Below are 70,953 nucleotides of genomic sequence, written 5' to 3' on the forward strand. Positions count from 1 at the left end.
GTTAAGTTTATTCCTAAGTATTTTATTTTTTTTGATCTATGGTAAATGCAATTTTTTTTCTCATTTCATTTCTGGACTGTTCCTTGCTGAACATGCCTATTAGCTCTAATAGTTTTTTAATTGCTTCCTTAGGATTTTCTAAATGCAAGATCATGTCATTTGCACATAAAAATACTTTTACTTCCTCTCTAACCTAGATGACTTTTATCTCTTTTTCTTGCCCAATTGATCTGGCTAGAACTTGTAGCACAATGTTGAATAGAAGTGAGGAGAGCCAACATTCTTGCCTTATTCTTGATCTTAGATTCAAAAACATTCAGTCTTTCACCATTAAGTATGATGTTAGTTTTTCACAGATAGACTTTACAGATTAAGTTCCTTTCTAGTCCTAGTTTGTTGAGTACTTTTATCATGAAAGGGTGTTGAGGTTTGTCAAAGCTTTTTCTGATTTATTAAGATGATCCTGTGGTTTTTGTCCTTTATTCTACTGATATGTTGTATTACATCAATTGACTTTCAGTAAACTAATCTTGCATTCCTCGGATAAATCTCCCTTGATCATGGTGTATAATTGTTTTTATATGTTACTGGATTCAATTTGTTAATATTTTGTCGAGGATTTTTACCTACATTCATAAGAGAGATTTATCTGAGTTGTCTTTTCTTCTGATGTCTTATCTGGTTTTAGTATCAGGGCAATACTGGCCTGATACTAAAGGGTTGGGAAGTAATCCTCTTTTGTTTTTTGGAATAGCTTGTGAAGAAATTCTATTAATTCTTCCTTAAATATTCGGTCATATTTTATTCTTTAACTTTTTCTATTTTTATACTTTTAAACATGCACTCTGATAGCATGTCCAATAGGATGACATAAATGTCCAGCCTTTCACTCTGTAAACCTGAAGTTAATATATGGTATCTACGATCCACAACAGTATTGTCAAAGTTTGAGTTACAGGAAAGAGAAGTTCGCTAATTCCTCCTTAAAAAGTTTTCCAAGTTTATCCAAGTTTAAAAAAAAAAAATAGTTGGGAAACATTTATCTCCGGCGTGAACTGTTTCTCCTGTACCCCCAGCTCTCTCCCATTTCGCGACCCTCCCCAATGCAGAGTTCTGAACCAAGTGCGCACAGATCTGATAGGTGACACTGGGGTATGATTGTGGCATCCTCCCGCTTCCGTCAGCATCTGGAGGAGGAGGAGGTTGGGCCAAGAGGGTCTCCAGAGGCGGAGCGGAGGAGGAGAGAATGCAAAACAGTGCCTCGTCCCTGGAACCTACGGAGGAGCAACGCCCCTCGCTATAAATTCAGAGCTGCCCCATCGCGGATGATTCCAGCTCTTGTCAGCCAGGGCCCCAGGCAGTGGCGACAGGCACGGCTAGCAGCTGTGCCGTGCTAGGGCGGTGATTGATGGGGAGCAGCCCAAGCGAACCCCAGGAGTGAGGGCGCACCGCAGGGACGCGGAAGCGGCGAGCGGAAGCCCCACACCAGCGCTGCCAGCTTGCGGTCCGACGTGGGCTCAGCGCCCTGGGCGCGGGTGAGTAGACACCGACTCCCATGCCGGGTTTCGGGGCTGTGGGGCGGGGCTGATCAGTTTCATGTCAAGGCGTCCTAACTGCGGTTGCTGTGCGGGTAGGCTCCCGGGGACGAAGGAGAGAGCGAGCTTAGTTCCGGCCGGCGCCCACCAGGAACGCGCTGCCCTTCCCCAAATCAGGTGAGGGGCGCCTGGGTTGCAGGGAACAATTTGAGACTGTTCGCTGCGTGCCCCCAAAATTTCATTCCGATTTGACCAGACTCTTGAGTACAAGCAAGATATCTTCAGAACTGGGATGCAACCACGTAAACTTTCTTCCCGAGGCTTTTAACCAACTCTTGTCCTTTCGGTGTATCTTGAGTGAGAAGCCGGTATAACTCCGCGGGGCGTCCATTTAAAAGTTGTGCTATTTCTAAGGTGAAGTTTAGAGTGTCCCCAACCTCCCCCTCAGCTTCCCAGGCAACACCCCAGCACAGCTCATTTCCCCCTCACCCCTCCCTGTAAACCATAATGCTGGGTCCTTGGTACTGGACACCGCCCCCACCTGGAGCAAACTCTCCCACCTTCAGGTGTTCGCAGGTGCCCTTTGATTCATCAGACTGGCAAGGGGGAGAAGCCGGGGCGTCTCCACACCCCGATCCCCACAGCCCTAGCCAGTACACGTTTGTAACTGAGATGGGATTTTAAGAGAAGCTCTTTTTAGCTTCCTTCCTCCACACCACCTTCTAGCACCCCATTCTTCAATTCTCTTAACTCCAGCCAAGTCTTTCTACACTGCCAGCCTGCTACTTCTCCCCAAGACCTCAGCACGTCTTTCCCAGAGCGTCTCCTGCCCCATTGTCATTGCGCAGCTAGTAGAGACCCCGCTCATTAAACCCAGCTGGGGTTTCTTTACCTTTTCTTTGTTTTCTGGTGGTGTATCAGAAGTCCATGACCGGCCCTCAAAGCCCTCTCTTCTCAGGAAGAGTTTGGGTGCTCCTTTTCTCCTGGGATCGAATTTGTGACTTAGCTACATTTATTTCTAGTGTCATTCAAAGAAGAGAAAGTAACAGTGAGGGATGTAAGAAATCTGGGACTCGACTGTTCTGTTTTATAACTTTGTTGAGCAACTTGTTTCTCCTAAAGGTACCTCATCCCCAACATGATTCTCTTGGTAGATACCATCTGAGTGTCCTGGTTTATTTCCTTTAGCATAAGCTGTAACTTTTTTGTAAGTCTTCTCTAAGAAACTGCTTCTCTGTCTCCTGCAGTGCTTCCCTAGCTCTAAAGGCCCCACATAGATAATCTCTAGTTAGGTTGTGGTGGATTCTGCCACCCTCACAGGCAGACAGTGGAGGGGCAGGGAAGCGCCAGGAGCAGGGAATGGGAAGACCCACTTAAACGGCTGTGTACTGTTGGGAGAGTTATTTCACAACTCCGAACCTCAGGCCCCTGCCCTTGAGGTTCCCTCCAGTGATAAAATTCCTTGATTCCTTTTGTTTCCTAGTTATTTGCGTAAAAAAATAATAGTCTAAAATAATTACCCATTTAGCCCATGTTTGGGACTCTCAAAACTCTTAAACTGTCCTGGTAAATTATCTATTCTGAAAATCATTACGTTTCCAGTGCTGGCTCCAAAAGTCCAACTCTCCCCCCTACCCCAGATTATGGCTGGCAGTTCCCATAACCTGGTTTATAGCTCAGGGAGTGTACCGCCAGTTGCCAGGTCTCAGCATTTGTTAAAGTTTCACAGTTATTAGTGTCAAATCTGTCATCTCCTCTGTCTCTCTCTTTTTTTTTTTTTTTTTTTCCTGACTTCATTGTTATTTGTGCCCATCATGAAACCTCCATTTCTGGTAAGGCTCTTCTTTGACCTTAAAGTGAATCAAATGCTCCATCATCCAACTCAGAAGAAAGCTGGTTTTCTTCCACTGGTTCCACTGATGCCAAAGGAAGACTTAGCTGCCTTGAGATGTATAAAGTGCCTTTCGGTCACTTTTGCTTCGCCAGTGCTCCCCATCCCAAGAGTTCTAAGCCTAAATCTTTCCTGTCACTCTCTAACCCTGGTTCAGTGTTCAAAAAAGAAATAATCTGTGCATTGTCCAGGTTTCTTACACTGTGGTTTTTTTTTTCTAGTTTGAGGTAAGAATTGTGTGTGTGTGTGTGTGTCTGTGTGTGTGTGTACATTTTTTGGTTTGTTGCAGCTGCTTATTACTGTTGTTGCTACCATCACTAATTATTTGCCCTATGCAGGATGAAAAAGAGTGAAAAAAAATTTAATCTGCTACTTACGAAAGCCCTGGTAAAATACTTAGCTGAGAAAAGTCTAAAACTAATAGTTTAAAGGTATGACGCATGTTTTCTGTAGTTTTATCTGTGCCACATCCTTTTCAAGCAAATAACAGATTTGCTGTATTTTGTTTTCAAATTTGTTACAGGAACCTAGACTAAGTCCCATAACACTTGCGTGTTTTGGCTGCCTGATGCAGGCTCCCAGCCTTTAGCCCCACACTCATTAGTTTACCTAGTGCTTTGCCTGCTCAGTCATGACTGGGCTATGCCAGAGAGTCTCCCAAGTAAGCTAGCAAATTAAGATATTTTATTTAGGTGTTTGAAGTAAATCCAAGTGTTGTAAAGATTAGAAAGCTGTCTTAAAGACACACTGTGGCAAATAACAAATGTAGAGCCAGACCAGCAAACTATGACAAAGCAGTCAAGGCCAGGTTAGGAATGCTCTTCTTCCATGTTATCTAGTAAACTGGACAAGTCACCTTTTAAACTCATCGCCACTGAAAAGTGCTGTTATTTTTCTTCAAAATAGTTCTAAGCCATCCCTTTCAAAACTGCCTAAAAGTCACTGGATTGCATGGTTTGTGTTCCTTGCCATGTGGTTACTTATTAAAATAGTGTATCAAAGTTCCCATAAACAAAAGTAAGTTTTGTTCCATTTCCAGCCTAAATTTAGCTGTCATTTTACTTTTTTTATTAATTATATGAATTTTAGCTACCAAAATTCAACTTTTCGATGACTTAATATATAAAGCTATCTTAAATCAAGGAGTATCTATAGGGATTTAAGGTAATATTCAACTGATTTGACAAATGACTACTGTTACCCTATTAAAGCTCTAAAATACATCCAAAATAAATCACAGCCAAAAAAAACAAAAAACAAAAAAATCAACAACTAAAGAGCTATACATGAGTTATACATTTGCCAAATGTTTTATTAGTCCGTGGTTATTTTAATGAGAAATTTGACAATTGGAAATAGAAAACAAAATATAGTCATAGAAATGACAAGTGAATCTTGATACTAGTCGTTGTATTAACATTGAAAGTTTTGCTATCTGATTTTTTATTCTCTGTAGCAGATGGTTACAAGGGAAAACAATTCCTTTGAGTGTTAAAATCAATCTTTCAAATATTTTACTAACAGAATTCACTATATGCTGTAAATACCATATGACTTCTGTATTTTACATTATTCTTATAGCTCAATTTAGAAGATTTTATTTGTCTGGTTCCTAAATAGGTGCATCATCCAAATGTCTTAAGTAGAAATAAATGTCTAGAATTTGCCAGAGATTACCAGAGTTTCCTTCCTATATCTAAGAATATTTTAAATTGTGTTGCTAGTCTCACATTTAATTACTTTTCTAACATTTAATAGTTTAGAAAATGGGTGAAGACATGGGTATGCTTTGTTTTTCCTAATCACATTGTGCCTTCATATTCCAAGTCCTAAGTCTAAATGTCCTTAAAATTTAAAATCATGGAATTAATAATCATTCAGTCTGGGTCAAGTTTTATATGATTTCTTGTTCACTTTATACACATATAAGCTGTTTTATTCTTCACCAAATGATGTTAAAACTTATTTAGATCAGTGGATTTAAGTACTTTGAATGGTTAACTTCAGAGTGAGAATACTGGAGAACACATATATGATTGTGTACTATTAAAAAGAGTTTATGTGGACGCCTGGGTGGCTCAGTTGGTTAAGCGACTGCCTTCAGCTCAGGTCATGATCCTGGAGTCCCGGGATCGAGTCCCACATCGGGCTCCCTGTTCAGCAGGGAGTCTGCTTCTCCCTCTGACCCTCCTCCCTCTCATGCTCTCTATCATTTACTCTCTCTCTCAATAAATAAATAAAAATCTTTTAAAAAAATAGTTTATGATTGCTAATTTGCTCTCTACGATGTCTTTAGATATTTACCAATTAATATTAATCAAAGCTCCTCTATCTACCTTGGAAAATAAAGAATTATATGTATGAAATGTATCAACAATAGAAGATACTTACAGAGGGAATACTATGGATCTGAGTGATATTAGCTCCTTAAGAACACGGAAGTATAAAAATGGTCTTTGCCCTAGAGAGATGTTGGTCAAGCTAAGTACATATTTGGATATGAGTCTCTCCAGGCATCTCAGTGACACTGGGGTGGGAGGCCATTTTAAAACAAGCCTCCTTCCGTCCTACTTTTCAGACCAGGTGAAATGTCTAATGTGGTCACATTGTTTGATTCCAGCCACTTCCACAACTTTCCCTTCCTTAAGGGAGTATACCTCCTTTGATAATATATGCACCACATCCAATGCATCCTTGTATTCTATTACTAAATGCTCCACAAATCACTTTCTTGCTTGCTTATTATTTGTTTTCAGCTAAAGCCATGGAAAATGTTAAATACATTTTTCAAATCCCTATAATTTAGAAGAGATACACTAGAGAGAAACCATTTTCCTAACCTCCTTGAGTATAGTATCCTATTAGACACAATAAAATGACTTGAAATTGATGCTTCACTCTTACTAATTGGGGAACTAACTACTAATACTATTTTTTAGTCTAAAGCTGTAAAGGCAAGGGGAAAGTGGAGGAAAGAATAAGAAAAGGAGAAACAGAACAAAAGTTGAAATGGCAAATCAGTGGTTCTTCGGGCATTAGGGAAAAGGTAGGGCAAGCATTTTACAATTACCTGGGAGACATTTTAAATCCGTATATATTGTCTAAACTTTACTTATTCCCATTGTCCCTACTGAGAACCACTGTACTATAAATTAGTAGCAACCATCCACAATTACCTCAAGTGTCAAGGCAAAGATCAGCATCATGGGAATCATGTGGGAGCTTGTGAGAAATGCAGACTTTCCAACTCCACCCAGACCCATTGAACAAGAATCTGCATTTTAACAAAATCCTCAGGTGATTCAAATGCACAGTGAAGTTAGAGGAGTCCAAGTGTACAGCACCTAGGCCTTGTTTAGAATGATTACCTAGGGCACCTGGGTGGTTCAGCAGTTAAGCCTCTGCCTTGAGCTCAGGTCATTTCCCAGGGTCCTGGGATCCAGCCCCACTGGGCTCCTTGCTCAAGGGGGAGTTGGCTTCTCCCTCTGCCCCTCCCCCTACTCATGCTTGTGCGCTCTCTTGCTCTCTCTCTCACAAATAAATAAAATCTTTTAAAAGATAGAATGATTACCTAGAGGTTATTTTATTGGCTTTTTAATAAACTAACATTTTTACATAAAACTAACATTTATTGAGCACAGATAATATGCCAAACACATTCAGCCTTTAATATTGTTTTTATTTAATCCTCACAACATCCCTATAAAATAGGCACTGCTTTATCCTCATTTTATAGATTAGGATACTGAGTAATAATGAGATAAGTAACCCACCCAAATGTGGTAACTGGTAAAGATTTAAACACAGGAATTTTGATTCCTGTGCTTTTAGCTGCCACTCCACACTGTCTACATTTGGCTGCCTGCTTTTTAAGGCCACCTAATTATTTGAGAATTTATTTAACATTATAATTTGAAATCAAGTTCTGTTTCATCGAAAAAAAACAAGATCTATTCCATTTTAGTTGTAACATTTGCCTGTCATCTTACCTTTAAGTGTAATAATGAAGGATTCTAAAAATTCCTTCTTTAGTTGGAAAATAAATACTAAAACCATAACAGCTCATTATTTAAAACTTAAGATTTGATATCTCTGTGTTTTCTCATAACTTACCTAAAATTTACTCTTTTTACCTTTTGGTGTTCTGATGCTATTAAAAAAAAAAGTTTTCTCTTGAACAAATGATTCCCTACCTACACAAATTATTCAGCCTTCCAACTCAAATTATATAACAGTCTTTCAGCTTTAATATGAACATTTATCTACAACCATGGTTCACAAAACTAGTTGAATATAGTTACTAATCAATCAGTCTGCAAGCAAATGGTGACTTCTTTTAAGCCAGTGACTCCCCAGATGATTGAGTCTCTGAACAATTTCTCCTAGTGCATGTAGATTCTCCAAGAGCTGTCAGTTGGATCTGTCCAAAAGCCTGTTGTTCTGACAGGGGTTCATTGATGTTGGTCAAAAGACAGAGGTGAGTCTGGGTTCCCTGTGATCATGTTTGAGAGGAGAGGTGTGTCAACATGACTGAGCAGCTACAATTTTCTCAGTGATAAAGGGACATCCTTGGGAGATGGAACTTCTCCAGCTGCTTAGATCTGGAACTTTAGGCAGCACTAACAGTACAGTGTCTAATTTGTAACTTATGGCTTAGGACACAATCAACCCAGGGCTGCCATAATGCCAAGTTGCACGGGCCTAGCGCGGTGGGAGTGCCCAGGAGACATACTGCACATAGCAGCAGAATTTCTTAGAGCTAATAAATGATCAAATACCAGTGATTCTCTTATGACCCTTTACAGTCCTGCTGGTCTCACTGAGCCCAAATATTTGTGACTGCTGCTGCACAGAATCTGCACAAGGTTTTCTTCTAAATAAATAGAAAAACATAGCATTTCTACCAGTAAACTGCATACATTTATACTTTTATCATCACATACACTTTTCTTCACATTTTGACCCAAACTCTTCTCATTATCCAATTCAAATGCATTTTACATGCTTCTAAATCTGTGCAGTATGCCACTAGAACAAGAATGTTCCATTAACCCAGCTTTAGTAATCTTTCTGTTCAAATGATGTCACTTCACATAAAACACATTGTACCATGATAGATCCCAGCCCTTAACCTTCACACAGTTAATTGCTGCCACTTTATCAGGAATGGAAAAGAATCGGATGTGATTCCTACGTAATGATTTCTTGAATGTGTTTTGGCATTTGATCTACTGGGTTAATAGAATAAATTTTTAAGAGAAACACAAAACTATTCTTTTAAGTTCCTATTAGATTAAGCCATATGATGGGACATTATATAGTCATTTTTACATATTTAATAATATTTCATGGCAAGGAAAGATATCATAAGTAAATAGAGCAATATAAAAACAAAAATCAGGAGTGTGATCCAACGTGTGTGTGTGTGTGTGTGTGTGTGTTTGGGAGATTCTTGTCAAGTTGCCATTATGGACTTACTTGGGTCATTGGTGTTCTAATGAAAATAGTAATATTAGCACTGATGTGTGGTTAAAATCACTGATATATTTTTTAAATGTCTGCATCTTTGTAAACCAGATAAGACTAGGAAAAATATATAACAAATCCTAAAAGCTTTTGAGAGCTATTAAGATCAAGGCCAAGATCAAAAGTGACTTTTTTCTTTCCCTTATTTTTTGGTGTGTGCTTTCAAAATCTCTATTACTTTTATACGTCTTACTTTCTGTTTGTCTCAGAACATCTATTACTTTCCTTCCAACTAACTCTAGATTTCAGATCTTTAGACAACTGCTACTAACTCTGTAGGGAAGGATACTGGCAAATCCGACGCTTTCTCTGATTTTTTTTTTTCCTAAGATACCCTAGCGCCTTACAGGAGTTCACAAGGTTTATACCATGGTGGTATTTCTTGTAAGAGAAATAATCTTGTGAGAAATGTCTTATTGCTATGACAACAAAACCACTGAAATGCAGGGCTAAAAAGAGATTCTTCTAATGCCAAAATCATTCCAAATAAGAATGTTATATTAAAGTTGGTATACATTGTGGTTTAAAAAGTAACTTATACTATACCTGTTGTCTTTTTGAATAACTCTTCAGATTTAAAAAATTTCTTACTTAAATATGTCCCCCAAACCCATAATGGAAATTACTGGTTAATTTGGCTACATAAAAAAATTAAAATGATCATATAGTAAAAAGGACCATAAACAAAGTCAAAAGATAAACAGGAACTTGGGAAAGTTATATGCCACACATTACACATAAAACGCTAGTTTCCCTAACATAACATAAGCTCTTTAAAATGAGAAACAGGCAACGACCCAATTGAAAAATGAGCAAAGGCCATTACTGGGAAAACTAGTAGAAGAATAACTACAAAAAATAAAAAAATAAACTCAACCTCATTCATAACTAAAGAAATGCAAATCAAGACAAATATATACTTTTCATTTATCAAACTGAGAAAAAAAATTTGAGATTTGATAAAAGCCAGGTTGTTAGCATCATATATTAGTATAACCTTTATAGAGGACATTTTTTTAAGTATCTCTCAAAAACATGGACTATACAGTTTGCTTTAACAATCATTTTGAAACTTTTCTACTGATATATAGCTTTAAAAAAATGCATATGTATAAATAGGATCATTGAGGCATGTTCTTAAGCAGCCAAAAAGGGAAACTGAAAAAAAAGAAGGCCATAAGGCCCAGTAATAGGGGCCTGGTTGAATAAATCATCATGTATCCGTGCAATGAATGAAATATTGTATAGTCATCAAAATAAATGAGGCAGATGTATGTATACAGTATAGATAGTTCTAGCCATATTAAGTTTAACAAAAAAGCAAAGAACAGAATAGTATGATGTATAAAATGAAAAAATGTGGATATACACATTTGTATGCATGTGTGTCCTTTTTTAAAAGTCCTAAAAGGGGGCGCCTGGGTGGCTCAGTCGGTTAAGCGTGTGCCTTCAGCTCGGGTCATGATCCCAGGGTCCTGGAATCAGGCCCCACATCGGGCTCCCTGCTCAGTGAGGAGCCTGCTTCTCCTTCCCCCTCTACCTGCCACTCTGCCTACTTGTGATCCCTCTCTCTCTCTCTGTCAAATAAATAAAATCTTAAAAAAATAATAAAATAAAAGTCCTAAAAGGATACATATGAAAGTGTTAGTAGTAAGTACCTCTAGGAAGTGGAACTGAGAGACCATTACACAAGGCTAGGAGACATGAAGTTTTATTTTTATACTCTTTTATAACTTGACATTTATACCACAAGCATGTATCACTACCCTGAGAAACAAAAACAGACGTACAGAAAAAAAAGATCTCTTAAAAAGATTTTTTTTTCCAATTCTTGTGCAATAACACATATAGGTTTATATTAAAAAGGAATCATTTATCAAAGTTTATAGATTCACAAGTGAGTATCTAATCTATTATGATATTTCTTATACTAGTAGTTATGTCTACAGAAGTGTCTGAGAATAAGATTGTACTATTTTACCCAAAAACATTGTTTTTCTCCTGTAATGTGTATCTACAAGGGTATGGGGGAAGATGTTGACTATACCCAGGAAGAAGATGAAATCTGACAGACTGCCACTTGGTACAGCCTAACTCTACATAAGGACAAACACATCCTTGATATGGTTTCATTCCCTTCAAAAACACATTCAAGATGTAGTGTTAATACTTACTCTGCCAGTTAAAAAATGAAAATCTGACCATATTCAGTGAATCCCATTAATCTTTTTTTCTTTTCAGATTGAATACATGATAAATTGGTCTAAATGGCCGAGGTTTCATCTGAATAAGACACGAAAGCCACCCCAGAAGTTCTGCATCCAGGTAACATGTCTTACAGCTATGGCACTCTATCTGTCAGTGGTTCTTCTCTAATATGTCAACAGTGGAGGTAGCACAAGAAGCCACATACACCATTGTCTAAAGATAGAAACAGAGGAAGCAGAAAAGAATGAAATTCCAGTCTTATCTCATCCCTTATATGCAGCTTAAGAACATATATATTTATATAATTTTAAATGTAAACAATGTTAGAATTACCATGATATTCATCTATTAATGTAAACCATGTGAGAGATTTGCAGCCCCTTGGCAAGGATCTCCTTGTGGCCAGTGGTGGATTGTTCTTCATACTATGTAGGGCTTTCAGAGAACCAGGAAGGAAATGATTGTATTCTCTCCTCAGGCACCCAATGGGGGATTTGGGCTCTATGAAGCACTCACTTCCAGAAGCACATGTCCAAAGACCATATGTCCAAGGACCATAAACCTTAAAACTTGACCTGCTCACCTTCAGAAAATCCAGATGTCTCTGAGTCTCATTCTTACAAAAGTTTCCCTTACTCCCATAAGATACAGGCAGAAGGGCAATGTGGAATTGGAGACAAGGTACCCTTTAATACCTACAGTCTAGCATTCTAGTAGGCATGAATCCCATGGAGTCATGCAGCTGGGCATTACACTCAGAATCTGAGAGGGCAGCATTGGTAATCAGAGACTGCTCTGTGCATCTGTTTCCTGTCATGTGGCCCTGCCTGATATTTTTCATTAAAAGACTCCTGGATTTTCCAGATTAAAAGTTTTTTTTTCTCCTCACAAAAACTCAGCTCAAGGAACAAGTCCTCAACCTCCTAAATTAACAGGGGAGACACTCCCTAGTCCCTCCAGGGAGAATAAAGAGAATAGCTTGTCCCCTTCTCAATATATTGTGATTACATTTTATCAAAGCATAAGATAGATAGGCTAGGTGGTGGGTGCGTAGAGAAATGTTAGAGGTGATTTTATTCTTCTCTGTTTCGTTGGCAAATGCGAAACAGTTGCTGGAAGCACTCCACGGTAGTATTAGGAAACTATTTAGGATTGCTTTAATCTTGGAGACAAAAATAGTAACATTCTACAGAGTTCTGTCACTGGAAATCTTTAGGTTTGGGGGGGGTTTGTTTGCTTTTTCGAGGTGTAGTTAAGCTTAGAAATCTGGGCTGTACATGTTTTCAGCAAAAATCCAGCTCTAAAAAAGTACATTGAAATATATGTCCTAAATAGGATGCTTTATTTTATATCCAAAGAGTCCTGAGCAGAAGGAACTCTGTCCATAATATTCCATCAGCCTTATAACAGAAGAATCAAGACAGTGATCCAGGGGGGTTCCTGACGAAAATGATTCTGTGAACAGCCTCCCTTCTCCTGTTTTGGAAGCTCTCAGTTTCTAACAGTCACACATTTGTAGCAAAACTTTCAAAATAATATGATGTTTTGCTTACAAATAACAAAACAGTGAAAAAAACACTATAATCTTAAACTTTTCAAACCATTAAATTACGGATGAATAGGCAAAACATGCTTAATTCAAAGAAGTTATTTTTTGTTGGTTAAAGAACTGATGCTACACCAATATTCTGCCACTAACTAGCAACTTTGCTTTTGGTTTCTTGTAAAATAATCTCTAGGGCCCCATCCCAATCCATGGGCACTCTACTGAAATACGAAAGGTATGTTCCGGGCTTCTGAACGTTGCAGTGCCCGTTTTACCAACTTACAACTAAAGAACTCTGACCTCTTATTGATTTAAACCAGTAATGTGTAAACAGCATTTCAGAGCTTGTTTTATAGGACCCAAAGAATTTAAGTTGAAATCTACTTAGGACAAATGAGGAAAACCAGGACATTTCAAAGAATAAATAAAGACCATATTCAGTGGCTTAAAATCTGTAGACATGCACTGTCCAGTATGGTAGTCATGTGCCATGTGTGGCTATTCAAATGTAAATGTAAATTAATTATCATTAAGCGAAATTAAAAATTCAGTTCCTCAGTTGTGCTAGCCACATTTCAAGTATTCCAATAGACACATATAATTAGTGGCTACACTGTTGGCCAGCACAGATTTACAACATTTCATAGAAATTTCTATGATACTGTGGCTATAAACAACTTACTAATAATTGAAATGGACTTCCATTGTTACTTGGTAAGAAATTTTTATACTCTTTTTAACTTATTTGGAAATTTTAAAGTGTTTTTTAAGGGGCGCCTGGGTGGCTCAGTTGGTTAAGCGACTGCCTTCGGCTCAGGTCATGATCTCAGGGTCCTGGGATCGAGCCCCGCATCAGGCTCCCTGCTCTGCGGGAAGCCTGCTTCTCCCTCTCCCGCTCCCCCTGCTTGTGTTCCCTCTCTTCACTGTGTCTCTGTACGTCAAATAAATAAATAAAATCTTTAAAACAAAAAGTATTTTTTAAATTCTAATTTTCTCAGCGGTACGTTATCTAGTATATAGTTCTCACAGTACTTTTTTCTTTTTCATTTGCATAGTAAAATACATGGTATTAAGTATCTTTTGTACACTCTAAGGTTAGAGGTTCTTGTTTTCTTAAAAATCATGAGAAGAGGTACATGAAATTATATTGAACTAATATACAGCTGTTGGTATTTTTATCTGCATCATTGACATCTCCAAGTAAACAAAACTAGAAAAGATGTAGGATCATGTCTAAAGACCCACATATTTTTTTATTCTTTATATTCTGTGAGATTTTTTTCCTGCAATGATAGATATGTCTCAATTGTATTGACGTAACTACAGATGACTTAAACGTTTTTTTCAGAAATTGAAGAGCCAAGCAAAATAAGTATTAGATGACTTATTTCTTTTTTTCTCTTTTTATAGAAATGCACAAGATATTAGAAGTCTCTATTTTTGTTTCCAAATTATATGTATCACAGAGAACAGTAGTTTGTTTTCAGTTTTTAATTAATGTAATCACCACCTGTTATAGTATATTCTGAAAGTTCTTAGTCACCATTTTTCCACTAATATGATCCCATTATTAAAATGTCAGTCTCAATTACTTTCTAGTCACTTATACCTAGTATTCAATTACATTTGGTTTCTGGACTAATGGTTGTGTGTTACACAAGGCAAAAAATTAAAAACAAATTTGTCTTTGAGTCATCAAAGCATCAAGGATTTGAAATAGCTATATAACTATGAGAAAAGCATATAAATATACAACCTGTATTCCCTTTACACATTTAATAGTATTATTTTTCAATAAAAGCATATATAATAGAAGTTTGCACCCAGTTTGGAATTTTCAAGTATGAATCCAAGTCTTACCAATGAAAAAAAGGCAAAGTAAAAGGTAGTCATTTGAGGGGTGGTTCTTACAATAAACAAAAACATAGCTTTCTTTATAGATTAACAGGTTTACTCCAAATAACCTATTATCCACAGTATATTCTTAGAAACACTGTTCCTAGGCTTGAAAAATAGAGCTAGGTATGCTTAGCACATAACTGACCATATAGGAGACACAAATTTAGGTTACTGTTAATATTTTTAATAATTAAAAGAGTTCAGAGAATTAGCATCAAAATGTGGAGGCTCTGTTTTGCTGGCAGAGAGAACCTTTGACTAGTACCAAAAATACTGTCATCCTTCGCCTTCAACTAGTCATTCCTTTTAAGACTTTTAAGAAGATTTAGACACGTAGGAAGCATTTTTTTAAATTCCAGAAAGTGCAAAATATCTTCGAAAGGTAATAACACAACACAGATCTGGTGAAAGGTGGTTATCTGGAACTAGGTCTTGGACACCTTTTCAGAACTTAAATGCTAGGGGGCTCTGGGACAACAAGAAGAATGTCATACTGCAAGTCCAAAATCCAGTCAGGAACAGCCTTCCTCCTCCTCTCATGTAGGCAAGGCCAAAAAACTTCCACACACAGCATGGGTCACCATAGAAAGCAAACAGAGCTACTGTAGATAAAACTAGGCAGTGGGTAAAGGCTAGACCCTAAACTTTGGCTCCTCAGTGATGTTCCCAAGTCAAAGAGGAAGAACAAAATGGGTGTTTCACTGCTTCTGGTCCCTCTAGTATGGGCAGTGTACAGAGCAGGAGGACAAAACAATTGTTTTAACAGTGTAAAGCAGGAAGTCCAAACTCCTTTGGCAGTGTGAAAGCAATGCAAATTGGAGCCACTGATGACAAGAGCTTCTCATGTGATATATATAATACTAATAGCTCAGCCATATTTTATTTGACTCTAAACCATTAATGAATGCTTGTCTTCATTTTACATAGAACATATTTATACACAGTTGAACAAATAGGGAACTTTAGAAATGAACCTATTTGTGAGAACGACTGCCCACAACACATCAGCTTGGTGGGACAACTGAAGTAGTAGTAAGCTCCTCTTGGATTTCTGCTAGAATTTAGACTTAATTAGATGGATGAATTAGACAGAACTTACTACCTGAATTAAAGAGTGAAAAATAGAATATGTACCAATTAAGTGAAAGAAAATTCATACTATGAATAAAACAATAAATGTCAATAAATTAAAATTTTTTATTTTAGCTTCCTTAAGGTATATGACAAATTTAACAGACCTAATTTAACATCTCAAAATGAAGAGATCTAAGTAACCTACTTTATGATTTTTATCTTCTTAGGAAGATGTTTGACATCTTTAATTTTCATATTTAATCAAATTTTTTTCTGTTTTAGTTTCTATGGTGTCACTATCCATCAACTCATATTGGTTGAGTGTGTGTGTATATATATGTGTGTGTGTGTATATATACATATATATATATCCCAAGAGAAAGTAATTCTGCAATCCTCCTCAGCAATTCATTCTAACAATTAAGAACCCTTAAGCTAAATAGAATAATTCATTTCACGGGAAACCTTTATTCAATATGTATAATTAGTTTTAGTTAACTTTATTAATGAAATGTCGCAAATCAATTAGGTTTGCAATAATCAGATGCTGAGGACCCAAGAGGGGCCATAACTCTCACAGGAGGGGAAGGTGATATACAATTTAGTTGGGAAGCAAATGTAATTAGATTTGATCAGTTGAGTATTCCTATCCTGATGTGGAGTCGGGCATATACCCAGACCTGAGTATATAGTTAAAAAGAAGTAGAAAAAAACAATGTGACTTAGAAAATGTCTTCATGGTCCTGTCAGCCACATACTGACAGCTGAAGTGGGCCTTTGAAACCACAGGTAGACACATTTTCTTCAGACAGTGCTATCTTTTAAATTAATTTTTCAAATCCGAATGCCTGTAAGTAGGCAATATATAAACTCTCCTGCTTATCACAGACCCCACTGTTACCTAATGCCGTACAAAGGTGCTTCACATATTTATTTAACTGCTCAAATCCTGATGACATTTTGGTTTAAAACTATTGTGATCTAGAAGTTGGTTATTGAATGGGTATTGGTTAATCCTAAAGTTTCTTCCTCAGACTCTAAAAAATATCAAATAAAATGTCATGAGAGTAAGAATCCTTCTGAATGAGAATGATGTTAAATACAAGTTATTCCTACTTAGAGTTGTAGTTTGCAACAGATTCTGCTGTGATCCACAGAGTATTTCTGTCAGATACCTACCTGCCAGACACTATTCTCAGTCCTGAGGACAGTGTGAGCTATAGACAAAAACCCCTGGCCTCAGAGAACTTATATTCTGGTGCATATAGACAGAAAAACAATCAAGTAAAATATGCAATACATTACATGACATAGAGAATGGCAATAGAAATGAGAGGGGAAGGTGCAGTTTTATTTTTTTTAAAGATTTTATTTATTTATTAGAGAGAGAGAGAGAATGAGAGATAGAGAGCACGAGAGGGAAGAGGGTCAGAGGGAGAAGCAGACTCCCCGCTGAGCAGGGAGCCCGATGCGGGACTCGATCCCGGGACTCCAGGATCATGACCCGAGCCGAAGGCAGTCACTTAACCAACTGAGCCACCCGGCGCCCCAGAAGGTGCAGTTTTAAAAGGGTATTTAGAGAAAGCCTCCTTAGTAAGAAGGAAGGAACTCTGTGGACATCTGGGGAAGGATTCCTCTAGGCAAGAGCAAAGCATAAAGCAAAAACAAAGGCCCTAGGCAATACTATGCCAGCAAATCCAAGGTACATCAAATCCTAGGCCAATATCCTTAGAAACTACAAAAAAAGAATATATAACAAAAGAGAGATCAAGTTATTGAAGAATAGCAGGACTAATAGGTAGAAACTGGAAACATTAAGAATGGGTGCTAGAAGAGAAGAAACAAATGGAATTTTAAACCTAAATGATTTAAAGACTTAAAATGCTTTGAAATGTAGTGAAGTTTCCAAAATGGAAGATTTTAAAAAGAAGTCAGGTCTGTGATTCAATCCCCAACAGTTGGTTCTGTGGCTATAACTTGAACTCTAAATATTAAAAATGTGCATTTGATGTCAGTTCCTCCCGGACACCCAACTTATTTGTTTGGGGCCTTTGGTTTACTCCAAAAACACTTTGTCTATCACTGACCTATAATCCCTCGTCTCTGGGCCTGAAAGTAAAACTTCTCAAGTAATAAAAAATTGGGAGTACACAACATTGCCATTAGATTATTTTTAGTGAAAGCTTTGCCTTCTTAGACAAATATACTGGTGAAGTTAACAAATCCCAGGGATACCGCCAAATGTAAAATGATTTCATATATTAGTTATCCCATTTTAATTATTTTATCTCCAAGTCCAACAAAAAGAAAATTCTAAATAAAAAGATACATTTGGGATTGTAAATGCGGCATTCATCCACATAGAACAAGGAATAAAACTACTTAATGAAATATTTTAAATTCAACCAACGCTACAAATGTAGGATAGTCTGAATTCTCATTCAGACAATGCATTATATTTTAGCGGTGTTGTTTTCTCATAATCCCCATGCTTTTTTCCTGTCCTGCTAGTCTTTAAGATTTCCTAATGAGGATCAGGGAACAAGTGTATTTAACAATCTGTATTTGCAGGTTGGAAACAAGAAAATGAAGACTAATAGTTTCTCTCCTGCTAATTTGATTTTCTACAGCTCCTCTCCTACCAGCGTAGGCAAAGGACTTAGTAACTATGTCTAGCAGATGAGGCCAAGGAAAAGACAAGCATCTGTGATGTCATGCTTCCCCCAAATGGGCCAGCTGACCTATAGGCTTCCATTAGAGACTTCCCCAAGAGTAATAAATGAGAAGTGATCATGAACAGAATGAGAAAAAAAAAAATGCAACTTCCTTTATTCTAGAAAAGCAATACCCAATGGCTGGTTAACAATGCTACGGTAAATGTTTTTGTACATTTCTTTCGCACATATGGAGAGTTTTAAGGTATGTACTCAGAAGTGGAAATGATGATCTGATTTCCAAAGTGGTGGTGATATAAGGAGATTCCTGGAAATGGGGTTGTGCTGAGTTGACAGAAAGACGTAGGGGTTTAGTCTTTAACTGCCAATATGTGGCTGGCTCTCTAAACTGAAATATGACCCCAAAAGAACTTTTTCTGGTATACTTCCAGGTCCTAGGGCTAGTTAATAATACAAATGGTTATTTATTGATCACTATACAGGAATTTATTTCCCAGTACCCCGCATATCAATGAAATCCCATAAAATCAGCCCAGCAAGGAACTAGAACATATTGAGAGTATACAACACATAACTTTAAATGAGAGGTTTTCCTTTTCTCACACAAAAACATGAAAGTCAGTTTGAACTGATGTGGACTTCTGTCCAGGTGAGTGCCTCTGATTTCAGAAAGCATGTACCTCTTTTGTAACTCCAGCGTGTCCTTGGAAATTGCTGCATGAAGGCCAAACTGCCAAGTCTAGTCCTTCTCTGAGAAAAACCTTTTTAGTTGTATGTCAGTAGCTGGTCTTTGTTCTCTTCAGTGCTCGTTGCAAAATACAGCAATTCTAATTCTAAATCCCAATAGTATTGGGAAGACAAGTAGAGTTAAAATAATGCCTGTAATTTAATCAGTATTTGGTCCCTAATAAAAAGCTAGTTAGTCACAGCTTCCTTCCAATCCCTCTCCCACAGATTTCTCTCCTGAAAGGAGATACTTACTATACAGCATTTTAAGGGAAAACAAACTTTCCTCAATTCCTAGAGCTGGAGTAATGAAATGTTTGAAAATAGTGTTTTAAGCATGATCACATTTTTTCTTTCCATTCCCTGAGGTCGAACAGATTCTTAATTTCAGTTTTTCAACTTCCCTGAAAATAATTTCTGTCTCTACTTACCTACTATTTCAATGCAATATTTTATCTTCTTAATCTGGTAGACTCACAAATTTAAGTCATCATTCAGATCAGAAAAAAACAAGTGAGATGTAAAGCATCTAAATGGCAAATCTTCTCACTCAAAAAGCTAAAAATAAAAAAAAAATCTCAATCCAAGAATGAGTCATCCTTGAAATTCTCCCAACTTGGAGTTTAGTTTTATGGGTGAAAACTTTGGGAGACCAGTTTGGGAAGAAACCATGCCAAGTACTGTTTCATACACATAATTTTAACTTCCCACAACACTTAGGAAGTAGCTATGATTGTTGCAATTGTATTATATTGCTATTTTATAAATGGAGACACAAAGCGGCAAACAACATCCATTAACTGGACACTTACTGGATCAGGCACTGAGTTGGTCAGTTTGTCTGCATTTTCTTACTTAATCCACCAAAAAGCAGCAAACAAACAAACCCTATAGGCTAGGTTATCTTATTGGCTTCATTTTTTTCACGGACACTGAGCCTAAGGGGTCCACTTTGCTAACCAGTGTCAGGACCGGAACTGGAATTTGGGACTGACTTCAACACCCTGGTTCTGACCATTTCTTTTCCATATGTAACCCTTCAAATTCTCCAGAGCCTGGTATCTTCCTGCTGTTGCTTTTCATTAACTGCTACATCATCAGCATTTGTTTTTACATATACCTATATAAGTGAACACCTTGTTAGTGTTAGCTTATATTGATACAGAGTGCAAGTTTAAGCTAGCATTATTTTGAATAGTAGGAGAGTCCAGAGCTCTGAAAGGAATTTTGAAGATAGGGTAAAGCAGATATTTTTCTGTCACATTTCAGTGAGAAAATTGTTAATTCATATGCCACCAGCCAGACACAAAAATGCAATAGGAAATGAAGAAAAAAACATAACTACTTTAAATAATGCGGTCTGTGGTACAAATTAGTGTACTGTGAATTAGTTTCCTTCTGCTGTAGAACTGATCATTTGGATTATGTAGGCAAGCAGGATAAGACATTACTAAAATTATCCTTGAATCCTAGCTTTGAGATCTATGGAAGACACTAAGCAATTTGCCTGAGAATACATAGAAAACACTTTTTAAAAGGATAGGGATGGGTTATTTCCCTCTCTGTTAAATATTAGCCTTTGAAATGAACCCAGCTGATCTGCTAAATAACACTTGCAAATTGTTATGTCTTAATAAAGTGACAGACTGAGAGAGAAGCCACACTAGACCTGCTTATGCTTCTGGAAGCTGTACAGGCCAGGAACATTATGCAATAATGCCTTTTAAAAGAAGGGAGCCTTTTAGCCTTACACCTTGCCTGGCAACAAATGCAGCCACTTACTCCAAATGCAGGCATAATTAGAATCTATGAAAATCTAGCATCAGAATCCCAAACCCCTGGTGCAATACACAGTAAGGCACAGGTTTTATGTCTGCAATATTTTCAACCATTCCATTTAAATATGTGAATTTATGAGTGTGCTGTGTTTCAGGGAGCCTTGTTCTATAAGGTTATGAAAAGCTTTTACCATTATTAATCAGGTATTCTGTAAACAGGACACACCTCATTTTTAGATTTCTGGAAGGCTCAGAGCCTGCAATGCTACTGGCGAAGGGCAGGCCCAAATGCGCTACTCTAGTGAAAAATCCCTGTGCAAACACGGAACACGGTGAAAACTTGAGGGACCCAATCTACAGTAGGCATCACTAACAATCATCACCTCAATTACAGCTTTAACCATGCAAACCTAGGCTCCTTCATTAGTTTATCACATTACAGCAGAGCCTTATAAAGTAAGCCTGAGAGAACATTAATTTTTAATCTAATCTTGGATGACTAATAAAAGAAAATCTTATTTTAAAACCCTCATAAAAGTTGTAAAATCAGTGTCTTAAAACCGAGAATAACTTTTGTGGAAAGAGAAAAATAAATGTTTTAAAATATAAAGTTAAAAAACACAGACATCTTAAAATAAATCAGGGAAACAACTATTTTTCGGAAAATAAATTTTGTTCTCTGATTTGTGACTGGCCGATGAGTTTTGAGTTTGAGTATGAAGCTGTGCTCAGCTGTCTAGTGGAAATAGCAGGGGAAACAAGTTTTTCTCCTTCATTTCCTAAGTTGTGGTGACTTCTTATTCCCAGGTATTATGTCTTTAAAAGATTTTAAATCTTAAAAAATAGAAATAGATATTGAAATTGAGAACTGAAAGTCTCAGCTGGCTGGGTATGGTTTTTTAAATAGGTAATACAGACCTCTAGTGGCTGAACAGTTTGAAAGCCTCTGCAAGGAAAGGAAATTATGAGGCAAGTGCAGGCAATTTAAGGGGGGGGAGAAAAAAACAGTTACTAGTTAAAATTACATTGCAAAAGCCACATATTTCACATAAACAAAAAAAGGTAAGCACGTGCTTCAAGGGAACGTGAAACACCTGCCATCCTTTATGATGCTCCTTGATTCTCCTAAAATAAGCAAGGACCTTCCCACCAAAGTCCCGGCAAGAAGTCTGGATCTGTATTGATTTTCATCCAAAAGATTAACATCCAGTTCATCTGTTATACGAATGGACCCGATAGATATTTGTGTTATGTGAAATAGATTTCTTTTCCTGGGTACACGGTTTTGCCTCACTGGGACTCTTCTTCTAAATTCCCCATGAAAGAGCTCCCCGGGAAAATGCAAGAGCCCCTCACACAGCCAAAGCTTACCTGTCCTGTCCTCCGGTCTCTCCAAGGGCAGCCCCATGCCGCCACCAGAGTGGGCTTAGTGACTGGGGCCCTCTCCAGTCTACGGGGAGGGCAAACTGCTGGATCCATGCACAGGCTTAAGTGATCACTGAATGTCCCTCTAGACTAGGTTCCTAACCTTGAATGAATGCGCAAATCACCTGCAGAATCTTGAAATGCAGATTCTGGCTCCGTAGGTGTGGATGGGCCCTTAGACTGCTTTACTAGTAAGCTCCCAGGTGGTGCTAATGCGGCTCATCCAGGACAGGCTGGGAGTAGCAAGGAAACTTTATAACATCTCTTTTTATTTTTCTAATTACACTTTTTATTTTTACTGATTTTTTCATCTTTTTTTAACGGCATCTCAAAATTTAATTTTTGAATTTATAAAACTTTTTAAGTTCTCTTTCAGTTGACTATGTACAAGTATCACTGGGAACCTGTTACTCAAAGTTTGTAAAGATGATCCTACACTTTATTTTTTAAATTTTATTATGTTATGTTAGTCACCATACAATACATCATTAGTTTTTGATGTGATGATCCACGATCCATTGTTTTTGTATAACACCCAGTGCTCCATGCAGAACATGCCCTCCTTAATACCCATCACCAGGCTAACCCATCCCCCACCCCCTCCCCTCTAGAACCCTCAGTTTGTTTCTCAGAGTCCATAGTCTCTCATGGTTCATCTCTTCTCTGATCTCCCCCCCTTCATTTTCCCTTCCTTCTCCTAACATCCTCCGTGCTCACCTTCCTTATGTTCCACAAATAAGTGGAAACCCTATGATAAACTGACTTTCTCTGCTTGACTTATTTCACTTAGCATAATCTCCTCCTACACTTTAAAAATGGATTCAGTGTCATCTGTTTAGCTTGGTGAGTTCATGGTGGTTGTGAGCACTTCTTTAAGCACTTGCAGCCATCGGGCACTTGGTAGCCACCGTTAAACATCTGATTAGCCATACTAGGACAGTGAGTGAGATCAGGTTTTATGCATGTTGAAAAACTACCTAAGGTCCCAAAGTGACAGCCACACCATAAAATCAGGCAGAGTAAAAAGCACAAGCTGAAACTATAAGAATCAACAGGTCAGAGTAGAAAATGGAAAAATATATTTTTCAGGCAAATGTATTACAATTCCATCATCTAAATAATTTCCTATTATAGCATGTTGTCAACCTTAATTTTGAAATCCATAATTTTAGAACTTATGTCACGGAGTAGTCTTTAAAAGCCTCTTGCAAACTTTTAACATCTAGTTTCAAATCAAAAATAATATATTAACAAGCTGTAGCATGGAGGGAGTACATAAATTATCATCATTGCCCTGCATGAACAGTAATTCACAGGTTTGGCTCAGACACGACTTAGATGAAATAATTAACTATGTACAGTACTTAACAGTAAAAAAGTAATTAATCTAGCTGCCTCATACTGGTTTGGCCTAAATAAACATGCAATAAAAAAGCCATACAATTTTATTATTTTCTCACATTACTAAGCTGGAATTTTAATATGTCAGAAAAAAGATATCTTTTCTTTAAAAAAATCACTTTCTTTTCAAATTTCAATGTACTGATTATAAGCTGAATGAGTTCCAATATTTACAATTGTGGGCAGATGTTCTCAATTTATAATTATGCATTTTACTTCACAGGAGTTTGGTAAAAGTGATTACTTTAAATTAAGGTGAAATAAGGAAAAAAATCAATTTTTTAAACACAAATTACACAGACTCTGTTAATAGTACTATAGTCGTGTGCTGGTATAGCTTTGGCAGAATGCTTCAGATAAACCTGTTTTTTGCCCCATGGGTTCTTGGAGGAGACAAGCTGCCTTTTGGCCTATAATCCCTTACCAGTAGGTCCACAGGTAAAGGGCAGGGCCATTATTTAGAGTGAGGGCAACAAATAAGGCAAGTGCCCTGTTTGGGCAAGAGAAAAACGTTCAGGTGATTTCTGCTAGGGAGAAAGTTCATCCCACTCAGGTGCTGTGTTTTGTTTTGTTTTTTTAAAGTTCACTTTCAGCCTATGGATACTCCTTTGCCTGATCTCATAGACTATGACATGTTCTCCCCTATATGATTCCATCGATTAATCATTATATTATTATCCCCATTTCACAAACAGACAAGAGGAAAAGGCTCAGTAATTCTTCCAAAATCAAATAACACACAAGATGTAGGGTCAAAACTAAAACCCAGAGACTTCTGTGTTCAGCCAAGATGGAGTAACAGGGATTTATTTACCTTCTCACCTAAACAACATATCTCTCTCTCTCTCTCTTTCTCTCTCTCTCACACACACACATATAAATATGAAACAATGATTTTTATATATATGAAACAATATATGAGGCAATGCTTTCAAGACAGTATACATGAGACAACAAAAGACAGTGATCTCTAAGCGATGGGATATAAATGAAGCGAACCCTATGGTTGTCCCAGCTCACTGCCTGGGGATAGTTTCCAGCCATGGCACAAAGAAGAACCCAGAAGGAGCTCCCAGGTCTCCCTGAGTTGAGGAGATGGAGGCAAGAGTCCAGAGAGGCAAGGAGCTAGAGTTCACAGGGCTGAGTACCAGAGAGTTTTACAAAAGAAAAGCCCAGTAATCTGCAAAGGATCCCCCTTGTGTTTCAGTGCATGTGTATGAGTAATCATCCAAGAGGATTAGAGGGGACAATCTCCAGAGAACATCCAAAGCCAAAAAATAATTCCTGTTCCCACCAGACAGAGTAAAAAACCTTGTAATTCATGGGGCATCAGGTGGTATACTCAGAAGGATTTTTTTGCCTCCAGAATAAGAAAAAAAAAAAAATCATCCTAGACTAAACGCTGCTCTGGTCCCACCTAACAAAGCGTAAAGGCCAGATCTGAAGGGATCAAACCATTTGCAAGCAACTTAACTGCTTCCCAGAACAAAGCTGGAGAATATTTGTAAGAATACAAAAACATCCAATAACCAACAAGGCAAAATTCGCAGCATTTAGCATCCATTCAAAAATTATCAGGCGTGCAAAGAGGCAGGAAAGTACAATCTATAATGAGAAAAAAAAATCAATCAATGGAAACAGACTCAGTAATGATACAGATGATAGAATTAATGCACAAGGATATTAAGTGGTTATTATAAGTGTGTTCCATATGTTCAAGGAGCTAGAGGAAAGTTTGAACATTAAGTAGAGACATGTAAGATATAAAAAAGACTGAAACTGAATTGCTGGAGATGAAAACTACAGTATCTCAGATGAAAATGCACATTGAGACTTCAGATACTAAGATGTTCCTTCTACTGTACCCACAATATTCTTCCCTGGATTCTGAGTTTGATCCCAGCAGCCTAATACTTAATACTTGCTTATTACTACAACTCCCAGGCAAATGTTGCCTCTAGCAGGTGGTTACCAGCTAAAGACAACGGCGTTCCTGAAGCCATGGAGCCCTGTTGGGCCATGTGGACCTTTCCCATCTCACTTTGATCCCCCCCACCCCCCACCCTGGCCCGTGCCTCTCTCTGCCCAATGAGCAGATTCCACTACCTTCCACAGACTGCTACTCCTTCGTTCTAGCATAAAGACTTCTCAGTAAAGCAGCGGCTAGTGGTCCTCAACATGGCACCTCCTGAGTTATAAGGAAGTTTACATTATCAGACCAACATTTTCTGTCTTTGTTTTCCGTCTTACCTTGAAACCTCCATAGCTTGAAAAAGCATGAAATTTGATCTTTTCACACAAAATAAAATTAAAATAGAAGTTAGTACTTCTACAGCTCCCCACTCTTCCCATCTAAGGTACCATGTGTAAAACCATGATCTGTGTTCTTCCAGCTAACCAGGCAATTAACCAAAATGTACATGTTGTCCTTTTGCAGAATTCAAAATATGCTCATGAGAACTAAACTATTTTTCCAACAAAACTGAAAAATCAACTTGTCCAGGAAGTTTATTAGGGCTAGAGGCCAAAGAAATGTATCGGCTAGCCAAGTGTTACCATTCATCAGAAATACTCCATATTCATTATTAATCCTGTATAATTCCCTCAATGTATCCACCTAATCAATACCAGATATATTCTCCTTATGTACTTCTGTGTTTTCCTTAAACCTGCAGTGAATTAATTTAGAAAATATATTGGTATCAAAAACACAAATGAGTAAATAATTTCTTGCTTGGAGCATCACAGTTCACTTTAGAAACACTTTACTTGACAATGAATAAATAATATAATAATAAATATTTATTTGAAAAATAAGTATTTTTCAGAACTTATTAAAAGTATTTTTAAAATTTAACCTCATTACCGGTTATATAACCAGGGCCATTAGGGCAGTGTGGCTCTATGAAATAGCCGCAGTCTCTTTCATTATTGATCTTCCTTTTGGTAGATGATATTTTTTGAATAAATGTCAAAATAATCTGAAAGAATACCCAAATGTAACAGATTCTATACTGTATTCACCCATTTGGAGACTTTGATGAAATGCAGCAACAGCTCTAAAAGACTAATAGTATCTTTAACAATATGGAACAATGAAAAGGGAAAAATAAGTTGCTATTGGAAACAGTGAAGGAGGGAGTGACATCTAGGCTGCCATTCTGGAACAGTTCTCATACTCTGAGCTAGGCTCTCCTCCTGCACACCCAGATGGGGCAGACTGGCCGGATGACAGCAGGAATGAACAATAACCTCAGTCCATCACATCTCTGTTTTCCCACTACCTCCAAATCCTCCGCCATAGATTGTTGTTCAATGTGGAAACGGAAGGGGAATTTCTGAAAGAGGTGTACTTCAAGTACTTAGTGTAATATAAAAACACTGAAATATGGCGGTCTGCAGCATCTTGTGGGGCTTAGGGTCTGTTTTCTCAGTTATAAAATTAGGCAGTTGGCCTGGATCCTAGATTCTAGATTGGCAGCCCTTGGACCAAACTTGATCTTCAGAAGAGTTCTGTTCTACACAGTGTTGCTGCTATTATTATTATTATTACTATTTGTATTAATTGAAAACATTTCAAAATAGGATATTTCAAATAAAATTTATATTTCCAGCTTATATTTTTAAAAAAAGCATCCTGTGCTTCCCTACATCACGACTGGCACAAATGGCTATAGCTGAGAAGTGAGACTCCCTACCCCCCACCTCCTCTGAGAAAGAGGAAGGGCCTTCCATTCACCACCATGACTGCTTCCCTCAACTGTTATTCCCAGCCCCTGTAAGTATTTGAATATGTGAACCTTGGAGCATGTAATTTCTAGAGACTATTCCAGCAATAAAATGTTATGAATCTCTGACTTAAGTTGTTTCAATAAAAGCAAAAGACTGTAGATAATAATAGTTCAACAACATTATAGGTGAAAAGAGACTTTGCTTGGATAACCTGACAACAAAAACACGATTTAGAATACAGTAATTGTGTATTTTTACAGGGACAAAGGGCATACAAAATATATTCCTATATTTCTCTGAAGAAGAAAAGGAATAAATATGACCTATAAATTTCCTTCTATAGCAGAGATTTCTGTGACGTCCTGATCTGCATTGAGATAAAACTGCTCTCCAAACCTAAAGTGAAAGACCATTCAAAAGTCATTCGACATTTTATGTAAAGAGAACCTCTTAATTTGTTGGCATAACATAAACCATGTAATTTATCTAGAGAATGGCTTTTAACTGATCATTGACATGTATACAACCATGCCTACTGAAATACTGATTTCTAAACACTTTCTTTGAATTAGAACCTCTTCATATCAAGAAATCCAAAATTATTAGTACATTATATTATGTATATAATCACAAAATTCTAATGAACTTCACAAATCTGCCTACTCTATTCTGAGTACAAAAATACTTAGCCTATTTTGTTTTCCCATTATTTCATACAGTAATAAAGTAATGCCAAAAATGTTATTACCAGAAACAATACAGTGTTATATAATTATTCGAAAGTGAATCTCGTGAAATCATATTAAAGAACAACAATTACCACATGTTAAGTCAGATAATTCAAGGGAGAGACTTATATGAATACTAGGGGAGTTGTTGGCAAAGAAATTCTTTTCTCTGAACTCTGCATTTTGAAGGAAATTTTTGCCATTTAATTAGTTGAGGTGTGATTCACCAACCAAAGGTCTATAGTGTGATATTTTTTCCCCCTCCAACTTAAAGTAATCTGAAAACCATCTGCCCTTATATGTTCATACTTTCACTTCTTTTAAAAAATGGATCCTTCCTGGATCCTTTACATTGCTTTATGGGATTAATAACAAATTATATCACTATATTGTATTGTATGGATAGGGCTCCTAACATTGTTCCAGTCTGTTCTTGGCTATGTGTAATAACATGGCAAACTATACATATGTAAAGTAAAATTTTATGGAGCAATTTACTTAGTATTATGTGGGAACGTATGAATATATATTGAGAATATAAATAATGATAATAACAATAGATAACATTTATTGTTTAATATATGGAACTCTTTTCCTCCATGTCTTATTTAACCCTCACATTAACAGTATATAGTAAATTTTTATCCCATTTTAAAGATGCGGAGACTAAGTCTCAAAGAAGGTGAATAATTTAACCAGTTATATGATTAAGTCAAAGGTGGAGCTGGTATCTTAACTGACCTCTGTGACTGCAAAGCTTATGGGTTATTTCCTGTGACGCCTGACAGCCAACAGACTCTACTAAAGTTAATGTTTCCTTTTCAAATTCTAAGTGCTGAATAAATACCTCTTAATATATACATTAGCTTTCCACTTCAGTCATGTGTTAAACTTGTTTTTATTGTTTCTAATCTATTCACACTGAATGGGTATAATATACTGTCTTTTAAGGAAATTATGTTAAACATATAATCTTACAACATTCTTCCAATGGCAAGGTAGAGACTTTATAGTCTCATTCCCATTTGTCAGGTCAAAGTCCAATGAAGGTTTCATGATTTGCCTAAGGTTTTAATTTCTAGAGAGACAAAGAAATAACCCCCAAAACCCCTACTCCTAGTTCTAGACTCATGTTTGGACTAAGTCTTTTTTTTTTTTTTTTTTACCCCGCTAACTTCAGTCAACTGATTTCTACTCTTCAATTTCTTAAATTATGTTGCTTTCTTACTCACTACTTTTGGTTTTATATAGTATTAAGATTTGACATCAACGTTCACTGTATCTTTTCACTCTTAATTCTGAGTGTTTCCATCTGATTGTTTATTTTTGTACTTTATGAGGATTTTTTTCTTATTTATGTTTTACCTCAATTATCCAGGAAAGGCTGCCTGCATCTTTTGAAAGCTCTGATGTTCTCAATGAAAAGACCTTCTAAATGACCTTGTTTGTCTCCCATGGAGTTGCATATCACAACTTCAAATGCCTCACTAAAATGTTACCCGTTTGGCATCAGTATACAGAAAAGGCTGTACTCTGTGATAAGAAGTACAGTGGTGTTTTCCTAGTGAGAGAATAGAGTTCTTAAAGGAAAAAGGGGCAATATAATTGCTCAGGTTTAGCTGGTATTTCAAACACAATGGTGCTAGAACTAGTCCACAAGGAATTTGTAGGGACAGTACCACATGAACCCATAATTAATATTCTTGTCATGGGACTCTATTAGTATCGCTCCTTTAGAAATCCTTTTTCTAGAAATGTTCTTCCTCGGCTATAAAAAACAATTACTTAGTGCCTTTATGGATCAGAAAATCAGTTGGGTAGAGGAGGCAAGTATGAAAGACTCAAACTAAGTAACTGAAACTCTTGGGTTGCCAAACTTGCAGAGTATGGTTTGTAACTAATGGTATGTTCATCCTCTCTCTCACTTTTGTGTACTTGGTTTTATTCTAATGAGAGCCTCAATGACAGATTACATTTAATGTGTTATTCCACAGAGGGGAACAAAGCCCTCGTGTGAATATAAAGTTGAATTTACATTTAAATATTGCGAAGTCAGTTCAGACCCTAACACTGCAGATTGACTCTGGCCCTGTCAGATTCCCAGCAGTGTCTATGGCAGTGATGCCACCAGAGGGCAGGGTTTGACTTCCGGACATGGTGGCTTCCTCCTTCCAGAGGTAACTTTGGGGCCGCTACAACAGCGATCAAATCCCTTAAAGACCTTATAATAATTCTAAGCTCACATCTCTTTTCAGGTGTACTTATGCAGAATCCTGGAGTTCTGGAAAATGCTTAGAGAGGGTAATTTCTAGAATGATCTGGCACAACAGATATTTAGTCAACGTATAATTTCAGAACTCCTACTAAGTACTAAACATGGCCTTGGACATCTGAAGGTTACTCAGCAGGATTTTACCTTTTGATCTATAGTTTCCCTGGGATGATATGAATATAATACTTGAAACAAAAGCTACTAATAAGCTATAGTATACAGTTAACTTATTCCATAAAAAAAAACAGGAACTACAGATGTCAAGAATTGAAAAAAAGTGGGGGGGGGACTAGAATAAGGTTTCTCAAGAGCTGCACAACTGACATCTTAGGCTCGATAATTCTTTGTTGTGGGGTCCTGCCCTGTGCCTTGTAAGATGATTAGTAGTATCCCTGGTCTCTACCCACTAGATGCAAGTAACATTGCCTCTCCCCCTCTCCCCCTGTTGTAAGAACCAAAAATGTCTCCAGACATTGCCAAATGTCCCTGGAAGGGCAAAATTACCCCTCACTGAGAAGCACTGAACTAGAGTTTGAAATGATGACCTTACCCCCCCCAAAAAATAACTGAGCCTTGAAATTTTAGAATCTCAAAAATGTAAGGACCTGCTCTCTCAGCCTCAGTTTCCTCATCTGAAGAATGGGAATAATAGTGCTTACTCTCATAGGCCTTGTTGTAGTTTGTTAGGACTACCTTAACAAAATACCACAGCCTGGGTAGCTTCAACTACAGAAATTTACTTTCTCATGGGTCTGCAGGCTAGAAGTTCAAGATCAAGGTGTCAGCAGGGTTGGTTTCTGGTGAGACCTCTATCCTTCACTTGCAGATGGCCACCTTCTGATAGACCTCTCACATATCTTTTCCTCCATGTAAGCACATTCCTAATGTGGTCTTCCTCTTATGAGGACACCCATCACATTGGATTAGGGTCCCAACCTCATGACCTCATTTACCAATAATTACTTCTTAAAAGGCCCTACCTCCATTGAGTATTAAGGTTTCAACCTGTGGATTTTGAAAGGACACAGTTCAGTCAAAAACAAGGCTCTTATAAATATGAAAGCAATTATCACGATGCTTGGTGCATAATGAACATTCAATTAATCATAACTTATAAATATAACTAATGTTAATACTCAGCCACTTTTATAAGTCATCTTAGTGCCTCAGATACCAGCAAAATCATAGAGTATAAAACAACTGTACATTAAATAAATTTATCTGAACACTTGTGTGTCACTCTGTGCTGAAGTTATTAATTGAAAAGTTTAAATTGACATTTTCCCCACTGATAGAGCTAATCACTTCAACGATGCTCTGTCTTCCTGTATGTGCAGTTCAAAGGGCAGTAGGTCTTGCATCCCCAGCATCTGATGAGTAGTCAGTGTTCCAGAAATAAATTTGTAAGTACTTTGGGGGATTTCTATGTGTAAAGAAATTCTATATACAGTAGTCCCCACCCCCTTATATGTGGTTTCGCTTTCCACAGTTTCAGTTACCTGCGGTCTGGAAGCAGATGATCCTCCTCCTGACATACTGGCAGAAGGTCAATAATAGCCTAATGCTAGGTCACAACCTATGTCATGCACCTCAGTTCATCTGGTCACATACATATTTGATCATCTCACATCATTATAAGAAGAGTCAGTACAATACAAGGTATTTTGAGAGAGAGACCACATTCACATAACTTTTATTACAGTATATTGTTACAATTGTTCTGTTTTATTATTAGTTATTATTCTTAATCTCTCATTATGCCTAATTTATAAATTAACTTTATCATAGGTACTTATGCAGAGGAAAAAAACACACTATATATATATATAGCGTTCCATATCCATGGTTTCAGGCATCTACTGGGGGTCTTGGAATGTATCCCAACAAATAAGGGAGAAGTACTGCAAATATTTCTCCAAGAGGAGGCTTAAGAGTGATAATTCACTTTCACCCTCTAATTCGTTTTTTAGCTTCACCTATCTACAGAAGCTAGACCCAAAATAAATTGGGGGGGGGGGGAAATAGTTTCAAACATCCATAGTCTTCAGCTGGAACCAAGTAACTGGAGATTTTGAAATTGCAAAGGAACATGGACCTTCTTTAGACAAAAATATTTGTTTATAAAAACTCGAGGATGTTAGATATTTCTGTCACACTGGCTTAGCATTGGACATTTCTTCTGGCTCCAGTGCAGTTCTGCTGTCCTATTTCCGACTGTGGGGTTCCCTCCCTAACCACAGTTGATTTCGGATTGGAGGCCTGTAACTTTGAGGACAAGAACAGAGTCGACTTAGCTAGCTGGAAGAACAAGAAGAGTTTTACGATTGTGAAGACAGGGAAGTGCTGTTGTTACAGCAGGTTCAGGAAGAGTGGAGTCGACGTTGACAGTTGCTGACTTGGACAGTTTTGTTGTCAGGAATAAAAGCAGAAATTGCTGGCTGAAAGCGAAGGCAAGAAAAGGACGAATTGCTACAGCAAAGTTAAAAACAAGAGGAGATGGTGGTCTTGGCGTGGCAGAGAATGTTCAAAAATACTCTCCTTGTCCTTAAAGAGTTGCTGCATGAGTAATGTGCCACTTCACTACATAGCCCTTCTAAACAGAATTGCTATATTTCCACTTTACAAACCAAGGCATACATTTTATTTTACATTTAGAGGAGAAACAGACAATTGAAGGCAAAAGTGGTGCAGTAACTTATGCAGCTCTCTGGGAAAGAGTTCACTTTTTTCCCTGCCGCTCAGACTGCACACAAAGACTGGGAATATATTTTAATTTCAAATCTGACGTGTGACATCTGGTAACCCATTTATTGCTAATGAAGTTTTCACAGGAAGGCAGTCACCAGTATCTCATCGTATTTTCCAGTTGGCAAAGTATTGTTACCTTTTATTGGCCCAGCATTTGTGCCGCTTATCACGGGCCGTTTAGTTAGAAAGCACAAGTAGTCCCACATAGAAATGAATGGAATGGAAATAATAGCAGATAGAGTGGTCTAAACTTTTTATTATAATCAGTGGTGTAGTATCATTGTAATTTATATTTAAAAATTGTATAGGTATTCAAGAGAATGATTGGAGCTGGCAGAACCCTCCAATCCAAGTAGCTTGTCAGCAGTGCCATCAGCCTCCCTCTCTGCACCTCTCTTTCGGGTACATTCGCTTCTTCCGCTTGCAGCACCCAGTGCAGTGCCCCAGCTCTCCTTATCCAGATTTGCTTGTAGGGGGGGAGTTAGTCATTTACACCATAGTGTAAATTTAATAACACTAACAAAAGTCTCAGATCTACAGGATCTTATGACTGCCTCCACATATATTATCTCATGAGGTTCCCAGCAATGTTGTGAGCCTGACAGGACAGGTATCTTTTACTTCTTCATTATCATTTTTCAGATGAAGAAAATGAGTCACAGGTCAAGAGAAAAGCTAAAGACTCCATAGCTCGTAAGAGGTAAATTCATGTACTGATTCTGATCTTTTGGTTCCCATCACCATGCTCTTCTACTGTGGTAGTCTGGCTTTCACCTGAGTCAGTTTATCTCCTCCCTCAGGTAGATCTTGGAGGTATGGAAGTGGGTATTATCAACCCAATCCCACTTAAAGAAATTCCAGACATTTATGAATGAGTGCAAGGAGTATTTTTTTAGGTGACATCCTATTGGGCACCCCTTAACTACACTAGTCCTGAATGTCTGAAAGGAAAACACAATCTAATGAATAATTCCCAAGCTGTATTTTAGGAGTCTGTCATACTTACTTCAGGTTTTGATACCTCAGAAGAGCCAAATGAAAGCATTTCAGTTGAGGGCACTTTTTTCATTTGTTGGATTTGGTTTTGCCCATTAATCACGATTAGCAGCACGCAAGCCAGAGTTGCAAATTAAGATGACAGTAGGGCAATGATTTTTAAACATTAGTGTGCATCAGAACTACCTGGAGGGCTCATTAAAACATAGCCTGCTGGACCCCACCCACAGAGTTTCTGATTCAGTAGGTCTGGAGTGGGGCCTGAGATTTGCACTCCTAAGGAATTCCCAGGTGAGGCTGATGCTGCTGTTCCCAGGACCACATTTTCAGAACCATTGCTAGAAGGGCTCTGTAGGTGAGGGAAGCATCTATTGTCTAATTTGGTAGTCAGCCCCAAGTGATGACTGAACTCTTCAAGTGTTCAGCTACTTCCAACTGAGATGTGCTGGAAATATAAAACTGTACTCCTAATTTTTAAGAGTTGGTACCCCCAAAAATGTAAAATATTTTCATTTTTATATCGACTACATGTTGAAATGATAATATTTTGGATATATTGGATTAAATAACATTATCAAAATTAATTTCACCTATTTCTTTTTACTTGTTTAGTGTGGCTACTAGGAAATTTTTAATTACATATGTGGTTCACATAAAATTTCTTTTGAACAGCACTGACCTAAAGAATTGGAAAACAGCAGTGGGGACTAGTAAACCACAGAAAATTCAAATCCCAAAAGCTGGAAGTGCTTCAGGGGCCAAAGAAAATAAATCTGTTGGTCAGATTTAGTCTGAGGGCCCCACATTATACGCAAGACATTTGCTGCCACAAGTATTAAATGTAGAAGCCATACAGTATCTACCATTTGACCTTTCTTTCAGCATTAATCAAATGCCTCATTATAATTCTTGAAATAAATGCATTAGATTAAAATAATGAAAAGTGTTTCTGCTGAATTTCTGAATAAAAAAAATCCATTAGTTTTTGAAGTTCTGAGCTTTCCTTATTTAAATTTCACTTATCCTTCCATTACAGAAATCATAACATTTATATTTTCAAAGTGCTTTTATGTCTTCCTAAGACCTCACTGTTTACCTTTAGCAATCTATGAAATAGAGGTGAGAACAAGGGTCAGTATTTCCATTCTAAATATTTTGTAATATTGAAGGGATAACAAAGAGGCTAAATTACCTGTGTATGATTGTGTCAGTGGTTAGTGACAGAGCAGACTGACAGAACTCTCGTCCAGTGCTTTCTCTGAGAGACTATTCTGCTGTCTCTCAGTTTTCACAGCACTTTAATGTTAAAAAGAAAAAAGTAGCAAGAAAACTTGTTTCAAAAAAAATGCAGTTCTATGATAAAATCAAACATTACCTTACAGAATTCATTTTCTTAGGACAAAGTCCATTTAGCCCTTCAAAACACTCTAATATACTACTTCAAAATATTATTTTAAATAATATATTACTGTGAGGTTCTTTTATAATACTCTGCCCTCACCTCTGTGGGTTTTTTTTTAAGATTTTTTTTTTTATTTTTTATTAGAGAGAGAGAGTACAAGCAGGGGGAGCGGCAGGTAGAGGGAGAGGGAGAAGCAGGCTCCCCGCTCAGCAGGGAGCCGGACATGGGACTTGATCCCAGGACCCCGGAATCATGACCTGGGCTGAAGGCAGCCGCTTAACCGACTGAGCCACCCAGTCGCCCCTCACCTCTGTGTTTTTATCTGGGCAACTGAATCCCATTAACTATTTGCTAAACTTTAAAAAAGTTGTATCTTCCCAACAAAGAAATCTGAAACTAGGTTTGTTCTGTATGAGTTATTTTAACAATAACACATTGTGCCACCTTTTTCATAGGATGATGTAATCCTGACTCCCTAACTGCAGGGCATGCTTGTAATTTTGATTTGCAGCTATGAAACAATCTGTCTTTACCCTTTCACCTGGAATTGCCAATGAATAATACAGGGGATGCCTGAGAGGCTCACAGTCTAGAAACTAATCTAGCTAGTCTAGATTAGGGCTCAAACTTATACACTTGACCTCAATAATCTAGGGTCACTACGAGCTATCCAAATGCTGTGCTGGGAAAACATTTCTTTGAGTAGATAATCTAAAAAATGGGGAGAAAAACCAATGTCACTATAATATAATACTCTTAAATAGAGTTTCTTTATCTTCAGTAAAAGGTAAAATTCATTTTGTTTTTAAGAAAAAAACTTCTTGTATTTAACTACAGAATGTTATTAAATCATTGTGGCATGAATAACATCCATATCGATAGTTAGATGCTGGCTGATTTAAGGATTTATCAAGTCATTTCTATTTGTTAAGCCATTATTGCCTTTGTCCTCAAAAGATATATACCTGTTTCAAAGAAAGGTTATAAACTTTCAGTGTTTCAGGAGATTTCTTTAACCACGTACCAGTTCCCAGAGAATGCAGAGGTCTAAAGAAGCTAAGTGACTGGTTCAAGGTCACCTAGTTAGTGAATGAGAAAGCCAAAATTAGAATTCTAGTCTCCTTATACATTGTGTAGGACCAATTTGTAGACTATCATTCAAAGAGTATTCCTACTGCAGTCAGAACATTGGGCAATTTGGGGAAACATGTACAATACAGGTAATATTTGATCCTTCTAGCTTCATTTAAAATGTATAATTATGAGCACTGGGTTATATGCAACTAATGAATCATTGAACACTACATCAAAAACTAATGATGTACTATATGTTAGCTAATTGAACATAATAAAAAAAAGACAAAACTTAAAATTTAAAAAAGATTTAAAAAATTAAATTAAATGTATGATTAGGTGATTTCTATAATGTTAAAAACTTAAATCTGAAATGAACTGCCATGTGGCCAGTAATTTCTAACATAAAACTCGTAATACATATAAATTCTATAATAATATCATGATTTCTTAAGAGTACAAATTAATTAACACTTCCTTTCTTTCCCAGTAACTTTCCTCATACCCCTTTAAAGTGGAATGTGAAATGAGATAGGCAGTTTCTGCTGCTGATTTAAAGTCTCAGAGAAGCAAATATGAAGTGCCTTAACATACAAAATTTGGGTTTTGCTCACAAGTTGGATAAAACAGCTGTTGACGGAGATGCCCACATTGGAGCTGCCTTTTGCATCTGTTGAAAAAGAAAAGCTTGTGAACAGTCTCCAAGAGCCATATTATTAAAAATGATGTTTCCTCCCTTTTGATGAATGGCTGAGATGCTGATCCTTTGAAATGTGGTTATGATTCCCTTGGGGAAATTCTGAGTCCTTACGTTTGAGGAATTTGGGAGTATAAGAGAACAGGAGTTTATTTATATACAAGCCTTCTTCCAAGCTGGATTTATTTTCCTTTTCTCTAGTCTGCACAGCACAACTCTTTCGAGGGTCACTAAAGCCTTCCATGACCCTCTATTTTTAACATAAGAATATTTTCTACTAACTCCAACAGGTCAAAAGATGATTTCTAGCATGTGATTAGACTTAATGACATATATCTCGTTCCTACCTGTTTCTCTTTTCTTTCTGAAATTAAAAAAATTAAAAATACAACAAAAAACAGCCAAGAGTTTAAGATACAAAAAGAGTAGGAAGAAATATCATAGGAATAAAGGGAGTTGTTTGGGGGCTTGGGATATTCATCACAGGTGAGTTATTTGAACTGTAACGTATGATAAATAGAAGCATCTGAAGTGGAAAGAAATTGAACTGTAATTTAGTGTTACATTATTAGATATTAAAGTATTGAATAATTTCTAATAAGCAAAAATTTAGGATTCACATTTTACCTTCGTTGAAGTGTATACCCTAACCTGGAAGGAACTTCTGAATTTTCTTTCATAAAGCTGAGTTCTTTCTATTCTTGGGCTATTTTGGAAAGCAGAGGGGAGGGCTAGTTGAGGATGGCAGGACATTTAACCACCATCACCACAGTTGGTTACAACTGGTATGTGCAGAAATAAGAAGGCAGTTCTATTTTCATTTCTTGTGAGGCCAGGCCACAGTGGATGATACTGACTTGGAAAGAGGGCCAGAAACCACTTTTTACCACTCAGACATATCATACAGCCATTCATTAAGCTTAAGGACACTGAATCTTGAGTACTTATTCAGTATGGCATTAATAATTGTATCAAAATATATTGTGTGTTCTAAGAAAAATATTCACCTAGGAATTGAAGAGGTAAACAAAATCATCTCCCAGAAAAGTATTTAACATAGAGAGGTTAGTCTAGGATTGCCAGCCATTCTCTCGTGCATCTGACTTAAAAGCAATTCTGGTCACTTGCCCCATGGTGCCAAGCTCTCTGCCATGCTCCCTTCTTCATGGCTGCCAGGATTTACCATGATGGAAAAGAGTACCACCAGAAGGGCTCGCATGCTTCATTAAAAGGCATAATGGGGGCAGAAGTGAGCATGAATAAGGGCAAGACTATAATCCAAAGTTTATTGCGTCCAAGCAACTTAACCATTATCTCCAAATAATGTGTAGGGCAGCTTCCAGTCAAGATGAAGACAATAAACTAAGCAATCATGGACATTACCCTTCTTTCTCTAAACACATAAAATATCAAATCAAAGCTCTGAATAAGAATTGAGACCACATGGGACACCTGAGTGGCTCCATCAGTTAAGCATCTGCCTTTGGCTCAGGTGATGACCACAGGGTCCTGGGATCAAGGCCCGCGCAGTAGGGCTACCTGCTCAGCGGGGAGCCTGCTTCTTCCTCTCTGCACCCCCCCACTCATGTTCCCCCCAACTCTTGCTTTCAAATATATAAAATCTTTTAAAAAAAAGAGAGAGAGAAAGAAAAAAAAAATGAGATCAATGGGCCAGAGAAGAACCAATACCAGTTATACAACCAAGATAAAGTTTTAGTGAGTTTATCAGGATGGAATTCAAGACCATTAGATGTGTGCACTAAAGGCAAGTGAAACTAGCTTTTCTGGTTAAAGCCAGAAACTGGAAAATTACTGCCTATTGTGACCAAAGACTAGATAACTTCTGCAGACCAGCAAAAATTTGAGAATGGGCAGGGGGCCTAATCTGCATTATCTGAAGAAAAAGTATGGCATTGGAAACAAAGCTGAGAACTGGCATTAAAATACAACATGAATATTGTATGCCCAAGCAGAAATTTCACAGGCCACCACCATACAGACACCAGGCCTCCTAAAGAAGTTAATCCCCACAGATTAACTCACAAAGATTACAAAATTTAAGATGAAGGCAAATGCCAAGAAAGAGTGTCCACAGATGAAACAAATAGAATTTATATGAGAAGAACTATGAACTACAAATAGTAAAGCAATTGGATAGGGGCTCTTAACATACAGATGTTTGATATGTTTAAAGAGATAAGGGTACAAATAGACCCCATAAAATAAGAACAGAAGGTTAAGAAATAAGAACAAGTGGATTTGAAAAAGAAACAAGTAGAAACCGTAAAAATTTTACTGCCAATTTTACTTCTATGATTCAGTGACTTCACAAATGGATACTGACTAACAGTTGTTCCCAGTAGAATGCCTCATTCATTACTGAGGGGAAAAAAACACACAGGAGCAGAAACAGTTGCTTTCTAAAGTCTAAATTATAAAATAGAGCAATAAAGAGAATGACTTCCGAACAGGATGGTTTATTGAGCTGCCCAGGACTCCCAGCAAATGACTTACAAACACTAGTCTACTCTTTTAGATATTTGAGAAAGCTACTTTGATAGATTATTCTAAAATATAATTACTTTGTCTTTTAGTTCTCTCTTTATTATCATAGGAAACCATGTGGTATTTTTTTTCCTTAGATTGCAAACTCATTAAAAAAGGAGCTTGTAATGAACAATTTAATTAGATTGGTTTTGGCTTGCCTAAAAGCTTAAGAAGGTATTAATATTCTAATCAAAAGTCTTGGGGAAATATTCTTAGAATTAGAGAGAAAAAGACAGGAAGAAGGGAGGCAGGGAGGGAGGGAGGGAGGGGGAGAGAGAGAGAGAGAGAGAGAGAGAGAGAGAGAGAGAGAGAGAGAGAGAAAGAAAGAAAGAAAGAAAGAAAGAAAGAAAGAAAGAAAGAAAGAAAGAAAGAGAAAGAAAGAAAGAAAGAAAGAAAGAAAGAAAGAAAGAAAGAAAGAAAGAAAGAAAGAAAGAAAGAAAAAGAAAGAAAGAAAAGAAAGAAAGGAAAGAAAGAAAGAAAGAAAGAAAAGAAAGAGAAAATCTTCCTTTTAGGCTTGTTTTTAAGAATAAAGGAAGCTAATTCTTAATCTCAGGAAACAAACTGAGGGTTGCTGGAGTGGTGGGGGGTGGGAGGGATGGGGTGGCTGGGTGATGGACATTGGGGAGAGCATGTGCTATGGTGAGCGCTGTGAATTGTGCAAGACTGTTGAATCACAGACCTGTACCTCTGAAACAAAAAATACATTATATGTTAAAAAAAAAAAAGGAAGATAGTAGGAAGGGAAAAATGAAGGGCGGGAATCGGAGGGGAAGATGAACCATGAGAGACTACGGACTCTGAGAAACAAACTGAGGGTTCTAGAGGGGAGGGGGGTGGGGGGATGGGTTAGCCTGGTGATGGGTATTAAAGAGGGCACGTACTGAATGGAGCACTGGGTGTCATACACAAACAATGAATCCTGGAACACTACATCAAAAACTAATGATGTAATGTATGGTGATTAACATAACATAATAAAAGAAAAGAAAAGAATAAAAGAAGCTGTCAAGGAACACAAGGTATCTACTATAAAAGCAAGCAGTGGATAAATGTAGGGTGGCCACCATGAGCCAACCTGTGTTTACAGCACACTGAAAGTTCCCACCTGACTCATGGCCAATGTATTCAGCTGTTTAAGAAGATTTTTTTACTCATACTTTAAGAGAACAACATCCTGGTTTTTTTAGCCTTTTATGTCAAGAGAAAGAACTTACCAATGATAAACCTTTTAAAACAAATCTTTCGTGTTTTTCTGAGCTTTGGCTAAGTCAACATTTGCTTGCATTCATAAAAATAATAGTAAAGATTCAAAAAACAATATTTATTAAACACATACTGTTTGAAAGATATGACTAATGCTTTTGGGTTATCTCATTTAATTCCCATAACAATCATATGCAATAAGAATCACTGTTCCCATTACTTACAGATAAGGGAACTGAGGCTTATGTTCAGAGAAATGCAGTGACTTACCTAGAGCCATACAGATTTGTAAGTGGCAAGGGAAGATTCCATTTTAAGTATTTTGACTCCAAACCCTATCTCTTTTCCCCCAGGAAGAAACGGTGCTATGGAATTCATATAAGGCACAGAGCCTGTGTAAAAGCTGTGGTGAGACCCAGAAATAGGGAGAGGTGGATCTCCTGATTTTTTTTTTTATCAGTATATCCTACCTGCCTAAAACCCTACTGGGAGAAGAAATAGAATGAAATGTAGCTGCTTTCTGGGATTCATAAGTTTGCTGTTCCTAATAGATCACATCTCTTTCCTTTGGCTCCTCATCAAAACAGCATCCTTTTGGCTTCAAAGAGAAAAGAACCCCACTCTTTCCTACTCATTTATCATCAATCATATGTGCCAACTAATCACAAGAGTTCCATTTTCCCTCTTTCCTAAGAATCCAGTTTCTCTAGGAAAGCCTATCAGTGGCAACAGTGCCGATGGAGAACGATATTTCTTTGCACACCATTATGGCCCGAGTCACCCTCGCATCCAGCGCACATTCAGATCCGACATCACTGCCCAGGCAGTTGTGAGATGTCTGTAAATTTTTAAGAGCAGTTTCCCATGGATGATGCTGCAGACATCTCTAAGGAGGGAAAAGTTCAAGTGATGACAATCTCTACTCTACCTCGGCTGGCTCACTGTTGCCTTTAAGTTCTAACCACTTTGTTTCCCATACATCCTCCAAAGTCCAAATACCATCTTCTCTCGGGGATGCCCCTGATCACTCCCCCAGTCTCCCACCACCAAGCTGGGTCAATGATAAATACGGAACATTCCATATGATCCTGTTATGGTATAATATTCAACACTGGAGATAATTCTGTCTTTAAAGCTCTAGGCCGCCCCACCCCCACCCCAGTAGACTCAAATGCCTAAAAGGAGGAGAAGGAATATGAACTTTTTCACCTTGCATCCTTAACTCCAGCACATAGTAGGTGTTCAGTGAATGTATGATAAATGGATGACTGCCCACTGAATGCACTATTTGCATTTATACTTCCCTGTGCTTGCTCCCATTGTTTCTATCATCTTAAAATTCCTCTCCCCTTTCTGCTCCCCTCAAATATGAGAAAATTTGTTTCCTTACCTGGCAGGAAGTCTTGGTCATTACTTATATAAATATTTATGTAAAATGTTCTTCTAATTAGTATATTCAATGTGATGTCCAGAGTTTCTCAAGTGACATACTCATTTAAGTAATAAATACCTGGGATGCCTGGGAGGCTCAGTCGGTTAAGCGTCTGCCTTTGACTCAGGTCATGATCCCAGGGTTCTGGGATCAAGTCATGCATCGGACTCCTTGCTCAGCGCAAAGGCTACTTCTCCCTCTGCCTGCAGCTTCCCCTGCTTGTGCGCTCTTTCTCTCCCCCTGCCCCTGACAAATAAATAGATAAAAATTTTAAAAATAAATAAATAAATAATACCTTACTAAAATTTCCAGTGATGTTCCCCTAGTTACTCAGAGCAGACTTTTAATATTAAACATTAGTCAATATGAATCACTACGAACTGAAGAAGAAACTGACCTCAGATTGTGAAGGAATTGGAGTCCAAAACTATGTTTGTAAACTGGTCCTTTCAAATGCAAATTTTTCCCATAGAAATGCTTTAATAAATGATGGTTACAGTTCCAGCCTATTCAATAAAATTCTACTCACTCCAGACACAGTATTAATGGAACCAGCCTGAGACGTGTACTCTTAGAGTTAGGGTCAAGAGAGAAAAGAAGAAAGAGAGGAGAATTTCGTCCCTACTTTCAAGCACCCGAGCTCACGGCCCCCATGGGATTGTAAAGCATTAAATTTCTTCCTTCCTGTTAGTGCCCTTGCGCCCAAGCTGAAGCAAATATTTACCTCTACCCTAGTTTTCAGTAATGGAGTTCATGCAGGCTGCTTTTTAATCTTTGAGATTCTTTAACCTTGACATTTCCACTTTTTTCCTAGGCAAAATCCAACTGATCTCAACCAGATGTTAGAAGAACAAATAAGTAAATTAATACACATTAAGGCGTAAATGACTGCTAGCCCATAAACCTTTTATGAAGCATTTAATTGTTAATAGAGAATAGTTGTTTACCTAAAGGAATTTATATTTCTAAACTGACATAATTTCAGTAACTATAACAAAATAAACTGAAAAACCAGCAAAATGTAGGGAAATCCTTCTGCGTGAGGAAGAAATAGGTCATATCTCCCTGAGAGCCTAGCCCTAGTTTCCATTATATTTATTCCTCCTTTTCATCTTCTTCTGTTTTAGAAACCACATATTTCTAAAAGTACCAAGGATTTTTTTGTCTGTTTGTTTGGTTTGGTTTTGCTTTTGGTTTGGATTTTTTATCCAAAGTGAGACCCAGGTTAACATTGAGTATTTTCTATAAGATCCTTTCAGGGACAAAAATGTAAATTAGTTCATTGGCCCCACGGAAACTAGTCTCAATATGTTATACTCACAGCTTTTAAGTTATATGCATTTATTCCTTCTTCTGTCCTCTGGCTGCATTATTCATCAAACATTTATCATCTGTCCCCTGGAATAGGCTGGGGCCTCCATCAGTAAACAAGATTATTCGAAACGGGCCCTACCCTCAAGAAGCTGACATACCAGTAGAGAAGACAGGTCAACAGACCATTATAATATAGTGTCAATCTCTGCATCCAAAGTGCCAAAGTGACTTAACAAATGGAACAGCCAATTGCCCAGACAAGTCAGAAAGGCTCCACAGAGGATGTGACATCTGCTTGTCTGTGGATACTAATGCTCCCATGAACGAAAAGAGAAGGAAAACATTTCAATTATATAAGGCTGAGTACACAAGGAGGAGATGATGGGGACAGGAAGCCAAAACCTCGGATAAGGAGAGTAACTACCTCTTGGGAGAGGCAAAGAGGCCACTTAAGAAGCTTTTTCTTCCTAGTGTTCTCTCTCAAAATCTGGCTACCTGAGTCTCATCCCTCTTACAGTACCACTTTATACCAAGATGAATGCTACCTTAGGTGTATGTGTTTGTCCAGCTCTCCTGGGCAGACTAGTAGTGTCTTATTCTTGTCTAGGATACTTTGCTATGAGAGGAATGCACAGCCATGCTCTTCTAGGGACCTGCTCCTGGTGTAGCAAGAGGACCTTTACCCAGCACCCCTTTCCCGCCCAGTCAGCCTCACCTATGCCCGATGCCGAGCTTTCACCTCAGAGTGTGCCTGTGCCACATCCTGTAATGTTACCCTCACGGCATCCTCAGCCTCCCTCCCAAGGGTTTTCTGACAGACTCTGCGAGGGCAGAATATGTTGATTTTCTAAATCACATAAATGAATAGCCTGATTACTTGTTATGTAAAATACTGAAGCAAATATTTGCAGAAGTCTTTATGGAGCTCATTCCTGAGCACCTGATTCTTCCAAAAATCCTAGAGAACTGCTGCTATCTTAAGCCCCCACAAAAGACATGTTTTATTGATAATCCTGACCTATTCTGCTCATTTGACATTCTTGTTATATAAATGGTTAACCTCAGAGTTCACTCCAGAAATCGCTGGCAAGCACACAAGTTAGGAGATTCAGTCTCTTGTGCTAGACTGAGTTTGAGGTTGAAGAATAAAGTAGGTATTGCCTGTAGTGGCCTGGGAAACCATGGCAAGAATCTGTTCCACAAAGTTTTGAGCCCTCCCCCTTATCCCTTCCTAAATCAGTTCCCACAATGACCAATTTCCTCAGTAACCTAGAGGAAGCTATTGTGATGACTTGAGGGAGGATGCTAATAATGTTTATATTTAAGTAAAGATTGTGAAATGAAAGAAATGGTTTGAAGAATAAGATACAGATGTGTCACACTTCTGAGGTTAAAGACAAATTAATTAGCCTTGCTTACCTCTGGAAAAACTCAAGTCTTCCTGAATAACTAATTCAGTGTTATTTTCTGACATTTAGATTAGGCTTTTTTAATCAATTTGGAAGCTAGGATTTACTTCTAGAAAAAATGCAAAGGACCTAGATAAGTGTATTCACATAGGATCCCTACTTTCATTTGTCTGGAGGATATTTATCACTTCCTAGAAAAGCAATATGTTCTAAAAATTAATTCAAATGTGTAAACTTAGACTTTCTAAGTTCAGGTTTTCTCCAGAAAGTATCTATTTTTTCCTAACACTAAAGTTGAGTTACTGTATTTATGATTGAAAATAATACTATATGCTTATAACCGAAAGTTAATTTTTTTTTACCTTTTCATTTTTATTTTCTCCAGGTGCATCTGGCATAGTGTCTGAGACTAATTAATTAACCCAAGAGTTCAAAATGATCCTCAACTCTTCCACTGAAGATGGTATTAAAAGAATCCAAGATGACTGTCCCAAAGCTGGAAGGCACAATTACATATTTGTCATGATCCCTACTTTATACAGTATCATCTTTGTGGTGGGAATATTTGGAAACAGCTTGGTAGTGATTGTCATTTACTTTTACATGAAACTGAAGACTGTGGCCAGTGTTTTTCTTTTGAATTTAGCACTGGCTGACTTATGCTTTTTACTGACATTGCCACTGTGGGCTGTCTACACTGCTATGGAATACCGCTGGCCCTTTGGCAATTACCTATGTAAGATTGCTTCAGCCAGTGTCAGTTTCAACCTCTATGCCAGTGTGTTTCTACTTACATGTCTAAGCATTGATCGTTACCTGGCTATTGTTCATCCAATGAAGTCCCGCCTCCGGCGCACAATGCTTATGGCCAAAGTCACCTGCATCATTATTTGGCTGCTGGCTGGCTTGGCCAGTTTGCCAACTATAATCCACCGAAACGTATTTTTCATCGAGAACACCAATATCACGGTTTGTGCTTTCCATTATGAATCCCAAAATTCAACCCTCCCCATTGGACTGGGCCTAACCAAGAATATACTGGGTTTCTTGTTTCCTTTTCTGATCATTCTTACAAGTTATACTCTTATTTGGAAGACCTTAAAGAGGGCTTATGAGATTCAGAAGAACAAGCCAAGAAATGATGATATTTTCAAGATAATTATGGCAATTGTGCTTTTCTTTTTCTTTTCCTGGGTTCCCCACCAAATATTCACTTTTCTGGATGTATTGATCCAACTGGGTATGATACATGACTGTAAAATTGCAGATATTGTTGACACGGCCATGCCCATCACTATTTGCATAGCTTATTTTAACAATTGCCTGAATCCTCTCTTTTATGGCTTTCTGGGGAAAAAATTTAAAACATATTTTCTCCAGCTTCTGAAATACATTCCCCCAAAGGCTAAATCCCACTCAAGCCTATCAACAAAAATGAGCACACTTTCCTACCGCCCCTCAGATCATGGAAACGCATCCACCAAGAAGTCTGCCTCATGTGTTGAAGTTGAGTGACACACTTAAAACCTGTCGCTGAAGTAATCTTGTGAAAGAAGGAGCAAGAAAAACATTCCTCTACAGCACTTCACTACCAAATGAGCATTAGCTACTTTTCAGAATTTAAGAAGAAAAAGGTTATGTGGTCTCAACGAACCTTTCCAAAGCTCTGAACAAAAGCTTTTCTTTCCCTGTGCAACAAAACAAAGCAAAGCCACATTTCGCCACATTTTGCACTAGATAGATGATGGCCACTCAAAGAATGATGTCAGAAACTGGAGGAATGTGTTGATTGGGAAAATTTTACTGGCAGAAATGACATCTCCCCAGTCTGCTCTTGTTCTGCTATTTTTGATTTCCACATAAAGGTATTTGGAATATGTTAAACCCTGAGAGGAGCAACAGGGGATCAGAGCTCAAGATTGCTCTGCCCAATTTCCAAAGGGCAGGAAAGCTTTTGTTCCTATTTAGCTATTAGCAACTCTGGCCCACTTGTACATGCTACTGAACATTTTGTACATAGACTTGCTAAGCAGTAATCATCAAGTTTCAGAAACTTTTGTGAAAGTCGACTAATGTCTTATAGATTCACACTGACAAAATATGCCACCTAATTGGCTTATTTGTACACAGATACTACCAAAGTCATATATAAAAGCTAAACTACTTGTAAAGGTATTATTCTGGTCCCAGGTAGTAGTGTCTTCCTAGTCATATCAGTTTTGTTTCATATCTGAGAAGTATATATATTTTGTGGTAAAAAGATCGTATATCGTAAAGTATGCCTTACAGTTATAAAAAGTATATGTTCTATCTGTATATGTATATCTATATCTCTAAACTGTTGTTACTTGATTAAAATCTGGCAAAACTTAAAATAAAATAATTTTATCATAATGTATTTAATCTTCATTACTTAAAATGGATGCTGCTTTATTTTTAAAACAAGACAAATGTAACTATGAACACATTTCCATTTAAATTTTAATGCAACAGATAGTTTAATACTATTGCTTATAGATTTTATATCCTGCCATTGAAAAGATAAATAATACATTTTATTCCACTGCACAGCATGTAATAAATACATCCTTTTGAGTTTTTCAAAGTTTTTTATGCAACAAAGAAAAAAAACCAATTTCTTATAACACTAAAACAGACATTATTTTACACATCATTTTTTAATAATAGGACTTTTCTAATTACATACATGATCATTGTAGGAAATGAAGATATAGGAAAGCATAAAAATAAGTTATATTTAGTTCTCCTGCTTAAAAATTACCATTTTTAACATGTGGGTGCATTTTCTTCTACCTTTTTTGGATTCATTATACACACATACATATATAAATCGTGATATTTGAGTCAGAATGTATATAGTACTTTGTATACAGATTTTTCATTTAATGTATGGTAGCTTGCTACATCATTAAATATTTTTCTAAAACATTTTAATAATTGAATAACATTACAAAATACAGACACATTCTGATATAGTTAACTAGTCCTGAAACTGGAAGATTTAGCTTGTCTGATTTTTTGCTATCATAAATTGCACTGTGATAAATGTTCAAGTACTAAATCTGATAAATTACTCAATACCGTTCTAGAAGTGGTGCAACTGAGTATTCAGATATGAACATTTTTAATTCTCTTAATACATATTGCCAAATATTTTCCAGAAAACTTATAACAATTCATAATACTACCAACTATGTATGAACGTATCTCACCACAGTCCCAGCAGCAGGGGATGTTTACTAGATTTAAACAAAAAGGAAAATTTACTGTACTACAGGTACTACATGCAAGAACAGGGATGCACCTGCCCTAAAGAAAGTACTGTAGCATTTCTGCTCTACTTAGGCAGTTGCCTCATTTTTCTCCCTTAGAGGCCTCCCTGGCTTGGGAGTCCACACAGAGCAGGCTGATGTGACCATCTGACTCAATAGTGGTCAAAAGATGGGGGTGATGTATGAGATAGTCGATGGAAGCTGTAGGCAAAGGAGCCGGCATTCAGAGAGGTCTTGGTGGGCTGGCCAGAATCTCCACAAAGCAGCCTATTACATTCACACTCCCAAGGATAGAGAATTTATTTGAGAATAAATGTGGTTACAAATGTCTCATATTATCTTCCTTTTATATTGTTTTTAATTTCACTAATATAATGCCAGCCACTAACTCCAAAGTTCTGTTACTATTTTCACCAAGTATCACCTCTAAAAAATAAATTCTATCTTATCCCAAATTATAGTGCAAACTTATCCTATTTGAATTCCCTACAAGTCAAATGTATAACCTGTTCATGTTTTTATTCAATAGCCATCTTAATCTAAGTGATTACAAGTACTTCAAATTTGCCAAACCATTTGGTAAGTTACAGTTGATAAGATTTCTGGCAGATAATTGTATTTGAATACCCTCTGTCTCATGTATTTATTAGCTGGCATGAATGACATGTTCCAAGCCTCGTTTTCATTTAAATTTAATCAAATTATGTTGTGATTTTTTTCCCAGTTCCATTTGATGAAATGGACATTGGTAACTTCAATGATTAATATTGCTCTTTTCGGTAAGACCAACTTAATATTGAAGTGGAGACTCTACTTACCAAAATACTAGGATGTGATGCCACAATTTACTCTTCATTGACACATTCAGAAGTTAGGTGAACTCCATATTTTTTTGGAATGTTTGTAAAATGTATGCAGAAAGGAATATATACCACAAGGATATAGGTGCCAAATCATCCCAATATGCATTCCAACAGTAAATATTTCAATCAGCTGCTGTGGGCAGTATGAAAGACAGCCAAGTAAGAAGTAGCTTGATTGGCAAGCCATGGGAAGGCTCACAGAGATCTGATACCACAGATTCTCAGTTTTATAACTCTGTACACTGGGCCTTTTTTTTTTTCCCAAGAGAACATGCCAATCTGGGGAACCACAGAAGAGAAAACAGATTCAGACAAATCATAAAAGTGAAGTGAGTGAAGAAAATGACTCCCAGGGAATCTTGGATACTGGTATGAAAGATGATTTCCCCAAGGATAAAGAAGAAAGTAAATCAGGAACAGATGAGACAGGCGTGAACAAAAGCCTAGAGGCAGACTCGCACTGCCTCAAGGCTCAGGGTGCAACCTTCCCAAAAGAGCTGCATATGGATGTTTTGGTCTCCAGAGCCATGTTGTATGCACTGGACCACAGGAAGATGGAACCTAAATATTAAGGAGGGAAGCAAGTTATAAACAGTAGACAATGGTATGGGACAAGATTCAACTTTATGATTTTAAATATTTCAGCCTGCATGTTGGGAGAGAAAAGGTAGAACCTTTTTGGTTCTAGAACCACATTGAAGCTTTGATGAGACTGAAAAATAAATATAACAGGAATAAGAAATGGAAGAGGTGGAATATCAGAGCTAATGGTCAGAGAGTCAGATTTTTCAAATTTAAAAATTTGATTGAATCAGTGAAAATATGACATCTGTAACTACATCCACTATCGTCTGATATATATGTGTAGTGAACACCTGTGGAACTATCTATGCAGTGCCCCTTCACCCCTTATCATAGGAATTTCCCCACCTCACCGAAGGACAGGACCACCTCAGAATGAACCATTTTCCTACCTAATCCTATCCCTAGGCCACAATTAATTGGTCCAGGCTTGAAGTGAACCAATCACAGATTTTTCTTTTTCCTAAAGGTCTTTCAAACAGATATTGATGAACAGTTGGCCCTTTCCCGGGGGGACGAACCATTAGAGACGATGGACTCTGAAAAACAAACTGAGGGTTCTTAGAGGGGAGTGGGGTGGGGGGATGGGTTAGCCTGGTGATGGGTATTAAAGAGGGCACATTCTGCATGGAGCACTGGGTGTTGTGCACAAACAATGAATCATGGAATACTACATCAAAAACTAATGATGTAATGTATGGTGATTAACATAACAATAAAAAATTATTAAAAAAAAAACAATTGGCCCTTTCCCAATGCTGGAAGTTGTGAAATGTAAGCTTGGAATCTATTAGCAGCCATGTCCCCAGTGAGAGTGAAGCTAACAGAAAAGGCAAAAAGCCCTGAGATGCTTGAGTCCTTGATTCTACTTGTGCGATATATAGCTTGATAGCTACATGTGCTCCTTCCCACTTGACCAATAAGAATTTCCTCTCTGATGGCCAATAGACACATGAAAACATACTCAACATCAGTAATCATTAGGGAAATGCAAATCAAAACCACAATGACATATCACCTTATGCCATCAGAATGGCTAGAATCAAAGACAAGAATTAACAAGTGTTAACAAGGATGTGGAAAAGAAGGAATCCTCATGCACTATTGGCGGGCATGTAAATTGGTGCAGCCACCGATAAAAACAGTAGGAAGATTCCTCAAAAAATTAAAAATAGAAATATCATATGATCCAGTAATTCAACTACTGGACATTTATCCAAAGAAAACAAAAACACTAATTCAAAAAGATATATGCACCCCTATGTTTATTGCAGCATTATTTACAATAGCCAAGATATGGCAGCAACTCAAGTGTTTATTGATAAGTGAATGGATAAATAAGATGTGATATATATATATATGTATACACATACACACACACACATATATATACATGTACATACATAATGGAATATTACTCAGCTGTAAAAAAAAAAAGAATGAATGTTGCCATTTGCAACAACATGGGTGAACCTAGAGGGTATTATGTTATGGGAAATAAGTCAAACAGAGAAAGACAAATACTATATAATTTCACTTATATGTGGAATCTAAAAAACAGTAGATAAACAAAAGGAAATAAACAAATAAACAAAAGGAAACAAATAAGCAAAAAGGAAAAACAGACCTATAAATACAGAGAAAAAACTATGGTTGCCAGAGGGGAAGTAGGTGAGGGGCTGGGCAAAATGGGTGAAGGGGAGCGGGAGATACAGGTTTCCAGCTATGGAATGAATGAGTCATGGTAATAAAAGGTACAGCATAGGGAATATAGTCAATAGTATTGTAATAGTGATGTAATGGGACAGATGGTAGCTTCACTTGTGGTGAGGCATAGCATAACATATAGACTTGTTGAGTCACTATGTTGTACACTTGAAACTAATGCCACATTGTGTGTCAAGTATACTTCAGTTAATAAATAAATAAAATTAATTTTTTTTAATTTTTTTAAAAAAAGATTTTCCTTTTAATAGTGGCCAGCACATCACTCACTGGCCATCTAGCAGGAATGATATGAGTCTAGGTCCCAAAATGTCTTGGTCCCTAACTTAATAAAGGGTTCTACGGACTGTCCCTCTCTCATATGTCTCCTTGTGAGAGGGTGAGGACAAGGACATCCAGTGTAGTATGTGCAGTAGAGGGGACGAGGTGTGGCTGTATGGAAGGATTTATAGTTGGATGGGACTAAGGCAACTTACTGACAGTACCTACTGTTATAAATTATTGTAAATGGAGCTCTTGCCCTGAGGTAGCACATTTATAAAACACTGTGTTGCCCACAAAATTATGATAAATATGATCTAAACCATGAAATGGTGAGTATAGAGAGGAAATGAGCACTCTGCAACACCTGAGAGTTCCAATACATGGCCCACATGCTGTCTGAATTCCCTTCTCTCTCTGTGACCTGGATATTCTCTTAAATCTCTTCAACCCTGTGAATACCACATCCTACCCTGCCCAAATCCAATGGACAAGACCTTCGTTCAACAAGTTGACCTACCTTACTTGAGAAATGAGGTAAATAAGGTCCAAAAACATAAATTTTCACAGTCAGAAAGAACAAGAATTAGATTACGGTCTTTTTTTCAAAAGACAATAAGTTAAGATGAAAGAATTTAGCTTTAATAGTATTTAATTCTAAATCCACTAATACACAAATAAGCTTTGTATAGTAACCCTCTAAGAGTTTACATACCTGAGATTTACCCTTCAAGCAGTATGATAGCAGAATAGTTATATATGTGCACAAGAGATATAAATTTGATGATTAAATGTTAATTTTGAAACTTTTTTTTTAATATTTATTTATTTATTTTAGAGAGAGAGAGAGAGAGAGCACGTGTGGGAGGGAGGGGCAGAGGGAGAAAGAGAGAGAAAGAATCTCAAGCAGACTCCCAGCTGAGCCCAGAGCCCGATGCAGGGCTCTATCTCACCACCCTGAGATCATGACCTGAGCCGAAATCAAGAGTCTGACGCTTAACTGACTGTGCCACCCAGGCACCCTTAATTCTGAAACTATTAAAAGCCAGTTTGCTGAAAGACTACATCAAAAAACTGTATGTACTGTATGGTGACTAACATAACATAATAAAAAAAAAAGCCAGTTTGCTATTATAATTACTTTGCTTCAAATCTCAAAATGGTAATGAGCCACATATGCCCCTGAGTCCATTTCTTCATTCTTCCCAGCTCTTAATGAGATTCCTTTAAAAAACTGAACAAGATGAAAAATAGTACTCCTGGCTGACCCTCCCAGTGAGTTGGGATATATTTCGTGGAAACTCTTTCCAAGCCTGTTGAAGTTCTGCTATGCCATATCAGAACACAACAGTTGCTAAATGAGAATTCTCACAAACTAAGCTTCAATTCTGCTAAATAGCAGATAGAACACAGGCTGGGGTTAGCCAACAGAATGAAGCCCTCATGGAGTTCACCACAGAGAGGAGAACATCATATAGGCAGACCTCTGAAGAGAGGTGCTATGAATCAGCCAGTGCTGTGATGGAAAAGCCCCCAGATCTGGATTTGCTTTGATCTGGCATTCTCCTGACGGCTATTGTTATAGCCAAGTTTCTGAGTAATACTGAATGGACACAAAGCAAAGTATATTAGCCAGAGAATATAAAGCTGTACATCAGTTTCAATCATGGGAGATATGCACCAACAACAAAAAAGAGAGAGAAGAGAGTCCCCAAACATATAATCTGATGCCTTTACAAATAAGTAAATGTGATTTTCATTCATTCACATAACAAGTGGATAGTAGGAAAGAAAGAAAGAAAAAGAAAGAAAGAAAGAAAGAAAAAGAAAGAAAGAAAGAAAAAGAAAGAAAGAAAGAAAGAAAGAAAGAAAGAAAGAAAAAGAAAGAAAGAAAGAAAGAAAGAAAGAAAGAAAGAAAGAAAGAAAGAAAGAAAGAAAGAAAGAAAGAAAAGAAAGAAAGAAAGAAAGAAAGAAGAAAGAAAGAAAGAAAGAAAGGAAAAGAAAAGAAAAGAAAGAAAGAAAGAAAGAAAGAAAGAAAGAAAGAAAGAAAGAAAGAGGAGGGAGGGAGGGAGGGAGGGAGGGAGGGAGGAGGGAGGGAGAAGGAAGGAAGGAAGGAAGGAAGGAAGGAAGGAAGGAAGGAAGGAAGGAAACTTTTTCACTGATGATATCACCTTTATGGCTGCTCCTTGAGTCCCCCTATCTGTTCCACCTTCTTCCAGAAACAGCCACCTATTTCCATTCGGTGCCCACCACTTCTCACATTTCGTCCAGAGTCTGGTAGAGCTCTACTCCCATTGCAAACACATCCAATGCGAATGTGAGAGATCTAACCAAATCTGCCCATCATATTCCCCTCACTGCAATGGGATGGGCACATAAACTAAATGGAACCAATCAAGGTGAATCTCCCGATTTTGAAAGGGGCTCTCAGACAAAATGCTTTTTCTTTTTTATATAGACCATAAGTGGATGTGAGGAGTGGTTGCAACAATTTGGTCAATCCAAAGGGAGAGGCAAGAATTTCCTGAAGTTTTCACAGGAAGCCTAAGAGTAAAGCCAATGTATGAAGCCAACATATGAAAGGCTAGACTAAGAAATGGGGAGAAACCAAGTCCTTATGACATCGTTTTAAAATTGACTTTCTGTGCCAGGAGCTAGCATTACCCTCCAGACTTCTCTTTCCTCTTAAGCCAGTTAAGAATGGGTTTCCTGTCAATAATTATCCACCAAAATCCAATCTTCAGCAAAATCTAAATTATAGCTGCCATTTATCAAATTCTTTCATTGGACAGTCACAGAGTTCTCTGCTTATATGCATTATATTACTTAATCCTCACAACAACCAGTCTTATCAGTTCTATTATTATCCAATGAGACAAAAAGAGGCTTAGAGATTTTGTACAATCATTGCAAGATAATATGACTGGCAACCGCTAGAGCTGAAATTTGAACCTAAGCATTTTGACTTCAAAATCTGTGCTCTTATTTACTAACTTATGTTGCCTCCCTCCAAAAGAAGGAGGGAGGAGGCATCACAAAATATGAATCACATAGGTACCTTCCAAAATATTGCCCACATCTGCTTATTCAAAATCAGTGTAAGTAATATTTTACTTTGTCTTAAACTCATACTTTCTGGGTTTCAAGCTAGAACTTCAATAGTCTTCAGCCTTGAAAGTTGGGCTCATTAATGGAAAGTACTAATTGACCTTATACGACATAACACTGGATTTTACATTTATTGTAATTTGATTTTGGATGAGCTTATACTGGGTCTAGCAAATAAACAGGCTATGACTGCTAACCATCACAGTAATTAGTTCAGTGCTCTCTGGTCCTTTCTGTATCCAAGATTTTAGATAGCATTTCCTAAATAGAAGGGGGAAGGAAATTCCTAAAATAATTTTCATGTCAAATTTTACCTTCTTAAAACCTAATGGGATGATGTTCTTTTGAAAAAACATTGTGGAGCACCTGAAATTACTGTAACATTGTGTGTCAACTATACTTCAATATAATAAACACAAAAATAACCAAAAATAAATAAATAAATAAATAGATAGATAAATAAATAAATAAATAAATAAATAAAAGCAATGTAGAAAAAGAAAAAAAAACATTGTGGAGAAACTATAGTACATTCTGAGATAGATTTCCTTTTAAGGTATACAGTTCAGATTTGGCAATAAATTTAGATGAAGAATATACCTGGAATAACGAAAACCAAAGTGTGATTTATTTCAACTGTGCCCAGAAAATGGGAGGATAAAGATGAAAGATCACAGCCGTGAGTCCTGCAGACAGTTCTGGGAGCATCATAGAAAATCAGCTCAAAATGGATGGTAGTCAAAACAGTGAGAAATAAGAAGAGAGTTGCAACTGATCAGGGAAAGCATGCTCACCACCTCACCTTTTGCTTCTAGCTGCAGGGCAGATAGAAAGCGGTGGTTACATATGAAATATTAAAAAACAAGGCAATTCAGCCACAAGCTGAGAGAATGACCATGACATGATGAAAGTTCCAGCAGCCAAGATGAATCAGAAAGTGATGAAATCTATCATGACAGGAAAGTGGGCATAGAGGTAGATCAGTGATTCTCAAATGGGGATGAGTTTGTGCTCTGGGGCATATTTGGCAATGTGTGGAAACATTTTTGGTTATCACAACTTGAGTGAGGAAAATGCTACTGGCTGGCACCCAGTGGGTAGAGGACAGGGATGCTGCTAATTGTCCTATAATGCACAGGACAGTCCCACAAACAAAGAATTATCTAGTCCAAAATGTCATTAGAGTCAAAGTTGAGAACCCTTGGGATCAAGAAGGAAGGGGAGAGCACCATTCAGGCAGCATGTATTAGCAGCCATGCATGGTGGTAAATGACAAAGTATTTGGTCTCCAATTTTTATGACATGGCCCTCCCCACTCTTCCCCCTCTCTCTTTTATGTGCTTCCACTCACCTTCTCAAATAGCACTGCATGTGAACTTCATCCAAATAACCTATTTCATGGAAAAACTAATAAAAAGTGCCATGTCAGGGTGCCTTGGTGGCTCAGCCAGGTGAGCGTCTGACTCTTGGTTTCAGCTTAGGTCATGATCTCAAGGTCATAGGATTGAGCCCCGAGTCAGGCTCCCCACTCAGTGAGGCGTCTGCTTGAGATTCTCTCTCTCCCTCTGCACCCCTTACTCACTCTCTCTCTAAAATAAATAAATAAGTATTTTTTAAAAATGCAGTGTCATTTCTGGGGCTAAGTAGGCAAATCTATTAGGCTTGTGCAAACCTTACATTTTAAATTCACTCATGAATGTTGGGAACAAAAGCAGCTGTTAACATGTCATAAAGCCAGTGGTTACACCTCCACTTCCATGGGAGACAAAATGAAGGTGTGGGCCCCACTGAGCAGCTAATCCTCAGAGAAGACACTACGTGGGCATGATGGTGCAGCCAGCAGCTCTACCAGGACACTCTAGTATTTCTAGCATTTGATGTGATTCTAATGAGAATTTTTATTGAACAAAATCAGAGGTATATTTTATTTTTACTCTAAATATTTCCACAGAGGATTTTAGCAGCTTCCAATAAAGAGCATATTAAAACAGGGTAATATTATAGAAATCAGAAATAAGAACCACAGAAAGGAAAAAACAAAGTGACTGATGATGCAAGCTAACAGAGTAGCTGTGACTGAAAAAGAAATGCTGGGTTCTGAACTTCTTGCGGGTCAGATGAAAAGAGAACATTACAACACCTTCAGCTTTTTTTTATCAAAGCAACAGCAGACCAGGTTCCCCAAGAGCAGTCTTCTTTACACTGGATTCTGTGATGAAATTTCTCATATAGGATTGTAGATGGAGATAGTCATATGATGGATCATTTTTCCTTTAGGCCTGATTTTCATATGGTTATTTTTTATGTTTTTATAAAGACCAAGAGCATGACACCACCAATCCAATGAAGGTGGTGATGTGAGGGTACCCAGTACTGTAGTATGAGAGCCATCCAATGTGCTTGACAGGAGTAGTGATGGATTTGTGATGTCAGTGGAGACCTCTGGGTCCACTGAAATCTTAGGTAAGATTGACTCAGACTCCCTGAGAAAGCCCAAGATCTCCAAAATTTTCTACAGAAGTCTGAGAAGTTTACATTTCCAGGGTCTCATTTGAGCCATCTTCTTCCCCAAGTTCAGTTTAGAGGTCATTTCACTATTCCATACAGGCTATGGGATGCCCCCATTCCATGTGATACAGATGTGAAACAGCTCCAATAACATACACACACACATGCACATGCATGCACACACATACATACACACATGCATACACACACACACACACACACATTCACAGGCATTAAAGGATACCTTTGATGCAAAATGTCCTCCATCCTTCTGGACATTTCTCCCTAGACCCCATGCAATCCCCACCTTCACCCCATCTCACACATCATCCCTTTCTTTTCTGCACTTTCCTCTAATATTAGCACCTCCCTTAAGAAAGCAAACCCAGATTAGGCGGAGCAAGATGGCAGAGGAGTAGGAGACCTGGATTTCGTGTGGTCTCAGGAATTCAGCTGAATAGGGATCAAATCATTCTGAACACCTACGAACTCAACAGGAGATCGAAGAAAAGAATAGCAACAACTCTCTGAACAGAAAAACGACCACTTTCTGGAAGCAGGGACCCAACAAGCGGCAGAGCCAGGGAGACTCCCCTTCCTCCCCCGGGAAGAGCGGCGTGGGAGCGCACCAAAGGGATCTGCTGGATTTGGAGACTCCACACCGAGTCGGGTGCCAGAGAGAGAAACGCTCGGTCACAGGCCAGGTGAGCACGGAGTGCGGACAGAGAACGGGGACACGGGAGTGACTGACTGCTTTTCTCTGGGAGTGCACTGAGGAGTGGGGCCCCAAGTTCTCGGCTCCTCCAGGGTGGAGATTGGAAGGCCGCCATTTTCACTCTCGTCCTCCAAAGCTGTACGGAAAGGTTGCAGGGAACAAAAGCTCCTGAGAGCAAACCCAAGCAGATTGCTTAGCCCGGACCGGCAAGGGTGGGGCAATTCCGCCTCCGGCAAAGACATTTGGGAACCACGGCAACAGGCCCCTCCACCAGAAGACCAGCAAGAACAGCCACCCAAGACCAAGTTTACCGATCAATGAGAACAGCAGAACTCCAGCGCTAGGGGAATATTGCACATAGAATTCATGGTTTTTTTACCATGATTCATTAGTCTTTCAAAGTTAATTTTTTTAACTTGTTTTTTTTTTTGAATATTTCTTTTTCCCTTTTTCAACCAACATCTTATCAATCCCTTTTTTTAAAAAAAATTTTTTTATTTTTCATTTTTAGAGTCATATTCTATCCCTTCATAGTAGTTACCCTTATTTTTGGCATATATATATAAGTTCTTCTCTCTTTAAAATTTTGAGATACAGTTTCTTCTAACATATCAAAATATACCCTAAATCTCTAGTGTATGGCTTTGTTCTACTCTCCTGCCTGATCACATTCTCTCCCCTTTTATTTTCTTTTTTTTAATCCTCTTCTTTCTTTTTTCAAGCACCTTATCAATTCCTCTTTTAAAATTTTTATACTTTTCATCTTTATAGCCATATTCCATCTCTTCATTGTATCAACCCTTATTTTGTACTTATATAAGTCTTTTTTTTCTTTAAAATTCATATATAAGTCACTTTCTTCTAAAAGACCAAAATACACCCAAAAACTAGTGTGTGACACTGATCTATGCACTAGCCTGATCATATTTGATCATATTCTGTTTTTTTTGTTTTGTTCTGTTTTTGTTTGTTTTTATCTTTTTCTTTTTCTTTTTTTTTTTCCTCTTTCTTTTTTCTTTCTTTCCCTTTCTTTTCCCCTAGTTTCAGATCTTTTCTGATTTGTTTAGAGTATATTTGCTGGGGACGTTCTTAACCTGTTAGCATTTTGTTCTCTCATTCAACTATTCTCCTCTGGACAAAATGACAAGTCGAAAAAAATCACCTCAACATAAAGAACAAGAGGTAGTACCATCTGCCAGGGACCTACTCAATATGGACAGTAGTGCGATGTTGGACCTAGAGTACAGAATCATGATTTTAAAGATACTAGTGGGGCTTGAAAAAAGCATGGAAGTTATTAGAGAAACCCTTCCTGGGGAAATAAAAGAACTAAAATCTAACCAAGTCAAAATCAAAAAGGCTATTAATGAGATGCAATCAAAAATGGGGGCACTAACTGCTAGGATAAATGAGGCAGAAGAGAGAATTAGCAATGTAGAAGACCAAATGATGGAAAATAAAGAAGCTGAGAAAAAGAGAGATAAACAACTACTGGATCACGAGGGCAGAATTTGAGAGATAAGCGATATGATAAGATGAAACAACATTAGAATAATTGGAATCCCAGAAGAAGAAGAGAAGGGCAGCAGTTATATTGGAGCAAATTATAGCAGAGAACTTCCCTAATGTGGGGAAGGAAACAGGCATCAAAATCCAGGAGGCACAGAGAACCCCTCTCAAATCAATAAAAATAGGTCAACAACCCGGCATCTAATAGTAAAACTTACCAGTCTCAGAGACAAAGAGAAAATCTTGAAAGCAGCTCGGGAGAAGAGATATGTAACCTATAATGGTAGAAACATTAGATTGGCAACAGACCTACCCACAGAGACCTGGCAGGCCAGAAAGGATGATATCTTCAGAGCACTAAATGAGAAAAATATGCAGCCAAGAATACTATATCCATCTAGGCTATCACCGAAAATAGAAGGAGAGATAAAAAAAAACTTCCAGGACAAACAAAAACTAAAGGAATTTGCAAACACGAAACCAGCCCTACAAAAAATATGGAAAGGGGTCCTCTAAACAAAGAGAGAGCCTAAAAGCAGCATAGACCAGAAAGGAACACAGACAATATACAGTAACAGTCACCTTACAGGCAATACAATGGCACTAAATTCATATCTTTGAATAGTTAGCCTGAATGTAAATGGGCTAAATGCCCCAATCAAAAGAGACAGGCTATCAGATTGGATTAAAAAACAAGACCAATCGATATGCTGTCTGCAAGAGACTCATTTTAGACCCAAAGACACCCCCACACTGAAAGTGAGGGGGTGGAAAACCATTTACCATGCTAATGGACACCAAAAGAAAGCTGGGGTGGCAATCCTTCTATCAGACAAACTAGATTTTAAAACAAAGACTGTAACAAGAGATGAGGAAGGACACTATATCCTACTTAAAGGGTCTATCCAACAAGAAGATCTAACAAGTGTAAATATCTATGCCCCTAACACGGGAGCAGCCAATTATACAAGGCAATTAATAACAAAAACAAAGAAACACATTGACAACAATACAATAATAGTGGGGGACTTTAACACCCCCCTTCCTGAAATGGACAGATCATCTAAGCAAAAGATCAACAAGGAAATAAAGACTTTAAATGACACACTGGACCAAATGGACTTCACAGACATATTCAGAACATTCCATCCCAAAGCAACGGAATACACATTCTTCTCTAGTGCCCATGGAACATTCTCCAGAATAGATCACATCCTAGGTCACAAATCAGGTCTCAACCGGTACCAAGAGACTGGGATTATTCCCTGCATATTTTCAGACCACAATGCTTTGAAACTAGAGCTCAATCACAAGAGGAAAGTCAGAAAGCACTCAAATACATGGAGGCTAAAGAGCATCCTACTAAAGAATGAATGGGTCAACCAGGAAATTAAAGAGGAATTAAAAAAATTCATGGAAACCAATGAAAATGAAAACACAACTGTTCAAAATCTTTGGGATGCAGCAAAGGCAGTCCTAAGAGGAAAGTATATAGCAATACAAGTCTTTCTCAAGAAACAAGAAAGGTCTCAAATACACAACCTAACCCTACACCTAAAGGAGCTAGAGAAAAAACAGCAAATAAAGCCTAAACCCAGCAGGAGAAGAGAAATAATAAAGATCAGAGCAGAAATCAAATAGGAACCAAAAGAACAGGAGAACAGATCAACGAAACTAGGAGCTTGTTCTTTGAAAGAATTAACAAGATTGATAAACCCCTGGCCAGACTTAAAAAGAAAAGAGAAATGACCCAAATCAACAAAATCATGAATGAAAGAGGAGAGATCACAACCAACGCCAAAGAAATACAAACAATTCTAAGAACATATTATGAGCAACTCTATGCCAGCAAATTAGATAACCTGGAAGAAATGGATGCATTCCTAGAGATGTATCAACTACCAAATTGAACCAGGAAGAAATAGAAAACCTGAACAGACCTGTAACCACTAAGGAAATTGAAGCAGTCATCAAAAATCTCCCAAGAAACAAAAGCCCAGGGCCAGATGGCTTCCCGGGGGGATTCTACCAAACATTTCAAGAATTAATACCTATTCTCCTGAAACTCTTCCAAAAAATAGAAATGGAAGGAAAACTTCAAACTCATTTTATGAGGCCACCATTACCTTGATCCCCAAACCAGACAAAGACTCCATCAAAAAGGAGAATTATAGACCCATATCCTTGATGAATATGGATGCAAAAATTCTCACCAAAATACTAGCCAATAGGATCCAACAGTACATTAAAAGGATTATTCACCATGACCAAGTGGGACTTATCCCTGGGCTGCAAGGTTGGTTCAACATCTGCAAGTCAATCAACATGATACAATATATTAACAAAAGAAAGAACAAGAATCATATGATCCTCTCAATAGATGCAGAGAAAGCATTTGACAAAGTACAGCATCCTTTCTTGATCAAAACTCTTCAGAGTATAGGGATAGAGGGTACATACCTCAATATCATAAAAGCCATCTATGAAAAACCTACAGCGAATATCATTCTCAATGGGGAAAAGCTGAGAACTTTCCCCCTAAGGTCAGGAACGCGGCAGGGATGTCCACTATCACCACTGCTATTCAACATAGTATTAGAAGTCCTAGCCACAGCAATCAGACAACAAAAAGAAATCAAAGGCATCCAAATCGGCAAAGAGGAAGTCAAACTCTCACTCTTTGCAGATATGATACTTTATGTGGAAAACCCAAAAGACTCCACCCCAAAACTGCTAGAACTCATACAGGAATTCAGTAAAGTGGCAGGATATAAAATCAATGTGCAGAAATCAGTGGCATTCCTATACACCAACAACAAGACAGAAGAGAAAGAAATTAAGGAGTCGATCCCATTTACAACTGCACCGAAAACCATGAAATACTTAGGAATAAATCTAACCAAAGAGGCAAAGGATCTGTACTCAGAAAACTATAAAATACTCATGGAAGAAATTGAGGAAGACACAAAGAAATGGATAAACGTTCCATGCTCATGGATTGGAAGAACAAACATTGTGAAGACATCAATGCTACCTAGAGCAATCCTCAAATTCAAAGCAATCCCTATCAAAATACCATCCACTTTTTTCAAAGAAATGGAACAAATAATTCTAAAATTTGTATGGAAAAAGAAGAGACCCCGAATAGCCAGAGGGATGTTGAAAAAGAAAAGCAAAGCTGGCGGCATCACAATTCCAGACTTCCAACACTATTACAAAGCTGTCATCATCAAGACAGTAAGGTACTGCCACAAAAACAGACACATCGATCAATGGAACAGAATAGAGAGCCCAGAAATGGACCCTCAACTCTATGGTCAACTAATCTTTGACAAAGCAGGAAAGAATGTCCATTGGAAAAAAGACAGTCTCTTCCACAAATGGTGTCGGGAAAATTGGACAGCCACATGCAGAAGAATGAAACTGGACCATTTCCTTACACCACACACAAAAAGAGACTCCAAATGGTTGAAAGACCTAGATGTGAGACAGGAGTCCAACAAAATCCTAAAGGAGAACGCAGGCAGCAACCTCTTTGACCTCAGCCGCAGCAACTTCTTCCTAGAAACATCGCCAAAGGCAAGGGAAGCAAAATGAACTATTGGGATTTCATCAAGATAAAAAGCTTTCGCACAGCAAAGGAATCCGTCAACAAAACCAAAAGACAACCGACAGAATGGGAGAAGATATTTGCAAATGACATATCAGATAAAGGGCTAGTATCCAAAACCTATAAAGAACTTATCAAACTCAACACCCAAAGAACAAATAATCCAATCAAGAAATGGGCAGAAGACATGAACAGACATTTTTTCAAAGAAGACTTCCAAATGGCCAACAGACACATGAAAAAGTGCACAACATCGCTTGGCATCAGGGAAATCCAAATCAAAACCTCAATGAGATACCACCTCACACCAGTCAGAATGGCTAAAATTAACAAGTCAGGAAATGACAGATGTTGGCGGGGATGCGGAGAAAGGGGAACCCTTCTACACTGTTGGTAGGAATGCAAGCTGGTGCAACCACTCTGGAAAACAGTAAGGATGTTCCTCAAAAAGTTGAAAATAGAGCTACCATACGATCCAGCAATTGCACTACTGGGTATTTACCACAAAGATACAAATGTAGGAATCCGAAGGGGTACGTGCACCCCAATGTTTATAGCAGCAATGTCCACAATAGCCAAACTTTGGAAAAGAGCCAAGATGTCCATCGACAGATGAATGGATAAAGAAGAAGTGGTATATATACACAATGGAATATTATGCAGCCATCAAAAGGAATGAGATCTTGCCATTTGCAACGACGTGGTTGGAACTGGATGGTGTTATGCTGAGTGAAATAAGTCAATCAGAGAATGACATGTATCATATGACCTCACTGATAGGAGGAATTCTTAATCTCAGGAAACAAAATGAGGGTTGCTGGAGTGGTGGGGGGGTGGGAGGGATGGGGTGGCTGGGTGATAGACATTGGGGAGGGTATGTGCTATGGTGAGTGCTGTGAATTGTGCAGGACTGTTAAATCACAGACCTGTACCTCTGAAACAAATAATGCAATATATGTTAAGAAAAAAAAAGAAGAAGAAGATAGCAGGAAGGGAAGAATGGAGGGGAGTACATCGGAGCGGGAGACGAACCATGAGAGACGATGGACTCTGAAAAACAAACTGAGGGTTCTAGAGGGGAGGGGGTGGGGGGATGGGTTAGCCTCGTGATGGGTACTAAATAGGACACGTTCTGTGTGGAGCACTGGGTGTTATGCACAAACAATGAATCATGGAACACTACATCAAGAACTAATGATGTAATGTATGGTGATTAACATAACAATAAAAAAATTTAAAGAAGAAAAAAAAGAAAGCAAACCCAGTTTCTCTTATTTTCTCATATAAAGCAGCCTAGCCATTTCATCTCACTAGCTCTCCACTGCTGAATATCAACCATACCTGAAGCAGAGACTCAGTCTCCTCCCCAAGCAGACTGTCAGAATATTTCCTTAGAGAAATTCTAGCACACATAATTAAGACAGAGATTTGTTCAACCCTGTCTACCTACCCTTAGAGGAGTCTAATGGTGCTCAATGTTAGTACTAGTCCTATACACTGGAAAGCAGAAAAACTCCTCATCGAATAGAGGGGTCTCATAATTGTATTTATTCAGGATTCATGCTTCATCAATCTTCGTATTTTTCTGCCAATCTGATATGTCACTTCCTGCTATTCCTACTTGCCAGGCCCTATCTACTGCTTTGTGTATGGAAGTGCCCTCATGATCTGTGTGGACATCTACTCATGAAGGCACACTCATGGGGTTCATCCAATGGATGTTTAGATGGAACCAGCTTCTCAACATTTTTCCCCTTATAGCCATTTAACATATCACTGGGCTCAGTTTCTTAGAAGTTCTCATATTCTACAGTTATGTGAAACATTTTAGCAACATCATCTTTATTTTAAAATATAAATCATTGTGTAGCTAATGCCTAAATGTACACATTCTAAGTAATCATATTCGCCATTCACCATATGTGGGCATAAAAATTATCAATGTTAAGACAACCTCACATTTTAAAAAATACTAGTGGCAGGCGATTAATTTTATTGAAGTTAAAGATTAATTTTCATTCCCTTGAACTCTATGTTCTTTTCATAACCTTCAGGGCTAATCTCTTACTTACCAAATACCTTACACTTTTATAAATTTTTCTTCCCCTGTCCCTTCTCAAGGAAGTTTCAGTTCCATCAAAAAGGCTCTAATAAAGTTTCACATTTTATCAACTTTAGGTAAGGATTATATTGTTGGATATGATCTTCTGCAACCCCCTCATTTCAAGGGCAATGACACTGCAGCCCTAAAAGGTGAACCTAGCCCTCTTGGAGGCTTTCTGCTTTAACAGAGGACAATGCCTTACGAAAAAATGGGATTTTTGAAAATGGGATTCCGACTCTTAAATATCAGAGGGGAGAGAACTTTGGAGCACATATTTCTAGGACTCCTAAAATCACATCATAGGTCAACCCTGATAATAGGAAAAGGCAATTAGAGGAAGTGACAAGTCACCCCCCCCCCCAAAGGGGATCTGGGGAAGGGGAAAAAAGGAAGTTAGGTTTGCAGGTAATTAGGAAGGAGAAGCCTAGTTTCATGAGGAAGCTGCTCATATAAGCCAAACCCAGCTTAGTAGCAGCTCGTCGTTATTTCTTCATCATCACAACTTCCACATGTCCCAGGGGTCAGAATTCCCAGTTCCTGAGACAGTGAACCTGCAAAGCAAAGGACCTGTGGCAGGGAGAAATCCAACCCTGGTTTATAAGTGTTATCTTCTCGAACTGGAAGGTGAGGATCCAGTTACTACAAGAGGTTAGAGTTCAGCCAGAGTTTGAGCTCAAATCTCCTATTTCCTAGGTATGTAAGCCACTTGCTCTCACCTAGGAAGAATTTCCTATATGAGAGAGTTGTACCAAAATGAATCTTGGGGAACTTCTGCTCAAAACTTGACTTTTGTTACTTTCGACATAGTAACTATCTATGAAGTATCATTTAGGCTGCTTGAGAATTATGATAGCAGCAACTCAAAACACTAAACCCATTCAAACCAGAAAACACTTCAAACCACAAACCAAGGTTACTACAGCTGCTCCCACACTGATCTAGGGTTTCTCTAATCTCATTCCTCGTCACTAAACATCTCTGAAGTATCTACGACTCTGTCCTTGTCATGTAATGTGGTATTGCTTTGAGGAACAAGTTGAAATTTCTTGCCTGTTACAATGACAATGCTTAGACTTCATGTAAATTCTAAGACTCAGTCTGTGCAGCAATATCTCAGGCAGACTGTCTATTTAAAGATGGAGAGAAAGAGCCATTATACCTTTTTCAGGGTTTTATCTTCTCTCAAATGCATATGGATGCACAGCCAGCAAGCAGAAATACCATACTTCCCTGGTCATTGAATATCCTGTAGTGTACTTCTTAATTAAAACCAGCATCACAAATATGATTGCTTAAGTGCCAAAAACCTGGCCAGTTTAATGGCCAATCAGAGAACTACATAATCATTGAATCCATTTGAACTACTATTTTTTTTTCCCGAGGTGAATACGGTTAAGTTCTAAATATTCTTATTGTTTTCCTTCCAGTGTATTTTTTAAAAATGCTGCTTCTTTTTCAGCATCATAACTTCCATTTCAATTCTGTCATCAGATTTAACCCTATTGTATACTTTATTATGGTTTTTGTTTTTTCAGCTGGAGTTTGTAGCAATGCCAGGGATTAAGGAATAATTTGAGTGAACGACACATACAGTGTTGCCTAGTAACACAGGCTGATCTGTACAAAGCCATAAATTGCAAAATTTCATAGCAGCATAAAAACTTTTACTGGCACTTAAGCATATTTTTCCCTGATTGAAGGAGAATTCATGCAACAATTACAACCACATGACAAAAGCTGGTAATGATTAGCCTTCAAGAGCTGCTGTTATTTCCTGACAGCTCCAAAGCTATTTTTGTTTGTTTCAGGAAAGAAAGCATCAAATTCTTTATGGACTAGCCTCACTGACAAGGCAGAATCCAGCCTGTTAATTAGTCAGTGCCAGTATTTTAACTACAGCTCCCAATGAAGAATGGAAGAGTTATGTAATAATTTACAATTCTAATTAATTTGTGTCAACCAAAATCAGCTCTAAATATACCAATACACACTTTAGAGGACAGCCCTTCTCACAATGATGCCAACATGACTGAGACTAGCATTGAGAAAAGAACTTCATGAAGATGAAAGCTTTCTGGAAGCCAGGAAGGTTATTTTCAATTATCGTAACTAGTATCTTCACGGGCTATCTTAAGGTATCCTCAACATTTATAGTTAGTGAAGTAAAAATGACAAAACAAAGTTGTTAGAGAGTTCAGGGAAAATTATTATTTTCACAGTGAATTCACAAGGCAGCCTGCTGAGTAAGAGCCCCTCGCCAGCCCAAAGAAAATATGGGTTTTTTGGAAATAATAATTTATCATACCCTGATACACACTCACATACACATATGCACATACACAATGAATGAGTATTTCACTGACTAGATACTGAGTAACTCCTTTTTCTCTGACAAACACATGTTTCTATGAATAGATTCATCAATGTCAAGGGATTCATACTATAGCTCAAGGAAATTGAGGAATAAATGCTTGATCCTTTCACAAACTTTTCATTCTTCTAACACTGGCTTGAACAACAACAACAACAAAATCACTTATAGAGACGCCTGGGTGGCTCAGGTGGTTAAGCATCAGCCTTTGGCTCATGTCATGATCCCAGGGTCCTGGGATGGAGTCCTGCCTCGGGCTCCTTGCTCAGTGGGGAGTCTGCTTCTCCCTCTGCCTGCTACTTCTCCTGCTTGTGCTCTTTCTCTCTCTTTCTCTCTGACAAATAAATAAAATCTTTAAAAAAAAATACACTTATAAAACTTCAACAGGTAATGCAGTCACCAAAGAATGTATCATGTAACACATGGGAAGAGTTGTATGTTCAGGCTTAGTCTTTTCATCAACTTTGTGACGGAGCTTCACTTTCACTCAAGCCTCATAATGTCAAACTTCTGGTTTGATTTCTCTGAGTCCCCAAGCCCAACACAGCAACAGTGAGATACTTGCAAAGATCCAGATGCCACCAAAAGAGATGGAACAAGATGTCACTGAAAGCAAAGGTAGACAATGAAATAAAAAATATATATACAATAAAATAAACAATAAAATAAAACCAGATAAGGGAATCCATCTAATCCAGAAATTTCAGTCCTAAGAAAGCCCATTCACACACCACAGATTTGAAATACATGGAAATGGTCCCGAGGTACAATAAGCCCACAATTTAGTGACTGCGGGACCTTGAGAAAGTTGTTTAACCTCCCCAAATTCCAGTTTCCTCCTCCATAAAATTAGGGGATCAGATTAGATGAGCTCTAAAGTTTCTAACAGCTCTAAGATCCCATAAGTAAATCCTTCCACTGATCTAAGAAAGTCCCTAAGGCTTCTGAGTCTCTGATTTTACTATAAGCAACAACAAAGAAACCAGCAGGCAGAGCTGAGAAACTAAAATTATACATAAGCCACAACAGTCAAGGTGTGATTCGCTTTCCAAACATACAACTGCACATTACAAAAATGAGACCTGTGTAATTACCCAGTGTGCTCAGTGCAGAGTGGACACTTAGCAAAAATCACCTCCCACCGTTGCCCCTCTTATATACACACAAACCTCCAAACAAATTTTGCTGTTTGCCCTCCTTTATGAAATGAGCGCCTGTGATTATCAATGTGAATTAGAAAGACTGAAAATAACAAATCTGAAAAACTTACTTAGCAAGTGGCAGTACATTGTCTGGATTATGTATAGACTGAGTGACAATTTAGTCACTAATTTCTGATTAAATTTTAATGCCGATTCACTTATTTTGAAAAATAAGTTGACATTCATCAACTATATCCTAACGATAAGTGAAACATGTTTTCTACATTGTGTTATAAAGCAAAAGAAACACAAAATTCTTGAATTATCAGTGAATCAATTAGATGGATTATGAATATGTTATGTTTCATTGAAACTAGTGATTCATTCTGAAAGGAGGCTATAGAACATGGATTCAATACACTACTGAAGCTAAGAGAAGCGTAATTAGAATAACAGAACCTGGGGCACCTGGATGGCTCAGTCATTAAGCCCCTGCCTTCAGCTCAGGTCATGATCCCAGGATGCTGGGATCGAGCCCGGCATCGGGCTCCTTGCTCAGAGGGAAGCCTGCTTCTCCCTCTCCCCCTGCTTGTGTTCCCTCTCTCACTGTCTCTCTCTGTCAAATAAAATCGTTAAAAAAAAAAAGAAGAAGAAGAAGAATAGAACCTCGGAGCATCTTTCTACAATTAGCCCAAGAGAAAACAAATAGATTTATCAAATTGCTACACACTTATTGCTGGTCAGAATAAAATAAAGCAAACAGATTCCCTGAAATATACTCTCTAAAATATATTACTTGAAATTTCCAAAGACTGCTTAAAGATAAATATTGTATAATTTTCAATAACTAAGGTAAAATTCTAATCTACATGGGTTGTCAGAGCCATGCATAATTTTGTAGTTTACTAAATTAACCAGCATGACTGAAGTACCATAGACACTGCATTACACAAATGAGATGTACTTTTTTTCAAAGTCTCTGGCCCAAATTGACAGGTGGAAAATTTGTGAATCTACCAAAAGGACCTACTCTATTCCTTAACCTCATAACTTAGAGGAGTAAAGTCTATGTAACCAAAATTGGGGGAGTTTAGGTTCTCTTAACCAACTAAAGGGAAAATTCCAAATTAATTTTTTGTCTTATCTGCAACGTTATTTCATTTCCCAAGGAATGCAGTAGTGATACTTTTCATAATGTTTGAAACAGTTTTGTTTTAACTATCCTTAGTGTTCTTTTGGGGTTCTTCCCATTTATATGAATGATGCTGGACACAAAAATTGCCTGGTAAAAGATCTGAAGCTTTTGGGATGCCTGGGTGGCTCCGTCAGTTAAGTGTCTGCCTTTGGCTCAGGTCATGATCCCAGAGTCCTGGGATCAAGTCCTGTATCCAGCTCCTTGCTCAGCAGGGAGCCTGCTTCTCCCCCTCCCTCTGCCTCTCCCCCTGCTTGTGCTCTCTCTCTGACAAATAAATAAATAAAATCTTCTAAAAAAGAGAGAGAGAGATCTGAAAATTTGAAGAAGGCCAGGTTTCTTAAATGTATATATACTTTAATCAGAAAAGCATTCAAATAATGTACTTCTCTCCGAGGAGCACATTAAAAGTGCTCTACCTTTTAAATAAGGTGCGACAGAGAGTATCATTATCACCCTTTATTTTAGAATTTGTAATGGGAGTACCATTAAAAGGTAACATAATGAAGGGGAGAGGATAAAGTATGAGTTTTGTTTTGTTTTGTTCTTTCCTTTTACTTAAAATAGTGGCTTCCTAAAATCTCATGGAAGACTGAAAAGTAGTTTTCAACTCGAGACACAGAAAGTAAAATAGGTCAAAGTCCACTGCATCTATTTTCAATTATTGAGACATACAGTCCTCAAGCAGCTAGAGTCAGCCAGAATTGTCTGAGACCTAGGGATCAAGATGAA

At 37.8% G+C, this 70,953-nt stretch overlaps 1 protein-coding gene across 3 annotated transcripts; it reads left to right on the forward strand.

Annotated features, from left to right (window-relative positions):
* The first annotated feature begins 1,267 nt into the window (after positions 1-1,267).
* On the forward strand, positions 1,268-47,636 carry AGTR1 (angiotensin II receptor type 1). Of its 3 annotated transcripts, XM_027581718.2 has the most exons (4): positions 1,268-1,535; positions 11,194-11,277; positions 27,299-27,462; positions 45,624-47,636. In XM_027581718.2, exon 4 carries the CDS (start codon positions 45,674-45,676, stop codon positions 46,751-46,753), a length of 1,080 nt encoding a protein of 359 aa, XP_027437519.1. In that variant the 5' UTR covers positions 1,268-1,535; positions 11,194-11,277; positions 27,299-27,462; positions 45,624-45,673; the 3' UTR covers positions 46,754-47,636. The 3 variants fall into 3 exon arrangements, with proteins under 3 accessions (XP_027437519.1, XP_027437518.1, XP_027437520.1); XM_027581717.1 differs by lacking the exon at positions 27,299-27,462 and having other exon boundaries at positions 1,269-1,535; XM_027581719.1 differs by lacking the exons at positions 1,268-1,535; positions 27,299-27,462 and adding an exon at positions 1,590-1,712.
* The last annotated feature ends 23,317 nt before the right edge of the window (positions 47,637-70,953 follow it).

Source organism: Zalophus californianus, chromosome 1, assembly GCF_009762305.2.
Source record: "Zalophus californianus isolate mZalCal1 chromosome 1, mZalCal1.pri.v2, whole genome shotgun sequence".
NCBI lineage: Eukaryota > Metazoa > Chordata > Mammalia > Carnivora > Otariidae > Zalophus > Zalophus californianus.

Excerpts from the sequence above, each read along its gene's own strand:
- AGTR1 (XM_027581718.2), top strand. The coding sequence starts at position 45,674 with ATGATCCTCAACTCTTCCACTGAAGATGGTATTAAAAGAATCCAAGAT.